The sequence below is a fragment of the Notolabrus celidotus genome, chromosome 8, assembly GCF_009762535.1.
Source record: "Notolabrus celidotus isolate fNotCel1 chromosome 8, fNotCel1.pri, whole genome shotgun sequence".
Lineage (NCBI taxonomy): Eukaryota > Metazoa > Chordata > Actinopteri > Labriformes > Labridae > Notolabrus > Notolabrus celidotus.
The window spans coordinates 12,166,606-12,225,273 of NC_048279.1; the positions used below are offsets into that span (position 1 = coordinate 12,166,606).

Consider the following 58,668-nt stretch of genomic DNA (forward strand, 5'->3'; position numbering starts at 1 on the left):
TAAAATATGGACGTAGTATCTGTGACGTCACCAGTCTGTTTCTGGAGCACTGTTTTGAAGCCAATCGGTGGCAGCAGCCATATTGCTGCTGTTGAGCGATTGTGACGTAAAGAGGCGGGCTTTGAGCCTCCTAGCCAACAGCTACAGTATTCCTGCCTGCCAACCAAGTCGGCTGTGCCTCTCATTGGAAGACTCGTAATCTTAATATCTTCAAAATTGCCGCGTTATAAAAAATTCACCCTGCGTACAGTGTGTGCCGATGAAGTAATGAGCTATCCAGACTACGCTCGTCTTTTGTACCAGGCTGTAAACATGTTTATTTCTGCTGTTAACATCAGCTTCTATGAATTGATGTGTATGTGGTTTCCGGTACTTCCGGAGCCAGCCTCAAGGGGACACTTGAGGAACTGCAGTTTTTAGCACTACCGCATTGGACTCGTATTTTTAGACCGAAGGTTGCCGCTTGGTCAAAACACATGACAATGAGCCGGGGCTCATATATTTATCAATATTGAAGCAACATGGATGAGCAACATGGATACAGCTTTAATTATTGTTGTGTAAACATGTGAATACATCTACATTGCATTCTGGTAATAAGAATAAAGTCATTTTATCTTTCAGACCAGAATTTTAAAGACATGTTTCTTCATTGCAGAAGTCCTGTCACACCAAACTCTAGAGCGTAGTCAAGGGTTTCTTTTCACTTTAGAAGTAGAGTACTCTTCAAAGGTTAGAGACACTCAGATTTGACAACCGAAACTTCTTGGACACTCAAACACAATCAAGTGGATAAGGTAGAATCAGCACAGTGTGGATTAATGTGGGACCTTAAAAATCCAGCTCAACCAACATTCATAAAATTCCAAATAAAAGCACCTGGGAATAGTAAGTGCTGCAGCAACTATCTTAAATATTTTATTAACCATAAAAGTCAGTGAGCTGCTGTTTGGTAATGTGTTTGTTTGGGTGTGTTTCTTTGTTCACAAGCCTCCAAGCACTGATCATAAAAAAACACATGCAAGATGGAAATGAAACTCAAACTTAACTTAAAGGACACAGTTTCCTGGGAGCCTTTTTCTCTTTTCAGTTCATCATACAGTTAAAAAAATAGAATCAGTTGTTTATATGTGAAAACACTACAATACTGCTGGATCCCAAGTGTATTTACTACTTCAGTAAGTAACTCTATGCAAATGATCTGACAGGAAGTGAAGATTCCTCAGAGTGATGCAAAAGAAGTCAGATATATGAAGTAACCAAAGCAGATTCAACTGCAGGCTACAAAACAGAGTAGATGAATCTACAGCTTGGTTTTAAGCTCATTTCAACATATTGCATTAGCTCCACACATCATGGACTGCCTGCACTCAAAAGGATGAATAGCATCTGCATATTTTTCATGATGGTGGTAGTAGCCTGCTTGACCTGTATGCTCTAACACAGTTTGGTGCCTCTTGTAAACATTTTGAAGTTTAGAGTGGTTGAGCATTAATCGTGTTAGAAACTACCCCTCATTAACTGCATGCGTCTCTGCCAAGGGGGTTGTTAGACCTCATTTACTCTGAAAAAAACAACATTTTTGTGCCCCAACAAGTGCAAAACATGCAAATAAAAATAAAGTAGAATCACGCTTTTCCTTGACTATGATAAACTTCCTCCTGATCTGTACCCAGGCTGAAGAAACCTTATAAGCAGACTGGCAGTATTAAGGAGCAGACCACGAGTAGCCATCTGAAACACCACAAGTTTTCCTAATCCAGTCCAGCTGCACCAAAAATGTGTTTGGTAGTCTTGGCACAGACCAGCCTGTCAGCTCCAGAGTGTATGAGTGTGTGTATTTGTGGCTGTGCATGGTCAAAAATTCATCAGCCACCACAAGCTCATCTTTCTTCCTCCACCAGTTTAACTTTTCTGCATTCTCTGGCGCAGCAAAGACTGCACAAACTGACCAAGTGGACCTGACAAATGATGCAGTCTTCAAAGTGTTGTGAATATAAAGTTTCTCCAAAGGGCAGTGTAAATGCTTTGTACACAAAACTGTGAAATGGTAATACCATTTCAGTTGCAAAGGCTAATTTGTTCACCAACACCTATTTACATATCAGACAGAGCAACATTTGCAGTCATTTGAGGCTGTGTGCCTGGCCACCTGATAAACTCTAACGTTCACAGGGGAAATATCCAGCTCTTTAGCTGCTAAATGCACCACTGTGTTCACCAGCTAGTTACTAACTGTGTGTGTCAGCTGCCTGGTGCTGAGCAGGTTGTGTACAGTGGATTTATGAGAGCCTTTTCACTGAAAACAGCGGCCCGCAGCTGCTGCAAATGATGCTGATGAAAGTAGTGTGATAGGATCAAAACAGGCAAGTTATGCCTGTTAGACCAAAACAATAACTTATGAGAGCTTGATTAGTCCTGAGAAGAGGAACTGCACAGTCAGATGTTATTTATCCATGGATGTGTCACTATAATTTTGGTCCTACAACATACCAACATAGTTATGTACTGTATGAACATTTTCAGTAGAGCAGTGTTTTGCTTGGAAACATGGAAGAAAGGTGGAGTTAACTAGATTGGAATTTGCGTTATTACTAGACTGTGTTCAACACTTTTACTACGACTGGTCAAAACCTCATGACACCATGATTAATTCTCCACAGCAAATGTGATGCCAAGGAAAAACCAGATCACACACTTCATATCTAATCAATCTGCAGAAAGAAGTCTGAGACATTCCATCTCTGCCTGAATCTGAATACGCAGCATCTATCCCCAGTGTTAGTACCAGTATAAGTGAACTGGGTGTCATTTACAATTAGGTTTGTTTGCATAGAAAAGGGTGTGTTTTGCTCCAAATTAATGCACGATGGCTCATTTCACTGTACGCAAACTACACTGCCGTACAGTGAAGCTTTAGCTCAAAAGAGTAGTTTGTTGAGCTTTAACCCTTTGTGTCTTTTCTGCCATTGGTTGCCGGTGTTTAGCAGGCAACCAATGGCAATCCTTTAGTCAATCAGGTCCTTAATATTGGAAGTAGATGTGTTCTTTGTATGATTTGCAATGTTAACACTATGTCATTTCAGTGCCGAGTTCCAAATATTTACGCTACTTCACTATGCCAATGACTGCAGTTTGTGCAAAAACAGTGGTTATGAAACATACTACAGTACTATAGTGTATAAGTTGAAATTGAAATTTAGTGTTTAATCGTACGCTCTTCTACATCCAAGCTTTGCATTTACATCAAAAGTCACAAAACAGAAGTCCTGCTTCCCTTTATTGACTCTTCTGAGGATTGAATCAAAGAAGCCACTGAGCACAAGAGGGCCTGGTTGCAGAGGGTAGGACTAGCCTGCTGTGAGCCAGTCAAAGTTAGGTGCCGTGGTTTTGTAAGAGCAAAGCTATAGAACTCCTTGGAGTAAAAAGACTGCAGTACGGAAGAGCAACCAAGAACAGTCTGGAGGTTGTGGCTCCAGAGAGGGGTTCCGTGGTGCAGGGAGCCACTTGAACAGGAGGCAGGGACTGATCATCCCCAGCTGGGCCATACTGGCACGGGTACCTGATGAGTTAAAACCCCCAAATATCAATGACCTCGCGTTTGTCATTGAAGATGTGTCCAAGTACCGCCCAAACCAACTACTAGGAGTCCCTTGCTGCAGCAGAAATATTGTCATTCGTGGATGACCTGCATATGACATGCCAAAAGCATTTTCCTTTCTCCTTGTGTGATGCTGAGAAGCATAGGAAGTAGTTGTTGTTTTCTGTCTGTCTGTTTTGCTAATATTACGAGGCCCCAAGAGGTGCAAACATGACAGCAGAGATGGGAAGCTTGGGATTTAAGAACCCCATCACACCTTGTGTTGTAAAATCCCTATCACTCATATTTCAGTGAGGTGACTCTCCATGCACCTGCATAGATTTATCCTGATGTGTGCTTAAATCACTCACACAGTTCTCATCACTGAGTACATCACACAGAGTGTTGCATCAGATATGTCTCTCTATCAATCCTGAGATTGGAGCAGCGGTGTTATCTGTATTGTATATGTTAGTGTTATGTGTATGCAGACATGCACATGTGGAGATTCATGAGTGCATACATGACTGTATGTGTGCAAGCATCCATACAGCGCATACATTGGGCCATTCGGGGCTATGAGCAGGTAATTACTGCTCTGTGGTGAAACATCATTATTCACTCATCTGCCCACTAGCACCATCTGTCCTGCTGAGCACCATCTCATACACAATCAGCACCACACCAAGGACAACTCCACCCACACGCACACCATCCATCTCCTTGAGCACAGGCTTATAGGACAGTGCTCATCACTTCACCTTTCTCCCCATGTACCCTCCATCATTCTCCTTTTTTTTAACATATGCTGTGTCCTGCTGTCCTCATGTGACACTAGTTGGTGATTTTGTTGCTCATTAAGTAATTGAATTCAGGACTATTCTCACAGAGTTGTATACATCACTCTGTATTTCAAAAGGATAAGCCATATTTCATGTCTCAGTTTCACTTTATAGCGTGCATTAGATGAAAACAAACATCCTGGCTGCTGTTGGATGACTGTAAACAACTTCACAGGAACATAATGCGGTAAAAAGAGATGAGAAGGAATAGAGAAAATGGTGATAAAAGCAGACTGAAGCAGCAAAGCCGGTTACGACAGAGTGAGAGCTTGGACTTCAGGAGCAAAGAGGGCAGAAAGAGGAAAGCCACAACTCAAACTCTGCAGGATCCACTTGCATGTGTGAAAAATGCAATTAAAATCTTGAGATGACTAAATCTATCCTAATGATGTGCCTTATTATGAATGTCCATTACTCTCCACTTGCTCCCATGCTCTGGTGGAAAAAAAAGAACTTTAATAGCAATTTGCAGTAATGCACCACGCCATAATTCTGACTCTGTCTGCTGGCTGCATCGATGGCTCGCTGTAATTGCCGTTTTACTCATAGCTGATGGATTAGAACATAAAGTAACAAGAGAGGAACAATCATGTCAAGGAGATGGATGGATGGACTTACAGGAGTGAGTGTGTGTGTGTGTTCATGTCTGTGTGTCAGGGTATGGTAGGGGGTCGGATAAAGGCAGAAGGCATTGAGCTGCAGATTTGGATTGCTTCTGGGAATTTACTCAATTCCCTGACATCCCTCACCCGGAGTCAGCCTGATGTACAACGCAACAAACACACAGAGATACACCCATGTAGAGATACCAAGAACCCTCTCAGCTTTAAAAAGAAACCCTAACTCCAACAGGTTTCATAATTTTCTGATGAATCAAGTCATTTTTCAGAGCTGCTGTGGTGAGATAGATCAAGCAGATGACATTTTTCTAAAGTGTGCTTTATAGGAATTGGAGTGTCTCCCCCTCATCCTCCCTCAAAGCCTTGAACTAAAGGCTGGTTGGCAGCAGAGCTTTTAAGTTGCTTCCCTGTCAGATAAATTTGATTACCAAGGCCATCCTGCTTTGCTGTTTCTCCGAGGTCAGAAGTGGAAAAAACTGAAGAGGGAGAAAAAAAAAAGTCAATGCAGCCATGAAATGCCATGCATTCAAGCTTCAAGGCCTCATAAGCCACAATAGTCAGTATTTTTGAGCACAGCCGAGCTGCACATAGAGTTGATATTACAGCTATGCAGAGGCTAGTCATTAATAACTGCTATAGGTTATAAAACACTGTAGCAGTTTTTGAGAAATTACCCCGAAGCCTTAAGAAAATAGCAGTGACTCAATTAATATCTTTATTTTCAATGAGCTCTAAATATTCTGCTCTAAGAGAATGCAGCGCTCCAGTTGATTTCATGCAGTGCAGATGAATTCTTCCAGCTGAACGCTCTACAAGTTGTCTCGACTGAGTCTGTCGATCCCCACTTTGTCCAGACGCACCCAGACGATTAATGCTGCTTTAAAATCTACCGCTAGGTAAATAAATAAGGGGCCAGGGTAAATTAAAACTCTGATGCAATTACACCACCACTTCCAGTTAACCCCCTGGCAATTAACAAGCTGTCAGCTGGGATGGATAGGAGTGTGCATGGTAGCACAGGAATGTGTGTCTGCGAGCGTGTGCACGTTTGTGTGGGTGTGTGAGGATCCAGTTGGCCATATAACACCCCGCTGCTGATGCAAACTCAATACGGTTAATTAAAATTCTCAGAAACTCTATCAGCATGCTGAGAGAAAGCTGCAGGGTGCCGCTACAAGTGAAAAGTGCTTTTTTTTTCTAGAAAGGTCAAGGGTTGTGAGTTTAACAATGTTGATACATAAAATAGAAAACCCGACAGCAGTGTGATAGGAATACACTTTGACAAAAGGTGTGCTTTGGAATGACATGAAAAGATTGAATTGAAAAGATAAAGAAACAATCATGAGTGCAGATTCCACCAAAGCCAAGGATGAGTGAGAATCATAAAACAGCGCTGATGCTCCAGCAATAGTCGTTTTCAATACATCAAAGGCTGCTGCTATTTGGCTAGAACTGCGAGCCAGCAGAGAGAATGAGCTAAGAAAGAGTGAAATAAAGAGAGGAGGAGAATAGGAGCAAGGTCTTGGCTTGGTTTCAGACTCCCAGCAGTTTGTGTGTCCGTGCGTGTGTGCGTGTTTGTGTGTGAGTGTGTGTGTATACACCCATCCCTAGGGCCTAGCTTTAAGGACCCATTAAAAGCCAGATACGAGCCAGGCTGACCTCCTTGCTCTCCTAACGATTTTTGATGCCAGTGGAAAAAGCAAAACATATCATCCCCCCTTTCAGCCATATTGCTATCATAGCACTTTAATGAAAAAGAATGCAGGGTTCTGTCCCAAAGGTGCCAAATAGATAGAAAGAAAGGTTAGAGTCTCCAGTTTAGAGGGAATTAGAGGAAGGCAGAGGCTCACGGGGCACAGATGATGACATAGGACAACATCAGCTTCCTTAGGGAAGCGCTAGACAATATTTGACCTCTTCAGGCCAGAGTTAAACACTGTCCAAACCAATGTCAAATGCCATTTGACACAAGGACGCACTGGGCTTGAACACACATTCACACCTAATCAATCTTTAGTACAGCTATGAAAGATCAACTAAGAATCATGTGCAAGAGTGAGCTCTCTCCTGCACAGAAAGTGGGTACACATAAAAAGTATGTCCTGCGTTTTAATGTGCACGCAGAAGTGTAAAACTACACACATACACACACAAGCGCAAATTTTCTGAACTCAGTCTCCCGTCCAATCAAAGCAAAGCTAATTACTGTGTTTCACTTGTGTTATTTCAGCGTGGAAGTAGCTCGCCTGTTGATGGCGTCTAGGCTTAAATTACTGCTTTAATTACTGATGCTAATGTTTTCCCTGCTATTAAACATTTATGCAAAGTGGCATCCGGAGATGTTCAATCCTTATCTTCAGCGATCCCCAGAGGCTGAGGGGCTGGAGGGGAGTGGAGGGGAGGCCAGGGATTGAGGTGGGAAAGTGCCATCGCTGCAGTTCAGCGGAGATTCGTAGTAAAACACCAACATTGGCCTTTGGCTCCAGGCCCAGGGAGAGAAACATGACTTTACTGCTGCTGGAAGAAGTGTGCACCCTCGCAAGCATATATATTTCCTCTGAGGTACCGAGGGAATAAGACACACGGGGTGGGGAGAGCAGAAAGGTTCTGTGGGGTTTGGCTTCAGCTGAGGGCAGCAAGATAAAGGGCATAGAGAAAAACGTGAGGTGGGAGGTGGAGTATCAGACAAGGAAGAGGAAATGGAGTAGTACTTACTGTAGATTATGTTGGTGGGGAGAAGTCATGGGGAGACTGAGGAGAGGAAAGAGGAGCGCAGGAATAAAATCAGAGCGCACCATAACAACAGTAGCTTATTATTTAGGAGAATAGCAAATGCTAATCAGAGTTTTACAGACAAGTTTGTCATGGCCTGAGGTCTCCCCTGGTGATACTGTGGCTAAGTCAATAACTCTGGGATTCAATTACTGTCCCCTAAACTCATCCTCATCCCTCTTTCTCTTTGTCTCTGCATAAGGATTTGAGACAATTAATTTATCCGGGTGACATTTTAGCTCAACCAGCAACAAAGGGAACTACCTTCATGGAGTGCAGTGCTAAGTTTGACAGACTTGATGAATCCATGCAGACACTTCAATTTTCTGGATATTTGGTTCTCGACATATTTATTTCGTATTCATTCCTGTGAAAACAAAACACAAGAGTAGCCAATGTTGTGTCGTTGTGAATAAAATATGAGAACTCCCCTGGACAAACTACTTGCAGGGATATCTGAACAAAACAGACGACATGAAACGCTAAGAAAAACATGAAATGCTGTGAATTCAACAGTGTCCTCACAATAACCTTCCAATTGTTTCATTGTATTTGGCTCAAATGCAGAGCGATTCAAATTGTTATTCAAAGTTCATGTCGATGGTCTCTTTGGTCCATACGTGTTTATGATGCAGATTTCTCTTTGCTGTCAAAAAGTGTACTGCATGATGATCAGCATTTAGAACATTGTTTTTAAACTGAGTATACACAGTTGATACATTAAAAAACAGACAAAACAAACACGTTTCATATACAGTATGTGAACAGCTTAGCAGAGGATATGCACCCGGTGTCACAATAGAGTCACTGCAGTCTCATCCACCATACTGCCTTTTATTTAAGCAGATTTTCATCTGTTTTGCTGAAATGGCCATGCTGCAGGGTAATTTTCACCCAGTCTGGGTGGAAGTTTGTGTCCTGGTGGGATGGTTTTCTCGCCCAGGGGAATCCAATGTAATATCTCAACACCATAAGGTCAACGGTTTTAACAGCAGCTTTCATATGGCTGCGGTGTCAGGGGTGTAATGATAAATGTTAGCATGCTTGCAAGTTTGGCTAACATGCTAAATATAATAATTTAACTTTTTTGGCAATTTTTGTATGTGAGCATGTTACAATGCCAACACTGAAGCATCTACCTTAGGGTTGGTAGTCACGGAAAACTAGCATGAATTTGAATGTAGCATGTCCTCAGGACTCCGGCTAATCCCTCCCCTAATCCGCTAATCCCCTCGGAGCTCCTCTAAAACGACGCCCCCGCTCACAAGCGCCACTGATTCGCGACCATATGATCGTGACTGATTCAAAACCTGTCCCCAGCTCATCGTTTGTGTTTTTCACTATGTCAACTCATGTCTCAGTCAGCGGTAAGAAAACACCAAAACATTATCATAGTGAAAGTTAAAAACACAAACAAACATGAAATGTACGCGCAGGAGGCGGGGAGAACGGCAGGACGGATTTGATTGGTTTCATAATTTGGCTCCTGATGGCAGGGACTGATTGGTGTTTACTCCGTCTGTAGATAGCAGCTTTTTTCACTCTTTTTTAGGAACACATTATTTATTGATTGCCATCGGGACATAAAGATCCTTTTAACCAGTATAACAAAAAGTGTATCTAAATCTGACTCCCAACCCTAGCTTTAAAGTCGGGTTGATTCCTGTCTAGAAAGGGGTCTTTCATAAGTCAGGTTCAAAAGCTAAGCAAGACTTACCCTGTTCTAGCCTGAGTTTTACTGCTGTATGATTTTTAAAGTAAGTTCTGTGTAATGGGTTCATTTTGTATTGTTGCATTCACCACTTTAATTCAAAAAACAATTGTCACCACTCCAGGACTAAATTTAAAGTATTTGGATTTTTCAAAGTGAATTTCATGATGTCATCAGTTGGATAATGTTGTTGTCTTTATATATGAGATTGCAACCAGAAACATTCAGTACAAAGATTGACAGCATTTGATGTTGGCGTTAACACATTTTTATAATTTATACCAGCTTTTGTGTTTCAATCATTTGTACCAGAAGCAACACACTTTGCTTCCACAGAACAAATATATAACGACACTGAAGATAAATACATGCTGTAGCTGTGCTTTGCTCCGTTTTTTATTGATACGCATGGCCAAGAACCGCAAAAGTATCAGTGTGTTGCCTTCCAGAAGTAAGAACACACTACTACATGAAGCCCTGAAGATCAAATATGAGTGAGATTTACAACTGGATTACCCTTTCTTTGTGTCAGAAGTATTCAAATATCTCACTTTGATCAAAGGGCTTTAAGAGTCTGCTCTATAAAACGAAGAGATGAGAGAGGAGAGGAGACAGAAGGGAAATAACAGAGGGAACTAGTGTGTCTGGTGAGTGCTGAGTTTAGCTTGAGGCTGAGCTGAACACAGACAGGATAAGTGCACACATGGTAAGCAAAGCTGTCGCTAGCTAGCTTACAGCTAACATCTGTCCAGTTGATACACCTGCTGTACTGGGCGAATGAACACAGACTGCACAAACGGGCCATCAGTCAAATGTCTGAACACACTTTATCTTGTTTTATTTCGGGCTCCGTTTTTTTAATGGGTGACATTTCATTTTTAGAATTTGAATTAACAGATTTGATGGACGTGTGTACAAAAACTGTCACAGGGAGCATTGCCTCAGGGATCACATACTATCTTTGCAGGTTTGTTAGCTTATGTTGTGCTATACTATGGACTACTTAACTTCATCCAACTCTTTTCAAGTTTCTTAGCATTATTTGCTAGCCACATTCTTATGCATCACAATAAATCAGTTGCATTAAATTCAAAGCTACCACAGTTTTCTGCAACAGTATATCTAGCAGGTTACATTTTTACATGTATTGTTTGCCTCAATGTGGAGTCTTATAATTAACCATAGTATTCAGGATGTTACCACAATTAGCAGGCTAGCCCAGTAATTATCAAATCATTTAAATGTATTCTTTTGAGTAGTGTTTTATTCCAGGCACAGAAGCTGGTTACTCACTAAGATATCCTTTAAATTCTTCAATTATTCTGTCCCTCGCCTCTCTGAACATGAACTTCTGTGTTTTTCCTTCTCTGGCCAGAGAGCTGGATTCCCTGAATCTCAATTATTGATTTTATTGTCAAATAGGAATGCAAGTTTCACTGTTTTGAACGCATCCTTTATCTCTCTGCATGTGTATCTTAGCTTCCAGTAATCACAAATGTCCACTGTGGTATCTAGATATTAGAATTCCACTCTATGTTTGTGTTTGTGTATCCACTGAAAGGCTATTTCAGACCCAGCAAAAAAAACCAGAGGATTGTGCTGACAGAAAGGAAAACTGTTTTATGTTGGACTGGAACAAAGTTTGTTTCCACAAGCTAGCCCCGGGAAGTGCTGAGTACAGGAGAAGAAGAAGAGAAGAAGAAGAAGCCTCTCTATGCAGCCTAAAGCATGAATAGCCACTGTCCTACCTGCCCATGTCTCTCCCTGCTTCCCAAGCTGATGCATGTGGTGTCACAGCAAGTCACGACAAGGGAATCCAGTCTAGTCCGGTACACTCTTGTCCTGTGTGGCTTACAAAGGATCCCCAATGTGCTCAGCCCTGCAGAGCTTAGAAACAGACATATATCTTGCTCTCTCGTGCTGTTTCACTTGTGTTAGGTCAGGACAAAATGTGTTTGCATCAGAGAAGAGAAGTGGAATTTTGATTCTGACCAAGAATTGATGTTTTGTAGAGTCATTTTTCTGCATTGTGCTGCTTTCATGAATAGACGTGTGTGTTTATGTGGACAGACAGTACACTCAAGTGTGGTTGCACAAAGATGGTACTTTATCATTCCTTTCAAATACATTACATTTATCTGACTTGTATCTTGTATCTCTTGTGCTGCTGTTTCTCCATTAATTAACACCCTCAGGTATGACTCAATATAAGTGTCCTGGGATTCTGCATTTTACCCCACCTTTGTATCATGTGGTATCATAAAGTGACCGGTAAGCCTCTGCAGTGCTCAGTTAACCACTTCTCAGTCTGTGTAGTCTGTGCAGACACTCCAGCCCGGTCATTTGAGATGAAAGGTGCAGAGAGTGAAAGAAATAACTTCCTCCAGTGCTACATGATCGGAATATTTCTGTCCCTTGCTGTCAACTGATTCTGAGCCAGCCAATGAGGTTGCTTTATAATGAATCTATTAGCATCTTTGAGCTGTAAAGGTTAGACTTTCTTTTGTCCGTGGCTCTCCTACTTACTATGCACATAGTAAACTTGACTTAGCCCCAAGTTAGAGAATGCTCCACTATGAGTAGATATTCTGTGTGATATCAAGGCTGTGCATAGAATGAAAGGGGAATATTGAGTGTTTCTTAAGGAATATAGAAAGTTAGTTTGCAAAATAATTATTCAGAAAGGCCTCTGTGAATCGCTCTCTTCTAAATCCCACCACTGATACTCATTTCCTCTCAGTTCCAAACTTATAGACACCAACACACAACACATACGCAACTGTGTTTGTATTTACTCTATACTACCGAGCACAGCTCTTTGATTTATTCCCCAGAGTTGTGTTTTCAGAGAGAGTGGAGTCAGCCACTCAGGAGGGCTCAAAAGTTCACCAAAACATCCCCAAATAAAGGAGCTCAAGTCTGGGAAAACAGCTTAAGTACAAACAAGATAACAAAGACACCACACTTGCAAGCAAACAGAGTTGAGCCTGAACAGAGGGAATACAGTGAGAAATTGGTTTCAAATTTCACTATAGGCATTGTTCTGTTGGAGAATGAGCCGTATCTCTGGACAAATCTTACACACAATGTTCGTCAAGATGTGCCAGATCTGTTTTAGACGGCATTTCAGCTCAGTGCTCCCACCCACATGCCTATACCATCTTTGCTACAAAGCCCACAGGAGAGGTTTGGAGAGAGTTAGATCTGTTATCCCCCCCCTGCGCCTCCCCATGTAGAAGTTATAAAACTGACCTTAAGTAATGATCTCTGGCAGTCCCAGGTAAATGTCACCAGGGAAGTGGACTTCCTTTTTAGTGAAAGCTGGATCCATATGTGCGTCAAATGTCAGGGAAGGTACAAAGTGGGTTTATATCAATGTGTGTGCATGTGTGTGCACACGTGTGTTTGCACACTGTCAGACGGTGACCTCTTGCAGCCCCGAGGAGAAAGTGCATCCTCAGCAGAACCGCAAGAAACGCGTTAGAAGCCGAGTCCGCAGAATGCTCACAGTTTACACACAAGATTTAGAGCATTAAATAACACATAACACACACACACACACACAGACAGATGTACACGGGCCCGCCAAAGTGCACGCACAATACACACGGATACCGCTGAGGTGGGCAGGGGGGGGCTGTGTTTTACACTTTCTCAGCAACATTTATCTCTGCTTTATTTCAGGTGATAAAGCCCCCTGATATAACTCAAAAGGGGCAGACAGTAGGACAGCATGTAAATGTAGCCATGAAAATGAAAACTGGGCTTCTGCAGAATTTCAACTGCCCCCAAAAGGATCAACGTACTCTGCTGCAAGGAGATATATAACCACTGCTCTCTCTACTCAGCCTCTGCCAGCATGCCTATGCAAAATGCATGCAAATGGGCACAGTTATTGGAGGCTCTTAAAATAGGGTGCTAATTGAGTATTAACACTTTGAACGACTGTTGTTGACTCATCGTTTTGACTTTGATTATGGTTAAATGTAATGATGCATATTTATGTGGAATCATCAAATATTCTCCTCCAGAATTTGCCCCTTGGTTCAAGATGTTTTAATGCAAATTCCCTCTTAAAAGGCTTACTTGTGCTGTCTCTGCAGGACAATAAAGGTCTCAGATTCTAGGCATGGAACAACATGACTGATTCTGGACCACCGCCATCTGCATGCAGGTGTCTGGAGGACTCAGTGTTTGTTTCCTGCAGCATATGTCGCTTTGCTAACTGCAAAATGTAAAATCATGGAGCGGATGAGCTCATAAAATCCCGCTCCCACAGGTGTTCTATAAAGTTGTTGTCGCAGAGGCTGAGTGTTTTATCCAGGGAGGTAACCTTCCATCAAGACACTAACAGTCCCGCTGAGATTCACAAGGACGAGGGGGTCACAAGAGGAGCCAATAAAGTTTGTCTTATTTTCAGGTGAATGCACAAATAAAACTCTCCCAGGCTGCATAGATTTAGTGATTAGATGTGGTCATGACCTGTGTGTTTACACCTTTAAAAAATGGTTCTTGTCTGTGATTGGTTATAGGCTCTTATTTTAAACTACCCAATTATCTAGTCTGATTATGAGGGCTTTTGTTATATATCTGCCTTTCACTGTAACCTCTAGCTACAGGATTTACTATATCAACTACTCAGTCACATGATGACCCAGCCCTATAAAGCCAATGAAGCCTGGTTAATGCACAGGGCAGCAGGAGATCTCACGAACAGAATCTGTCTCCTTAGTCTAAGCTCATGGCTGACCACATAATGAGAGAAGGATGAGGCTGCAAGGACAGTTTAACAACAGGAGGCAGCTCTGTCATGTTTATGGTGACCATGTGACACCACAAGTTTTATTGAGATTAATTATACAGCATCAGTCACAGTTATACTGAGAAGAAATAAACGTGACACTCACCTTAAATCCTGATTTTAATTAAAGTATGGAGAGCGACTGTAGACAAAAGGGTAAGGAGGTGTCAGTTAGGTTTTTACCTGTGCCTGGTTGTAATACAGTATTCCCACCAGACGGTGGCTATAGAGCATCTTAAAGCTACTTGCTAACCGCATTAAACAGACGCTGTCAGTGCCCGCTACTCGCAGCATCTGGCCCTGCTGCTGGTTAACACGACTGCCACACAAACGGGGAGGGGGGGATTATTCGAATAATCATAGAAAAGATGCCAATGAAAAATTGAATAGTAATTTGGTATGAAATGCCCATCCCTAGTGTTTTCACTTAGGCTCAACCTGACTTACCAGGGGGAGAGGAAAATGGTCGGGTAAAGGTGAGAAAATTCATCCATTAGCGTTCACACATGCAGCTCACCCTGAAATTAGGAAACACAAAAAAATTCGGAAATTTTCCAATCAGAGCGACTCTCCTGAAACACAAGAGGTCTGTTGTCAAGGTTCCTGCACATGGTCTAATTGACCTTTTTTTTCACAAGAACAGACAATGTGCAAGGTCTTTTACAAGGTCACGCGACTCTGATAGAAGGAGCAAAAAAGAAAACTTGACCAAGAGGAGTGTTTCCTGCATGCAAGCTGGGAAACATTATGTCTGCTCAGAATTCAAAGGCAAGCCTTTGGTGTGCTTGAAACAGACTCAACAGCGAATATCTTACAGAGACTAAACGCACTAAAAAGTATGAATTCATAAAAATGTTGGTATAAACATTTTGGATTTCTGGTGTGTCTTTTTATCTGAAATTACTATATGTATTTAATTAGCTTTTGGAGAGCTTATTTATGATGTATCACTAAATACATCTGAAAAAAAGAGAGAAATATGAGTAAAAGACACTCAGCTCTGGTAAATAGTCTGTTCTTTGTATTGAAGAAGTAGCTCAAACTGGCTGTAATTGCTTCTGTGCTAAGCTAATTAACTTCCACATGATGATGTCAATTGGCGTTTAAAGAATACAAAGGAAGGTATGATAATCTTTGATGAAATCTACACGTTAGTTCCTGTCATTAAAATAAAGGTGACTGGAGTTGGCATATTGGCAGAACATTTTGCAGCTATGTAGTAGTGAGGGAGACATCTAGGACACCCATCATTGGTGTAAACAGTTAGTGTTTGCTAGCCCACTTCTTGTGCAGTCCAAAATTAGCCCAAATACAGCTGGTAGATAAGCATTTGTTGTTGGTCAATATGCATTTTGTACTCTTGTTCTTACTGGCACAAAATGAGCCTCAGAGCCCATGGTAATGTTTTAAATAGTTTTTGATAATAACGGGGGCTGCGACGCAGAGGAATAAACCCAAGCTTTTGCTTTATAGGCGGAACTTGGTAATAAAATGAATTCATCATTGGTTTCAGTCTTCTAATAGGATTGGCCAATAACAAAATAAATATTGCTTTATCCTTTAAATGGGCTCTTTGTCCATTGTCATTGCACTTAAAGTTTGCATTCAAAGTTCAAATTAATAAACAAAGATGTCCTTGGTTCACTTTGAGAGGGATGCCGTTAAACCATTCAATTACCAAACACTAAAGTTTTTATGTTTCTGTTTGTATGATATGAAAATAGACCTCAATAAATGGACAAATTCTGAGCGGGAGGGATCCATCTCCTGCAGAAAACGGCCTCGTATCCTTTAATTCATCCGTCACGCTAATTGTCCACCAAGACAGCCAGGAGCGTAATGCATCAAACAATGTTGTCTCGGCGAAACATTAGTTTGGCAAGTCCAACAGAGAAGGCAAAATAAAAGTCACAATTTACACTGATAGCAATATCAATTGTGCCCTTCCCAAATTTTAAAGCTCATTTGCTGGAGATTACAGTCGTTGTGCATGTTGTTTTATCATCGGGCTGTTGGAGGAGTATCAAGAAGAAAAGGGAAAACAACAACTACAGGACAAAGCTAATTTATTATTGTCTCCAAACAAATGTGTTTGCGAGCAAATGAGTTAAGCTACAAAGAAGATAAAAGCTTCCCTTTATTTTGAAGGTGGCCATTATATCAAGAAAAAACTTGCATCAATTTTCACCAACCAGAAAAAAAAGGAAGTACCAAAATGAGATGTTTTGTTTCACACGGATGTCGAGTCCTCCATCCAAGAGCTACTTTAGCATCTGCATTGTCACACACAGCACAGACAAATGCACATGTGCACACAAACACTCACACACACAAATTGCACCTAGAAAATTACATCACTTCCCTGCCGTTGTCTGAAAATTACATCTGTCGCTCACCATTCCACCAATCACTCCCCAGGTCTCCTTTTTTTTCTTCTCCTCTCTCCCTCTCTCTCAGCTTCCCCACTATTTTTAGGTTTTTCCCTCCACTTTAACTCGGCCCTAAATTGCCGGGCCTGAATTGCCCTATGAACAGCGTGGGGTGGACAGGCCGGCAGGAGGTGTGTGTGAATGCGTGAGTCTCGGTGTTATCACCATCTCTTTTCATTTTCCTCTCCAAGTGGTGCTGTCAGGAGCCAAACAAGATATCACTCTCCACTGCCCCCCGACAGGGAGTCACAACACAACATCAAGGAAATGGAATAAAAGAATAAAGACAAAGGTAAACAAAATGGTTGCCTTTCAGACTCTGGCACATCGCCCAAACCAGACTAATCCCAGGATTCTCTTTGTTCCTTAATCCCATCAGCTACTGGAGCCCTGCGTGGCTCTCTGGGTGCAGATAATGGCACCGTGCTGTGTGTCTTGATGAAGTTCAGGACCTTATTAAAGAGAATGTGTAAATGCTGCACACTAGCAAGGGAAAACTGCCCCTAGTATGACAGTGTAGAGGTTTAACCTTTCTCCACATGATTCTGTAATCACATTTTTACAAACAAACTACAAACTCTTCCTCTTAGCTAGGTTTTACTTTGCGTCTCTAAATGTTTTGCTTAGCTGATATGTCCCATTTTATGTTTCAAGGTAACTTTCTAAATATGAAACCTCTGACTTTTTACAGTCAAGGTAAATTTTTATTGCCCAAATAAACCAGCCGGTCAAGGAGAGATGTGACCATCACGCTGCCAACTCCATGAATCAGTGTGCTCAGTCTTCGTTTCACGCTGTAATAGCAGCATCACACGACACAAACAGCCACAGGCATTAAAGGCACCGCTGACTAGTGTTTTAATAACTCCATCAACTGTAAATCTAAAGCCACCTACAGAGCTGCGCTTCTCCAATTATAAAACATCTCATTCACTGTAGTGTATCAGGGTAGAAAGCTGGGTCATAAAAGTGTGTGATTTAAGCTGATTGCTGCAGCTGTCAAGGTTGTGAGAATCTGGGCTCGTAACAGCCTCCATTCAGCTACAGGGAAGGCTAAATGAGGGCACAATGATGCACAAGCTTATTCACAGAACGAGGCTTCTCTCACTTGGGAGCTAAAAAGGGGAAAGTGCAGTTAGAGTGAACAAGAGCTGTCCTCACAAAGAACGTTGTTCATGCATTGATTTGATAAAGAACTGCATACAATGGCAAGATGCTGCATTTAAAGACCTTCCAGCTGCAGATAGACGCTGCTGTAAAGTATTCCATTCTTCTTTCCATGTTGTTTTGAATGCTGTAAGTAGATCATGATATGCTATAAGGGCGGCAGTGTCTGCATGTTTATTTTAGTAACAGTGGTTTTGGATTCATCCAAATATCACCAGGAGATTAAAACATCAGAAGCTTTCTGGTGCCACAAACAGCTTGAGAGGTGACATTTCATGCTCAGAGTAAATAACAACATGTCTGAAATCAGCAACACTATTGACTAATGTTTCTGGCTTGGCAACTCATGCACCATTTGCAGATGAGCAACTGGTCTCTGTGCAACATTCCTAGAACAGTAAAAGCCATTGAACAGGCTCTTCTGCTCCACTCTGTGTTTATAGGTACACAAATAGTCTGGCACTGCTGGATCACATCAAATTCTGGGACATTTGTGGCGACCTCGAAAGGATTCTGATCATGTATCTAGATATAAAGTCCTTTCGCCCAGGACAAGTTACAAAATTGCAGGCAGGCACACACCCAGACACACGCACACACACACTCAAAGGTGTGTAAACTATCCGAAGAAGCATACATCTCTGTAACTCAGCATACAGAGGTTACCTTAGGGGCAACCTGCTCATTACTCCAAGTGTTGTTAGCCAAAGTACTCACGCACCAATTCATCAGCACAGACCAATTTGTCAGAGCCACTCACTTCTGCTTGTTAGCACCGTACTTCAAGTCTGAGAGTTTGCTAACTCCAGCCAGCGTGGTTTACTAGTGTGTGTGTGTGTGTGTGTGTGTGTGTGTGTGTGTGTGTGTGTGTGTGTGTGTGTGTGTGTGTGTGTGTGTGTGTGTGTGTGTGTGTGTGTGTGTGTGTGTAAGAAGGTGAATGTGCTTGCAATCTATGAGTAAATTCATAACCAGTGGGCCTGTGGGTCCACTTTACATCTGCAGCTTGTTCTTTTTTACATGTGTAACTCTGTCTGTCTCCGCCAGAGGATTCCTAGCAGCCTACCATTGGGACTTTGTTGGGAGTGTGGCCTTGAGTGGCTACCTCATAATCCTTAACAATGAGGGACTATGTGCCTGAAGGGAGGCAAGTCTTAAAGGTACAATGTGTAGAAATGGGAATATTTAGCACTATCTTGCAGTCAGATTCTAGATTGAGACAGTTCCCTGCTCACCCCTCTCGTCGGTGAAGCGACGGTGGCCTTCGAGAACATGAAGCTCCTGTGATGCATGATATGTACGGTTCTCCATTTGTTATATTTTAACCATAAAATAGAGTCTATCGATACCAATTATTTTGCGCACAACCATCACTCTCTTTTTCGTCTTCTTTCAACTGATGCATTTCACATGGCTAATCACTAAATATGACAACACAAGATTGTGACCTCTGTGGAAGAAGCCCCACTGCTATGTAGACATAAAAGGCTCACGTAAGTTAAACAAAGCAAAATGATTTAGAAATTCAGATGATTTAACACTTATTTGAATTTTATATTCCATCCCTTATATGTCTGTTCTGCTAAATGCTGCTAAATACTGGACACTGTACTTTAAAGTTGAAACCAACTTATTGGGCCTTTGCAACCATTGACTGTATAAAAAGATGAACCATATTATATCTCCCCATAAGTGAAGCAGTGTCTTTAAATGCTCATTTGTTACCTACAGTAAGTGTTTATTTGATGCTATGCTGTGCAGACTCTGACTCTGAAAATGTCACCAGTGCATTATGTCAACGCCTGTTGCAGGAGGGTATTGGCTTTACTTTGGTGCAATGGAAGAAAGCAGAGACAAGTCCTCCATATATATATATTCAATAGGTTGTTACATGTAGTTATTACCCGGCTTTCTTACTGATCCTCTGGTTGTGTAAGATGCTTGATTCGGATTGGTCAAAACCCCTTGACAACTCATTGACAAAGGTTGATAACTTTCACCAATATGAGCAATGCCAGAGGCAAACTGATCACACCTCATGTCAAATCAATCCGCGGACAATAGTTCCGGCACATTTTGCTTCTGCTTGTTGATACCATTAACAGTACGGTGAGGTAAAACCCTTAGTTTCCGTTCGCATCAGGGGTCTTGTCTCACCCTGTCGGGATTATATTTCCCATAACTACCTGCTAACCATCCATTATCCCTTACTTATCAGGTTTTGTGATATGTTCTTTTTTGGTGCTTTTCACTGTGACTTTTGATGATACATTCAGAGAATGAATGGCTAAAATGTATTACTTGCCCCTCATTATACTTTTTTCAAAATAAAAGATAAACTTAAACCAAGGAATATAATGATGGTATTGTACCTTACTGGTTGTACTTGAAGTAGATACGATTCAAATACTATTCGGACATGGGCATCTACACCGCACGCCCCCAGATTAATACATCAACCCAGTCGGGCCACCCTTGTCAACAAGTCTGGACACGCCTCTTCATCATGTCCTCACAGCAGACCATGTGTGAGCATATGTGCAGACTGTCTAATTTGTTGCTGCAGAGCTATGGTGGTGGGACTGCCAAGGATCTCCTCTGTCAGACTGATTAGAAAAGAGGAGAGCAGCAATGGCATGGGAGGGAGAAAAATAAGGATAGAAGGGGGGAGGGGGCTTCTCAGGTAAACACCACCCGGGCACTGTTCGATCTCAACATTTAAACACATGCGTTCTCAAAGCTGCAATCCAATTATTCACTGCGAAATGCTGCTTTCAACAAGCTCTAACCCCATTTAAGAGGTCTCCTCACCCAAAGGATCCTTTTTAATAAACAGAAGCAAACAAGTGTTGACCAAAAGGCAGCAAACCATTGCTCTGCGCTTTCTCTTCTAACGACTTAATTAATCAAGTACTTGGGCTATAATGACCTGAAGTTCATTCTTCAAAGTAACTATTTAGAAGTGAAAGTCTGAGACAGAGGAGTAGCTTGGGAAGCTTAAAGAGAGTCAAAGGGATATTGGAGCTTAATGCTGCAGCTTGGTAGTCTTTTATTTAATGATGATGTAGAATATGAGGAAATTAGCTCAAGCTACTTAGGTGCTCATTAAGCTAACATGCTAACAGGTTAAATTCAAAAATCACAATCCAAGCAAGCATTGGTTTGATGTAATAACAATTCCCTCTTAAAGTGCCTCTTTTTCCATGTGAATAAATAACATCCTTTGAGACCAGACCAGAGGGAGTGTTGCTAGCCAGCTCTCATTTACATAAACACTTACTGTTCAATACACAGAGAGCAAGAGCGAGGCTAAATTAGGTTGACTCTCATGTACCCATCCTATTAAAGATTTATTAAACATAGTTAAAGCAGAGATGGAGTCTCATTTTAAAATAACTGTTAAAAGCCTATACATAGGAACTGGAGAAGGCACGTTAAAATAAAGACTGCAAGCCTATTTTAGTAAAGTGGAGAGAAATGAATTCCGCCGTCCTCTGCTTGCATCACATACGTTGATACTGATGTTGACAAGTAGTAAATAGTAGTAGTGCTTAGACTGCTCCATTTTCCTCTCTATTTTTTTCCTTTAATGCCCTTTGCTTGCCAACAGCTCTCCTGTAAACCATGAAGCCGAGGCCAGAGGCCAGCCATCATCTTGTCATTATCTGATGGGAGTAGCGTTAACTTCCCTGCAGCTTCCTTGTTGGGGTGGGAGGGGTCAAAAAGTCGACCCGTGTCAGAAATGGAGAGGAAACTGTAAAGCATGAGCTCTGCTATATTGATGGCATTGACATATGTAGCCGACTGTGATTTGAATTTGTGAATCCTCATTATAGCCTGAGCCTTTCCGAAGACAGCATTATTAACATAGTGAGAGGCACGCATGCCCCCATGAATACTAAAGTCCTGTTTGCCTTCAGTGGAGGATTTGCTCCCAAATCGATTAGGAAAATATGTACTCTGCATCAGTATGAGTTTGAGAACTTGGCATGATCGAAGTTAAGTCAGTGTTTTTCCCGACTCAGCACATTAGCAAAAATGTTAAAGTCAAGGTTAACATATTCACATTGGCCATTCTTTTTGGTAGTCAGTGATTCATCACCTTCATTTTTTTTGATCAGTCTATTTGGATCTGAGGCCTGTCGAAAATCACGATTTTACAGCAAATGATGGCCTGAACATGACTTCCAGAATCTGAGTCAGCAAAATTTGGCTCATCACTGTCAGATTTACAAAAAATATCATTATGCATGCACACTCACTCATCACACACACACACACACACACACACACACCACACCACACCACACACTCTGTGATTTCCTGCTTTGGCTTGCCTTTGTTCTTCTCAGTGTTTGCACACAGAGCTGCCCCGGAAGCTTCTGGCTAGCCTGTCTACTGTTAATCAGAGCTCCCACACACTGGCCTTTCTCGTGCTGCTGCCACAAACACAGTGCAGTATTCAACATTAGAACAGGCAGTTGTCCCCCTGAAAGATTCATGTGGTCCTGTACCATCACACTGAGTAAATCTGACCTAGAAAATGTGTGTTATGTGTTTAATATTGTATTATGACAAAGATAGGATAAAGCCCCACTGTTAAAGCAATAACATGACATTTAATAAAATAAGCTAATTCACTGTCTTACAGATGTATAGTTAGATCTTGGTCCTATACATGTGTTAACAAAGGGCTTTACAGCCCTCTCAAGACAGTTAGCTTCACCTAGCATTTGGGAAAACTATGGTTCTGTTAAGAAGAAGAAAACATGGAGACACTGAATCCCGGAGGGGAATTCAATTCTTACTTTTATTGAACATGCAACACATATTTAGGCCTGGAACACAAATACATGCACAAACTAAAGTGGACTAAAGAAGAGATGCCAGACTGATGGGGCTCCACGTGGATAGACACCCCAAGCAGTTTGGGTTCAGTGCCTTGCTCAAGGGCACCTTGGCAGTGTCTAGGAAGTTAAATGGCACCTATCCAGCTACCAGCCCAATTTGCATACTTTGATCAGCGCCAAGACTTGGACAGATGACCCTCTGGTTCAAGCCAATTCCCTACAGACTGAGCTACTGCCACCCCCAAGCCTATGTATTAGCTGCCAAACAGCACCTAATCATATTTTTTACTCATATTTTTTATCTTTTGTTCCATCCGTAAAAATCCTTCCGGCAGTTGGAACAATATGTTACAAGAGACTTAAAACCATGGAGGACAAAGAACACCACTTTATTATTTGAATCAGTGTAAAGATACTCCTAGTCAAACATTACTCCAATATGAGTCCAAGTTAAAAAAAAAAAACTCAATACATTGTTGTATTTTCTTAATACATGAGTGCAGTCAAGAACACAACAATAAAACAACCAACCATAGAATGAAAAGTGCAACTAAGACAACTTTACTTAAAATGTTAATTTGGAATAAAACAAATGATGAGCTACACACCCCAATGTGCTTTCTCGGGTTGGAAGCTGAATTTCTGAACAGCGGGATAAAGTTCCTGCGCAGTAAACAGAGTAAACATTTAAAACAATACTGCTCATTCTTCATTTCAAAAACCTCAAACATGGGCTCAAGATCTGGTCATGGATGCTCAGCTCTCAGCCATAGTCATCATTAACACCTCGAGAAGAACAGCCTGATCTACATAACATTGATCTACATTAGCTGTATGTTCAACAATGGAGACGCACCATGCACAGATGTAGCAACGTCAGTTGGACAACCAAACGCTAGAAACAAAACATTCATAGAAGTGCAGTGGAGTCAAAAGTAATAAGTTCCCCTTAAAATGATGTTCAAGCAAAGCACAGATACCTTGTAGTTAACACGAGGTGCTGCACAGACTTGAACCTGTCCCTGCTAAAGATGAAGCCCAGTAAAATAAACACAACCTTTGCAACAATGTGACATTTATGGAAGTAGGCTTATTATCTGTCTCACAAACGTTTAGTGCTTTCTTATTCAATAACTATGCTAGAAGTAGGAAGAGCATGCAGCTAGCTCAAGACGGTTAGCTTAGTGTAAACATTTAGCCTCGTGGAATTAAAAGCTGCCAAGTAGAAACTTCTTTGTTTTATCCATGAAAATCATCCCTTTTGACACATTGGGATGCTAGAGTCTTGACACGTAGGCACAGTTCTTAGCAAAGAGAAAATCCACTACAAAGGTTGACCCACTACTTGTTGTCTTTGTATCTACAGTTTGTAAAAAAAAAAAATCACCAGACAACATGTTAGAGAGCTTTAAAGTGCAAGGAAACAGATGTTGCAGTATTTTTGTATGGACTCTAGCAAGTTGTTTCACCGGGGCTAAGCTAACCAGCTTCCTCCTGCTCTCAGCAACAAAGCGTGATAATCTGATTTACCAAAACATCAATCTTTTCTTCAAAGAGCGGCTGTTACACTCCATCTTGTATTATTGTGTACTATTTTATTTATAAGTAGAAGTGAAATGTTAAGATTTTCCCTCGGCTTATCAAACGAAAAGAAACATTAAGATGTTAAGCATTTGTGTCAGTTTTCTAAAACAGCTTTTCTTGATTTGACAAATTGTGATAGGGGGGAAATTATTATTACTATATTGATTATTGTCTATAAAAGAAATTGTGACTCTGATGGTGCTCTCACATTCTAACTATCTGCTTGCTGTCTAACACATAAAACAGCAGGATGCAACAAGTCCAGGCAAGTGCTCTGCAGATTGTCAAGTGATTATCTGAAAACAGGACACTTCTAACTAGGGCAACAGGCTGAGGGAACGAGGAAGAATACCAGATTAAGTTACAAATCATCGGCTGACTCCACTCTTGGAGAGCATTCAACACAAGAGATTGATGTGTGCACCAGTGTAAGACAATCCAAGGATACATTTTTCTGTGTGTGTGTGTGTGTGTGTGTGTGTGTGTGTCAGTGTTTGCATGAGTGCGAGCTTGTAGGTCTCTGTATGATCTCTTGCCCTCTGGGTTGTAATTAATTAGAGTTGCAACAAGGCCTGATTAGGATTCCTCTGTGATTCACAACCTCTGCGACCTTTCATCCAGCCTGCAGAACTGATCCCAACCTAATGCAATTGCTCCTATTGCAACGTACCGAATGTGTGCACTGCTTATTTAGCTACTTGTCAAACACGTACTGTACAACCTAATGGGGTGTGCAAGGAGCAGCAGAGGAATGCAGAGTTTTTGGGACTATGTTACTAAAAGCAAGCCACTCTAATAATAAATAAAAATGAAAAAATAAGCATGACTCATTCCTTGGATAAATGTTGCCATGGTTTAATGGGTACATGCTGTATTAATGTGATTCAGCAGAAAAAACAAATATTAAATCCGTCTTTGCATTCTGCTGTGATGCAGCCACCAGGGACATCTTGAACACCACAGCCTCTTGTCCCTGGCTTTCTTCCACTAGCCAGCTATTGAAATGATTTCTTTTGATCTTGCGTTTCCAAATTAGGATTCTAATTCACAGTATGAAAAATTAATTACCATTTTCCATAGTTTCAAAGAGAATGCGTGTGATGAGACCCGTACACTGCTGGTATTAAATATGTTAAACAAAGGCTTTCTTTCTTGGGGACATTTTTTTTTTTGTTGCTTGGTCAGGGTGCAGGAGTGTTGAATAATCGATGACCTTCATGGCGTGACTGTCTTAAGAGGCTGTCTAAAAGTCATGGCCGAGGTTTAAGAGGCCACTCTGCCTTACTAATACAAACGGAGCTTCAGCAATTATTCAACGATCCAGCTGAGGAACACGATTTAAACAGATTTGTTGAATCTCCGGTCTTAGTGTTACACTTGAGGAGGGTTTTATACTTAAAAATGCACAACATGTTGTAGGAGGAGAAGGAAAACAGTGTCTGTCATAATATTTTTTCCTTTCCTTGGAGAGAAAGGATAAGCTCAGTAGTCCATATTACCCCCAGAATCTTAACATCTTCATATCGTCTTTTTTCTTACAGAAAATAAACACATTTATAAAACAGAGGTTTGGCAAACAGCATGGATGCTGACATCAGACAAAATAAGGAAGAAACTTAAAACAGCCTTTACAAGTCAGCATGAATAAAAGCACAGGCTGATTAACATCTATCATTTTATTAACATGAATGTCTGCATTTCTTCCTGACTGCTGCATGTAGAGCTGGGGGATATTGAAAATGATGTTATCAGGATAAAATATTTCATATCAGTCGATATCGATAATTATCACGTTAAATATCAAATCATTTAATTTAAATTTAAATGCAGATTTTTGATCCCGAGTGAATGTTGAAGAAATCAGATGGTTTGTTAGCTTGTATCTGGATTTAGTTTTCTGATCAGCTTTTTGAATCCCTCATTTCTGACGGTGCTAACAGGAAGCAGGTCATTTGTGTAAGGTGTGATTATTGTGATGTTTTAGTTTGTGGATTATTTTTCTCAGGTTGAGGTTATTTGCATAATTTGATTTAAGTTTACAACAGAGATATTTCAAATTGTGTAATGTGTATCAGTTTATAGAGTATTGTTTTGAGTAGTGCACTCCCCTTTAAGACTACTAAAGGCTTATATATACTTCTATGTCTCCCTTACGCAGCAGGGGCTGACGCAGACATGAGCACCACATACTTGTGTGTCGATGTGTCCGTGTCGCGCAGCAATTCTCCGTCGAAACGCTTAAGGGCAGTGCGGTCTCTCTGATAGCCGGTCGCCTGCTTCCAGTCCCGCTACGATCTCTGTTTACTTTTCCACAGAGATTCAGAGCGTGTTATTTTAATCTACAGCTGATACATGTTGCTGTTTATCATACAGACATGATTACATGAAGAATAGAGAGGAGGAGATGAAATACACGGCTGATGTGCGGCCGATGTCCGGGATCCCCGAAGTCCTGTAAATGCGGGAAACACAATGCCGCTGAGCGGACCAATCACAGAGCTTGCGGCCCGCGTTGATTCTATGCCTAGTTACATTTTGGAGGAGGTGCACGTCAGGTACGGGAGCTACGTGGACCCCCGGCATAGGATACGCTGTCGATTCAATACAGAAGTATAAATCAGCTTTTAGGGGATAAAGGTAGAGTGATGTTGTTTCCCACAGTGCAGTGAATGCATCAGGGTTATTCAAGATGGTCGCGGTGGTCATTAACGACTCTGCTTTGAGCTCGTAGGTTTTGAGTTTTCTTCTTTGTCGCTGTCGCTTGTTTCAGCTGTGTTTACATTCTGCTCCGAACATCTTTAAGCCCCACCTACCTCTCACCCTGCGAGAAGATTGGCTGTTCAATGCCGTCTTCTTCTTCTGTCTGCTTTCCAGTGGTTGGGGGGTGTAATTACAGGTTTAAATATCGAATTATTATCGAACATTTGTTATATTTATATTGAGAAAAATTATAACACGATCATCATGGTTATCCAATTATCGCCCAGCCCTACCTGAATGCATGTCCTTGGATGAGGGTGACTGCACTTTTTATCCATTATTGATGAAGCTGTTCAGTTTGAAGTGTTTGATTAGAAAGTTTCATTGAGCTCAGCAGCTTTGATCAGAAACATATGCCTTTACCCTTCACTCTACCCTTTTAACAACCACTCCTATTGTTCTTTCTAATTAATGATGTTTCATTTAATATTTCATTTACTACAAATTAAGTGCCATTCTATCTCAACTGATTGCCAAGCCTTAAACTCCTTTGTCTTTTTCAATAAGCGATATTTAGGTATGGAATTAATTTCTGTTGCTGGAAACACAATTGATTCATTAAAAAAGAAGGGATTCTCCTTATCATTCTCCCTGAAGGATTACACCCACTATTCACCGTTCTATTTCAAGCACACAAACTGCTCAGTCGAGGCCAGTCCCAATCAGGACATATTTAATGATAATAGTAAACTCTCTCTAAGCTATTCAAAGTTAGTTGACCTTACAAAATTGAAATGAAAGGAAATTAATTTTCATTGAAAGTAACAATATACTTAACAAGCAGTGGAAATCCAGCAAAGCTTGAGAGGTTTTCCATCAGCTCACGTATGAATATTTTGAAGACACAATATTATTTTTCACAATTAAGTGAACATTCATTGAAGAAGCTTTGATTTGTCTTTAGAGCTGCTGTTATGCATAATAACCCCATTTGTTTTTGGTTATTCAAGTGAAGAAAAACACTTACTTTTCAAAATGATCCATTCCACGCTTAAAGTTTGAGGCTTTTTTTGGATGTGAGTTTAAAATAAGGAGAAATAGAGAGCTTGCTTGTTTTCTGAAGCGACTGGTCAGTATGTATTGATTCCGCCAAAAATGGGAATACTCTGTGGTGATCCATTTATCTGTTAATCTGTCTGCGAGCAGAGGTGGAGAGCCAAAGCGGACCAAAGCCAATACACCAAAGTCTACACAACATTTTATAAACTAATTAATCAATGCTGAGCCTTGCAGAGGCCAAGAAACGTGCGAGAACTGCAGAAGAGCAACACTGCCCCCTACTGCTGATCTGCTCCAATTCATCAAAAAGTAATAAGCTTTTGGCACCAACAGCGGCAATAAGATGAGGAAACAGGCCCTGCCAAACACTGTCATATTGTGTTTTCTGGTTAAAAGAGACGACAACTGATTCAGCTGTTGTGAAGCTGAGAGAGAGCAGCATATGGCCACAGCAAGTAACACCGGACTTGCCAGCAATGTTCATTATAATTCATAGATTTAATAGAGATGGAAAGTTTGGCTTGAGTAGCGTTCAAGGTTAGTGGATGATTTATGCAGGATCCATGGATTAATTCCTGTTGCTGGTGCTGCTGGAATCGATTGAAGGCAACCTTTAAAGCAATCTGGTGGGATTAAGAAGCAGACGATTTTTGTTTCCCATGAAAAAACATAAAACCAGTCTCTTACTGAACATACAGACATGTTTCAGACTCAGCGATGAGCAGTCCTCATTAGTTAGTTTATTGATGCACTTCTAAGTAAAATTGTTGCTGTACTGTGCTGTGGTACTAAACTGGCTTATTATTCCTTTCTAATACTATGAACCCACCATGGCTACTTATTGAATAGCATTTGCTTTATGAAAAACATAATACACACAAATACACAATATAAAATATTTTCCAGAAGTAGTAAGGACAAAAAATATATAGTTAAACACAAAACATACTTTTTGAAAAAAAAAAAAAAAATCTATTCAATGCAAGTGATTAAATGTAAAATATATGATCCTATAGTTTCACATGTTTACTGTCAGTTATACCCCATAGTGGTATATTTAATTCCTTAATAGATTCTTTATGAACAAAATAGAGTGATGCCTACAAGGCAGTTCAGGCAGGCTACTTTAGCTGCATTGATTTCACACTTGACATGCGTCATTCTCACAATCACATGACAAACACATCCTCCCCCTCTGGTGGCCTATTTAGACAGCACGATCTCTGGCCTCTGCACTGCCAGTGCACCAATACCCTGCGTCAATGCTGCACTCAAACCTTCAGTCCTCACATCACCTCAGCACCCACCTGCAGGCTCCGACTATGGGGTTTAAGATCGAATCATCACTCCTCAATTTCTGAATGTAAAAATAAAAGTGTGAGGGAGGATGAAGTTGGAGCCTAGATGTCTAACACGAACAATGTCTGCTGCTGCAATAAATATTCCAAACTGTTCCACTGAGTTATCTGACTGAACTGATAAATGAAATAGCAGTAAGTACAATCTTGATAAACTTTTATTGAATTCAGGAGGGATAGTGCTTTTGACTGCTGGAATAATCAGAGCATTATAAAAACGAATTGTTCTTATTCATATTACAAAGCTAGACTCTCTTAGACCCAAAACAGAAATAAATATGAAACATCGTTAGTCCAAAAGCATATTAAGCAGCAAATTTCATTTGTTCAATATTTTTATTGTAAAGCTATGAAATGTCATACTGATTATTGAAGGCTAAGTTATTATTTCTAACTTTTACAGAGGGCTAAAATGTACCAGGACAACAAATGGTCAGTGCTGATGAAGCCTGAAGTCTTTCTTGATTTATCAATGCACTGAAGGGAACTGAGTGACATCCAGCTGATGAGTGGTAAAGCAGTTATTGTAATTGCTTTGTGTCACTTGCACATGACTGGTTTCCTTTTAACCAATGTTTAAGTATTTTTTTTTAAAAGGTGCAGTAGTTCTTAAGCTACCTGATATGAACTGGTAATTTGTTCCAGGAGTGTGTGCTTCTAATAGGGATGGGTATTTCAAGCCAAAATACTATTCGATAATCATTAGCATCTATTTGACAATTATTCAAATAACCCCCCGAGTTTTTTTGATACATTTGTTCAATGATGGAGGGGCAAGCCCATTTCAAACTTTAAAAACATGTTTACAGAATCTGTGCTGGATTGTTGGTTTTGTTTTTGATGTCCTGTAAATGTTGGTGTGTGAGACACACTTTAATACATTTTTTTCCATTTAAAACGTGGGCTGTGTCCTATTAACTGGTGTGACCAACATAGTTCTATAAAATGCAGGGAGAGGTACTTTATTGTGTCTTGTTATTTTACCAAGAAGCATGCTGGCATGCATAGCATTATGGACCAGACTGATGCCATGACTTCTCCCTTATTAAGTCATCATGCATTTCAAGAAAACTGTCATTTACTATTGAGTGAATAAGCCTTCAGAGTAGAGGTTAGCACTCCAGCAAGATGCAAATAAAATTGATTTTTCAACTGAAATCAAATTTCCTTTTAATGTTAAGATATTGATTCATTAAATCCCAAGATTGATCTTTTAATATATCCACTTTACGGCGGATAGCCCCCCGAGGAGCTGCTGTACTGAAGAAACCTCAAAGACAGAAGATCTGGACAAAAGCAAGGTGGTATGCAAGATGTGCAACAGTGATAAACCCCACTGGAGAAGGTAGTTACGTTGCAGTTACCATCCAGTTCTCAACAGGACCAAGAAATAACTTAGGCTGTTGCAACTTTCATATGCAAGGATATACTGTACATCAATACATCGTTGTTTGAATGGCTGGCTTACAAAGCTTCATTAATACACTCAAACCATGCTACATGTCACCAACATGTCAATATTTGAGTGAAGTGGCCTAACAAAACTGTATGCAGAGGTGAAACACGGCATCGCAACAACAAAGCCCAAGGCTTGTTCTCACGGAGCGTCACTCATCAGTGTAAAATGATTGGTTAATCTTTTGCACCAGGACTCAAAGAAACTGAGATGAATGGCTCTAACAATCGTAGATACACTGTATGTCAATGTTTTACTATTCTACAATGTAGTATAGCCACTTAAGTAAATAAATGGACTGTGACATCATCAATATCTAGCCAGTAAACAACACCGGGAAGTTAGGAATGTGTGTGCATAGCCAAGAATCCACTGCAATATTTGTGTTTTAGGGAAGACATTACATTAAGTCTAAAGTAACCTCATCAGACTTGTGTTCAGAATTTTACAGAAATGTTTTCATGAGATTTTTTGAAACGCCTGAAGAGTATTGGTTGTCATGTTAGATAAAAAGTTCATTCATGTAACTGCTTTGGGGTCAATTCTTACTGTAAGCCTTAACATTTTCAATAATGTACTCAGTTCAAAGGTTCATTTTACAGTTAAGAGCGTTAGTTCTCTGAGAATCTTTTTCATATTCGAACAAAACTGGTGTTGTTACAGATATAGTCCTAAATTAATCAAATCAGATTGGAACTTGAATCAGAATTTTATCAATCCAGACATTCAGAGGCAATGCCAAGCCCTAGTTGGATTCAAAAGATTCCTCCATTTCAGACAGGTGACAAATGGAGTTGGGTGGCATGACTCAAGGTGAATTGGTGGCAGGCAGTGGTCAGTCTGTCTCTCACAGCTATCGACATTACCCCAGACTGAACTAAACCAAATGCAACCACCTGGTGAAAACTGAAAGAACCACACAGCTGCACAGAAACAGCGGGATGTGTACTTTGCTGGACACAATGGAAATCATCACACAGGAAAAACAGGTTAAACCTTTTCCCTTTGAAAAATACACCAAAAAAATGACTGCATCTTATAGATCAGTGAGACTTATATCCCTGATTTTACTGTATATCATGGGGTCCAGATTGAAAAGGCATGCAGATGAAGAGTTAACCTTTGTTTTACTTAAATAAGACTTAGTAAAACAAAGGCTAACTTCAGGCAAAGTAAGTACTCAGTATTCACTATACAGCAGGAACTTCCAAGACAGGGATAATTCAGACAGGTCCATTTTCAGGGGATATATGTCAGACATTAAAAGCCCCTTTTGAAGTGAAATGAAACAGAATTTTAATGCAACACCCTCCTCCACCTGTTCCTGCAGCTTATTGCAGGAGAAATTGATTAAAGATCAGTGGGAACTTTATGTGTACTTTGTGTTCCTCTTGTGGCTGGAGGGAACATCAGAAGATGTCATGCATCTTTATCGAGAATACTGATATGATTACCTCCAAATCCTCAAAGCATTTGTTGATGTTTTCAGCGGTGTGTCATCATGAGACTAACAAACCACACACATATTTTTAGTTTATCCTCCATCCTGGCATTGGTTCATGTATCACTATCATAACACACAGGCCCTCTAAAGGAGTTTATGTCCTACAGCATTTGTGGCAGTGAATGGAAAGTCACTTTCACTTTATTCATCAAGGACACTTCTCTCATCAGCTCATATACTTTTAAGTGGCTTAAAATCTAACCTATGTTTATTTGTTCTGCTGTCACAACACTGTCCTTTCCCTGAAACACTAAAGCCCAAGATCCACAGGATGCGTCGCGTTACGTTACGGCTGCGCCGCGCACGTCGCAGCAAATAGGTTCCCATTCAAGTCAATGCTCTAGAGTCCACAGGGCGCGCTGCGGCGCGTCTCAGCTCCGTCTCTGGAGCGTTCCGCCGCGCCGCTCTGCCAGAGATACGCGGGGAGTCTATTTTCGCCGCTCCCCGCGCCCAGCACGCGTCAATCGACACAGAAATGATCGAACTATCCCGGAAGTCAGGCACGAGGATCGTATGCAACATCCGCTCACTTTCAAAATAAACACCATGTGCAAACACAAGATCGTAAATTTCACCACTTCTTCAACATTACGTCATAACCTGTGGCATCGGGCCAGACGTCAGTCTCAAAAGATATCCGACACCATGGACGAGGAAAAGTTTATACTGCGTTTTGGAGTTCTCGAGGGATCTTGAGTTTCCTGCTCCGGAGTGCGCGCCGCTCCAAACACGCATCCTATGGACCAGGGCGAAAGCCCCGGGACGGAGCAGAGCCGTGTCGCAGCCGTAACGCGGCGCACACGCATCCTGTGGATTCCCAGAGTAAGCATTGAGATATTTCTTCTAGCTCCTCCTTCTATTTCTAGAATATTTAATCATTTAAAATCCTTCTTCTGACCTACAAAGCTCTTAATGGTCAGGCACCATCGTATCTTAACGAGCTCATTGTGCAACATTACCCCTCTAGAACGCAACGCTCCCGGCTACCTCCCATACTACAGTAGTATGGGATGTTGAACCTTCAGTTATCAGGCCCCTCTCTTTAGGAATCATCTACCAGTCAGGATCTGGGAGGCAGACACCCTCTCTACTTTTAAGATGAGGCTTAAAACTTTCCTTTTTGATAAAGCTTAGAGTTAGAGCTGGCTCAGGCTTTGACCAGCTCAATTATGCTACTATAGGCTTAGACTGCCAGGGGAACTGGCGCACTGACACACTGGGATCCTATCTCACACCCCCACCCCCCTTCAATTACTTTATCTCTGTCTGTCCCATTGAAAGTGACTAACCGTAGACCTTTCTGGAGTCCCCGAGCTCCCTTGTCTCGTAGTCACTGCCATAGAACTCTTGATGGATGTTCCAGACTCCAGCTGATACCGACGTGCTAGACTCCAGCAGCAACAGCTACTACTACTTCTACTCCTGCTATACTTCTCATCACTATTATCGCTCTCTCTCTCTTAATTTCCATTATCCCTTTTTCTAACTCCAACTTGGTTGAAGCAGATAGCTGCCTGTTAAAAGGAAGTTTTTCCTTGCCGCTGTAACTAGCTAAATACTGCAAGGTGCAAAGCTCATGGTGGATTAAGATGAGATGAGATAAGAAGAGTCCTGTCAGTCAAAGGGGACTGGATCATATCCTGTCCTGGTGCTGGGTCTTTGTTAATAATTTAACAAAGAGTACGGTCTAGACCTGCTATGTTTAGAAAAGCATCTTGAAATAACGTTTGTTGTGATTTGGCGATATACAAATAAAGATTGATTGGTTGAATTTCATCTAACCCAGAATGTTTTTGATTCAACCTATGGGCTATTAATGGTGTTTTTAAGCTCATTTTCTGGGTAAAAGTACAGTTCAGTGTTTTAACACTCAGTATCCAAAACCCAAAAACATCCTTGCTGTCAGCTGTTTTTTGTCGCTGTGCTCACAGCGCTCTCAGTTAAAAGAAGATCAATGGTTCTTAGATTTTGGCTCACCACTGCACTACCGAGTTTATCTTTTTTATTACTGACTAATCAAAGTCAAGAAAAGGCAGAACTTCTGACAACAACTTTGTCAACAACACTGATGGAGGTCCATATAGAAGAGAAACCAAACACTCTTGTTTTTCTTAGGGTGCAATTTCCAGCTATAGAGCTGCAGCTTGTTAAAACAAACTTAACAGTCACTACAGCAGGAGAACAAGAAGTACATTCTTATAAACTTTATGTTTTCAGTTTTTCAACACTCTGTGAGTATTGTTTTAATATCTGAAAGCAAGTCTTATCCGATGCACAGACTAACACTCCATAGCAGTTAAACAATAGATCCAAAATGTTTGGAGCAAAGACTGTATACCCCATGATTCATACACTTTTTATCACTTAGCTGTTAACCTGACTGAAGCCATTTTCCCATTATCAGCCTGCTAATGAAAAACAGCTGATTGAATAAGCACAGCAAGGCTAAATGTGAAACAGGCTTATTTAAACTGGAAATTCATGATGGATTTACAAAGAGATTCAGGCCTCACTGACTGCTGAGCACTGCCTGCCGTTAGTACAACTTAACAACATCTCCTGGTACATTCTTCTTCTTGGAAAGCAATAGCAGTGCTTACGGTAATCATTGTCCTCCTGCCCTGTGGGTAAGATGGAAACCCTCAAGACTGATCCTAGCTCCATCTCCCGTGGCCAGTCTGACCCTTCATTTCCTTTGGCTTGGGGCACTGGTGGGTAAGTGCAGTATAAATTTTCATCTCATATCTTTGCCCAGCAGTGAGCTGAAGCTCCTTTGACCAAAACACTTTATGCTTTCTTTTGGTACCCCGCTGGCTGCAGACACTCAATTTTGAAAATGCATCTTGCTTTAAAGTACTAAGCCTGAAAACACACAGCAAGCTAACCTCTTATACACACAAAGAGAACATCTATGTCTTTATCTATGTGTGAATAAGGGTTGATAGGGGGCAACATGGCTTGTTTTGCTAGCTCTGTTAGCACAAATGAGCTATTCTCATTTCCCTGTGGTTATTTGTCAAAAACAACAGAATGACATTGTGAGTAAGGAAGCAAGAAATTAACCACAGCTTGAGAGAGAATCGAGAGAACTGTTGTTCCTCTTTACACGTAAAAAAAGGTCACAGCAGCCAAATATTTAGCTTCCATTATGAGGCTGATGCCACTGGCTGACACTTCCTTATGAGGATGAATGGAGGCCTTGAGTGAACTTCATTTCCCACACACATTCACCTAAACTCGAGTAACTGAGCACATGGAAGAAGAAGAAGAAGAAGAAGAAGAAGAAGAAGAAGAAGAAGAAGAAGAAGAAGAAGAAGAAGAAGAAGAAGAAGCTTTAATTAAGTGATGTTGGACTATGTGGTCAGGATTGATTTTGGATCAAATTAAGAAACATTGCAACTAGGAATGTCCCAATCCCGATCTCAACTATCTGATCGGAGCCAATCTGGATGATGATCTCATCCAATCATTTACGTCAGCTGTCACTGAGTGCGAGTGTATTTGAGCATTCTGAGTTTGTTTAACTATGTATACATAATGAGAAAATAATAAATTGGTCATTGATGTAAAACTCAAGCCAAGATCTAAATTTTATTTTAGAACTCACGTGCACCACCAGACACATTACAGTAAAAAGCATGCTCTACGCACCCTACGGTAACTCTCCAGGGACATATGGTTCAAAAAGGCGAAAACATTTACCAAACACAGGACAGTCTGTTTCATTGGCATTAGAAACCTTGTGGCTAGCGCTAGCTATCATTCTCTATACCGGCATTCCAATCTGTAGCTAGTGGCAGCTCCCGTTCTTTATACTGGCATGCCCTCCATAGCTAGTCGCAGCTGCCGCTCTCTAGACCCGCATGCTGCTCCTAAACTTGTGGCAGCTGCCGTTCTCTATACCGGCATGCCACTCAGGAGCTAGTGGCATGCAACCAGGTGTGTTGCGATCATGCTGTCAGTCCCACTATTTATGATCTCCATCTTGCAGCTGGTGATATAAAAATAAGATATATAATATAATATTTTAGTTATTTTTTTAATCACTTATTTTTGTTAAAGGAAAAAAAACCTTGAGCAGCTCAACTCTCTTATCTCTTGTGCAACTTATTATATAGGCAAACACAAGTATCGGATCGGGACTCGGTACGTGGAAATATTTAAAATAAAAAAATCAGATCAGGATCGAGGGCCAAAAAAGCTGATCGGGACATGCCTACTACAAGTGCTGGCCCACACACTGAAGGAGGACATGTAGATGTTTTTAGGGGCTACGGTGGAACTGACCTTTGCATTTTTTAACATCACACATTGCATCTTAACTCACCGTTATATAATATGATAATTTACATCCATTTCATCCCTCCTGCACTGGGGAAATGTGCAGATGCTCCTCAACAGAAGATAGACGCCAGATACAGGCGTTTCATCCTGTGACATTTCCATATGGCAAGGCTGCTTTGTGACTAATCCTTCACGGCTATGGATTGACTTAGCCTTGACCTTCTTGGCGTGGAACCTTTTTCTTGTGACTCAGTTCAAAGAATGGGCCACATCTAAGGATAGAGGGTCTCATATGTCGTAGAGATTTAAAGCTCTCAAAGGCAAATGTGCTTGATACGCAATTTTGGACGATACATAAACCTGACCTTGCTTTTTGTCTGGTTTGATCTGGGATGGACTCCGGCCACCTTGGATACTGTGTATGAGGGATAAACCTGTGAGGATGATGGCTGGAATGAAGAATAGATAAGACTGCACTTGACTTGACTGGGTGGTCCACATGACCCACTAGGAGTTAACCTTTAACAACAATAGGCCATGGGAGCTGCATGTATATGCTGATATGAAAGCAGAAGGGTAGGACCAACAGCAGTGTACAATAAGTACTTAGATGTAGCGTGACTATCTCTGCTACCAGACAGCTTTCTGTAAACAAGCTCTCATGAAGACACTGTATGCTATCATACCCAGCTCCACATATCAGGTTAGCAAAATTAGCAGCTAACCTGTGAAGAATGCAAGCATGAGGTATTTGTTTTTTAGATATGTTGCAAAAAAATATCAGATTTAGGTCTCCAGTGGTAGAAGACATGATCCCAGTGAGATAATGTGTTTCCTGGATAGGCAATAATGAATGACTAATGCCAACTCTTAAGCCAGATAAGCCAAAAACAATCCATTGCTGTGTTTACATCTGCATTAATTTTAAGTTGATCTGCCCCATGTGCCAAAACAAAATCATACAGCTTATGTAATACTTATTTATATGTAGCACCCACCAGTCTTACTGCCAAAGATGTGGGAACTTACTCCAGCAAAAATGATGGGGCGATAGGGTTCTTTTTTGGGTTTAATGGTTGCTACCTTAAGGTGTACTGTACCTGTGAAGGATGGACTTTATTTACTCTATAAACACATGAACTAAAGGCTGATTTATACTTCTGCATCTCCTCTACGCAGCAGGGGCTGACGCAGACATGAGCACCACATACTGGTGCGTCGGTGTGTCCGTGTCGCGCAGCAATTCTCCGCCGAAACGCTTGAGGGCAGTGTTGTCTCTCTGACAGCCGGTCGCCTGCTTCCGGTCCCGCTACGATCTCTGTTTACTTTTCCACAGAGATTCAGAGCGTGTTATGTTAATCTACAGCTGATACATGTTGCTGTTTATCATACAGACATGGTTACATGAAGAATAGAGAGGAGGAGATGAAATACACGGCCGATGTGCGGCCGATGTTCGGGATCCCGGAAGTGCTGTAAATGCGGGAAAAACAAAGCCGCCGAGCAGACCAATCACAGAGCTTGCGGTCCGAGTCGGCTCTACGGGGAGTTACATTTTGGAGGAGTTGCACGTCAGCTACGTGCATAGGCCTCGGCGTAGGTACGGGAGCTACGCGGACCCCCGGCGTAGGGTACGCCGTTGATTCAATGCAGAAGTATAAATCAGCCTTAAGCTGTGTGCAATTACTTACTCTATAATAATTAACTGACCCCAAACAAGGTTTAAAAGGCAATTATAAAACTTTACTTGAAGTTTTGTGAAATTAGAAATATTAGACATTAATTTTACATGAATATTAATTGAAAAACACATCACTAAGTTTTGTCATATAGGTACCCTTTAAAGTGATACACACCTCTTAAAATAAGGCTTAAGATTAAATTTACACCACTTAGCAACAAATTACCTGGCAAAATATAAAAGGTATCCTCGTAGGCAAAATACAATAAAGTAACTCTAAATCTGAAATGTCTGCAACACTTTTTGTAATGTAGATCTTAAACAATTACACTCTTTTACCTATGGGCCAACGCGCACACTCATTCCCAAACACATACAACGAAAATATAAATGTTACAGACCTCTTAGATGCTCGGTGTGGTTCGGCCTTTAAGAGTCCTCCGTCCTGGTTACACAAACGAAACAGTCACATACATAATGGTCCGGGAATCCTCTTCTTGAGAAGCTGAGTCACAGCCGACACAGTCGTATCCCCGCGAAGCAGAAATTCGCCAGGTAACACTCACAGTCTATCTGGAAAAGTCCACTCCTGATGAAACAAAAATCCAGTGGCTAACACCAGCTGTTCAACTGAAAACATCAAATCCTCGTCGGACGTCACAGAAGAAAAACACACAGAAACAGCGGCGAAACGTAACAGAATGGTTGACCCTGGAGTTCTCAAAAAACTTCACTTTAACTTGTTTAATGGACTTCTGACTTCTCACGCGCCTCACTTCACATTGACGAGGAAACGTGGAGTAGCTTCGTTGACTACAGGTTTCTTCTGACACTGAACCTTAAACAGTACAACACAACATAAGGTAATGCTGCTAATGTGTGCGTTCTCTCGTCGTCCTTGTCATCTTCTCCATGCGTAATCATCAGTGGACGGATCTGACTGCCTCTGCCGACCAATGAAAATAAACCAAAAACAATAGCGGTATAAAAAAAAATCTTGTAATTTTTATTTATAAAATGTGCCTCAACTGAGTACTTCTTATCTCTTAACAAAGGTTATTTAACAACTTAACTTTCACTTTCATATACTTTATTTATTCATTTAACCCCTTATTCAGCACGGCTATATATACTATTACTGAGCTGGGATATGATCAAGCAGCAACCTCCGGTCTAAAAATATGAGTCCAATGCAGAAGTGCTTAAAACTTCAGTTCATCGACGATCCGCTTGAGGCTGGTTTCGGAAGTACCGGACACCACATACACACCAATTCAAAAAAGCCGATCTTTACAGCAGAAATAAACATGTTTACAGCCTGGTTCAAAAGATGAGTGTAGTCTGGATAGCTCATTTCTCGACCCGCACATACTGTATGGGGGTGAATTTTTTTCTAACACTGCAATTTCGAAGATATTAAGATTACGAGTCTTCCAATGAGAGGCACAGCTGCCTTGATTGACAGGCGGGAACCATAGACTGTAAAAAATATGGACGTAGGATCCGTGACGTCACCCATCTGTTTCTGAAGAGCTGTTTTGAGACCAATCGTCGGTGGCAGCCATATTGCTTCTATCGAGCCAGTGTGACGTAAAGAGGCAGAGTTTGAGCCTCCTAGCCAACAGCTGCAGTGTTCCTGCAGGCAGCTGTGCCTCTCATTGGAAGACTGGTAATCTCAATATCTTCTAAATTACCGAATTAGAAAAAAATTCACCCCCCTCACAGTGAGAGGACATCGAGAAATTAGTTATTCAGACTACACTCATCTTTTGTACCAGGCTGTAAACATGTTTATTAATGCTGCAAAGATCGTCTTTTCCCCATTCATGTGTATGTGACTTCCGGTACTTCCGGAGCCAGCCTCAAGCGGATCCTCGATGAACTGCAGCTTCTAACACTTCCGCATTGGACTCATATTTTTAGACCGGAGGTTACCGCTTGGCGGGAACACTGTAGCTGTTGGCTAGGAGGCTCAAAGCCCGCCTGTTTACGTCACAATCGCTCAACAGCAGCAATATGGCCGCCGCTGACAATTGGCCTCAAAACAGCGCTTCAGAAACAGATGGGTGACATCACGGATACTACGTCCATATTTTATACTATGGATATGATACAACATAGGAAAGAGACGTAATGGTTTTAATGGCTACTGCTTAAAAAACAACACTGGCCATTTATTATTTATTTACAGTCTTAAGTATCATGAAAATGTATCCAACTTATTCCAACCCCTGTGATGCCTTGATAATTAGAGTAATGACTTCTGGTGTCACTGAACACAAAACCGGCATTTTCCATAGCAACCGTACAGCTATCCTGATTATTTAGGTGATTAAATATGAATGAACATCATCTGTTACAACTCAAACAGGATAATGTGAAAATTCCTCTACCGTCTAATATAAAGATGTTGGATGACGATATGCAGAAATGGCCTCAAACAATCTTCTTTAGCATATTTGGCGGCTTTAAAAGCTCCATTATGATGGATGGTAAAGCAATAAACAACCTGATCTTAATCGTATCAGTATGTACATAGTCATAAGGTCCAACTTATTCTCATCTGCTTATTTGTGTTATAATACAGTTCATAATTATAAAAGCATGAGACCTCATCTCAACTACTTCTGAATTTATTGTATTGTGTTGCTGACGCTGTTTGGTTTCATGTGCATGTATTCTGACTTCAGTCATTCAATCATTCAAGGCTTTTTGAATACAACCGCTAATTGCATAACAGGTGTCAGAACTCCAGAAGGGCAATTTGGAAAGGACCTGGCCTCAAACGATCATCGAAGAACTGCAGTTTTTAGCACTCCTGCATTGGCCTCATTTTTGAACATCTGAGGTTGATTTTGGGATAACCACCTAGCACTTCTTAACTTCTTTTTAAGCTGTGTTCTTGAGCTTTACTAAAAAAAGGGATCCTAAACACATACTGAATGAAACTGAATGATGCTTTATATAATACACAGCACAATTGTGTTTTTTGGATGTTAAGTTCTGTCATTTTATGGTAACCCCTCTTTTTAAGCAGAACTCTTGGAGCTCTTTCTTTTAAATGTGCAACCTTTCAGTGTCAAAATGAATGGTGCTACTATAACAAATGCTGTAGATCCAATATTGGTATCTGTTTTGATCAGGAGCATGGCATTGTAGACCCTGAACACATGCATTGCACATAACATCTTTCCCCCCAGACCTACAGCCTTGCTTAAGATTGCAGAAAAGGATTTGTAAACATGGTTTCTCATATCATCTGTTTTAATATGTGGTGTTCAGTGTGTATCAAGTACTGTCACAAGTATCAAGTTAACATTTAATATAAGCTGTTCACCTTAAATCAGTAAGATCACAAGTAATATCAATACACTGATAACAATATTTCTTGAAAGTGTCTGCCACATAGCTTTTACTGAAGGCTTGGCAAAGCAGCAAACAAAATATTAGATAGACAGGAAATTAAGCTTCTCTTTTGGCACGTCACCAGACGCTGCTTTGATTCGGGTGAGGGCAGAGGTGGCTGGATTCTCCCCTCTTTGCGTGTAGCAGTGTGTAATGAGTCGGATGCCATTTTGAGAGATGCTGTTTATGAGCGTCTGGATTTGACGTTGCAGGCGACAAGGGAATGTGGGGAATTAAGGAAGCAGTGTGAGCTACACTTAACAGAATGTGACAGGCGCAAAATGACAGGGTTTGGCCCCAGAATTAGGCTGCCATGTTGTGTAAGCACACACGCAAAATCCTTACACACAGGCATAGGCACACTCATAACACACATGCACAATCTGCAATGGAAAAGTTGGGACAAGCATGAGGGGGCAATTTTGATCTGTTCCACCAAACACAAGTCAATGTCTATGTGGCTCTATTTTTAAGACAGGCAGACACACACACAGTGTGTCCCAATCAGTGGGACTTTCTCAGACAGGGACAAAACAAAGTCATTTGAGCCTGCAAGTGTCTGTCTCAGCCTGGTTGTGACAGCCAGGATAGTTGCTTTTAAACAGATTAACCTGAGGGATATCTGCCCAGCCCGAACTGACTAACAAGGACACAACATTCAGTGTCCCTTTACATATTTTAACATTAGAATCAAGGTTACTGCTCCAGTTAGAGAGCATTGTTTGACAAAAAAGAACTCATTTGAAAGCTTAAAATAAGGAAAGCACAATTTAGATTTTTTGATAATAACCTGCTCCTGATTGTCGATATGGATAAGATTACCTATATTATATTTTTTTACATTTTGAAATGTATAATGTGTAGTTACGCACACTCAAGTGTTAGAAAGGCTAAGATTTAGTGAGCACAGATGCATGCATATTAATTATATTATCAAATGTAAATGTGATCACTTTTGTCAACACATAAAAAAGGCCTGTACTGACTCTTTCATTGCCTCCTTTTTTTGTTATTGCTAACAGGAGCACTCCCTTGCATGCAATCATGTCTTTTTATTTGAAGTCATCATCCAGCCACTGGGCTGTCAAACATTGAGCATGCTCAATGGACTTATGTCAGAAGTCCATCTGTCTGTGGTGAAACCAATGTCACTGATTTTGATGTAGATCAGAATGTGATTGTGTGTAGAGATCACATCATACAGGGCAGGTGGGGGTTTGTCTGCAGAGCTGGGGGACTCAGGATACTGTTCCAAATCCATGATAAACTCACAAAATCTGGTCCTCTACATTTGAAAAAGATGGGTCAACAAGTGTTGTAAATGTTGTGATTTTGTCCTTGATTACTTTTAGTTAACTCTCTGCAGTTCTCAAATTAGCACTATAGCACTTGCTGGTTTCTTGGTGCAAATCATAGACTGTATAAAATATGGACGTAGTATCCGTGACGTCACCCATCTGTTTCTGAAGAGCTGTTTTGAGACCAATCGTCGGTGGCAGCCATATTGCTTCTGTCGAGCCAGTGTGATGTAAAGAGGCGGAGTTTGAGCCTCCTAGCCAACAGCTGCAGCGTTCCCGCAGGCAGCTGTGCCTCTCATTGGAAGACTCGTAATCTCAATATCTTTGAAATTAGCGCGTTAGAAAAAAATTCCCCCCCCTCACAGTGAGAGCACATCAAGAAATTAGCTATCCAGACTACACTTGTCTTTTGTACCAGGCTGTAAACATGTTTATTTCTGCTGGAAAGATCGTCTTTTATGTGACTTCCGGTACTTCCAGAGCCAGCCTCAAGCGGATCCTCGATGAGCTGCAGCTTTTAACACTTCCGCATTGGACTCATATTTTTAGACCGGAGGTTGCCGCTTGGTGCAAATGCAAGCTGCAGCTATAATGCTTTATATTTCTTAATCCTTCCTCTTTGCAACAACGACTTTTTCAGGTGTCTTTTACCTCCTTTCTGAATACTTGTGACCCATGTTCTGCAAGTTGCAATCATGTTATCTTCCTCTGAAATGGTGATAAGTATCCACTTGCCTCTTTTACTCACTCATCAGCTTGTTTGATGTAGGTAACTTCCAAAACCATTGTCTGTGAACACAGATTATCACTGCATGCACAAATGCAGGTTAAAAATGTATAATGAAAAGAGCAACCATTTAAAAATATGATCCAGAAAACATTTGGAACATCATGGAAGTGAAAATTGCAACAAAGTAGACCCCAAACTGTTGAACAGCTGAAATTCTACATGAGGCAAGAGAGGGACAAAATGTCACTTTGAAACTCCAGAAATTGGTGTCCTCAGTTCATGTAAAGAATCTGTGATACAACATGAAGGAAACACGATCCCACCTTTTTTTGAAATGTAATGCTTGCATCAAATTTAAAATGGCAATTTTTTTTTTTTCAGAAAACTATTTAGTTCTTCTTTTACAACTTTTGATGTGTTTTCTTTGTGCTATCATCAGTTAAATAAAGGGTTTAAATGATTTGCAAACCATCCAAAATGCAATGTTTATCAACATTTTCCATGTTTTTGTCCCGACTTGAAATATATAAAAATTGTACTTTGGTGTCTTTGCAAAGGAGGTACAACTCTAAAGAAAAGAGAGGTCATATCACACGTTATGTCAGACCTTTGATTTCTAATATCTTGAAACTACACTACACCTACTCCAACCGTAATACACTCAAGATGAAGAAGAAATACTCTGAATCATCTGTTCACTTTCATCTCTGTCACATCATATAAGGCCGTTGTTTCAAAGAAAGATACGTGCATATGGATAAGGCTGCTTTGTGTCCAAGCACTCAAGTCACACATTCATTGAACACACACACACACACACACACACACACACAGGGACACTTATCCTGTGCCTTTAATTCAAAACACAATAGTTGAAAGGCGAAGAATTAACAGTGAATTAATTTAATTCCCACATGCAAACTTTATTTGATCGTGACATCTCTGCAGGAACCAGCAAATGTAAAGCAGTGTAGATTCAGGCTTTGTATTGAAAGTTTATGTTCTTTCTCGCAAAACATGTAGCCGCACTTAAAATAATTCAATAGAAAATGAAACATTAAAAAAACACTTAGCTCCTCTGTGACTTCTTTCTTAGACAAACACAAAGCAGCTTTCATTTGGCACCTAGCAACTGAGGTGGTCTTCTGACGTGACAGGAAAAAATCAAAATATTCAGTGAAAAGCTCCCGTCCCTGTATGAGCCTGTCAAAACAATGACTGCAGCTGTGAGTCATTTCCCAAGAGTTCTTAGTGTGAGACATTTTATGCAAAGCAATGAGTTTAAAGAGGAGAGGTAAAAGTAAAAGGAATCATTATTGGAGTTTGAAAGAGGCGTGAAAATATTTCATAAAGATGTAAGTATGTAACATGAAAAGAAAAAGAATGCACACATGGGTGGAGGTTAAGATGATGCAGAGGTGGATGATGATAAATAAGGAGAGGAGGAGAAAAGGTTGAAATGCATCAGAGTGACAGTGACAGTGACGGACGAGAGTCAGAGTCGGGAGAGTGCTCAGTGATGGCACTTTATCAGCATCTGGTCTGCAGGGTCACTTCAGTTTCTGGACTCTCCCTCTCTCATCTATCTTCATCCCAGATCTCCTGACCTAACTTTATCTCCCTCTCTCCATTTCTCCTTTCTGTCTCACTTTCACTCACTTGACAGGTGTGACAGAGCACCAAAATATGCAGTAAATGCTCCTTTTCTTTCATGCTCAAAATTAAACGCGCAGTGAGAAGAAAGTGTCTGCAGAGACACAACCACAAACCAATTAAGACAGAGAAACAGCGCTCACAGTGCAACAGTAGTTGTCAATAACGTCAGTGATAGATGAAGCAAAGACTTTATTGCTTTGGCATTAACATATTTTAAATGCCAGCCTTCTTGTACAAGACCGGAGGATTTATGCCAACATCCCCCAGCTGACTGAGTGTGATGTTTCAGAGTAAAATACCACCTCAGTGAAAGGAAGAGGAGAAAGCCAGGAGAGGCCGGGCTCACGCTGCATGTGTACGACACCTTAATTGCATCAATGATTATCCCTCTACATTACGCTTTCCCTGCTCATATTTATAGTTGTGTCCAATTTTCATTATGCTCTTCATTATAGAGCATAAATAACCTGCGTAAATGTGCCGCCACACCTCAGCACAACCCATAACATTGCCAAGTGATATCCATCTTGTCCCCCAGTGATCCGACATTACCTGGCTGAATTATGTCTATTAGCTGCGCATGGCCCCTCCCACTCCATCAGGACAGCAGTGTGCAGATGACAGCATTAACTTTTAAGGCTTTATAGCATCTTCTTTACCCAACACATACCATTAATCCTCTTAATGGCCACCATGACCCCTTTCATCGTGTTTCATAAAATAAAAATATGAATAAAGCCCATTACAGTCTCTATTGTGGAGAGTCTAGGTGATAAATCAGAGCGGCTCTATTAGAAGGATTGCCTCTGTGAAGTGTCAGGTTGGCCACATTAAATCATCAGTGCTGTTTGCTTTATTAAAGCTCTTCTTTGCCCCTTTTAATGCTTAAAGCTGGAATCTTTAACTTTCCACATGGTCTGGGTCATATTTTAGTCCCTTTTTGTCCTTTAGCCAGTAGTTACTGTGGAGAAATTTGAGCTAATATTTACCCTCTTTCTGTCTCACTTTTGGGATTCTCTGCTAGCCTTGGATAGTTTCTCGTTGTTTACACCAGGTGCAGCAGGGTCCATTGAGTCCTGCAGCTGCCATGATAAATTGCACATATATTGTTTTCTTATCACTTAAGGATAATGCTGTGTATATGTGAAACTACAAATCTTACTTCCTATGTGCCTATCTTTGTCTTGGAACACTTAAAAATAATATGAGCTAAAGAGGATTAGACGATACATGTTTGAGCACAGTAGAAGTACTGCCCTTTGGCAAACAGCAGTGTGATGAAACTACAATATTCACTTAAAAAAAAAAAAAAAAAAGCTTTTGTCATCAATATTTTCAACGGAGCTTCCCCTCCTCTCAGCCCCGACAACCCCCCAAGGATAAGCGGTTTAGCTAATGGATTTAAGGGTCAGCTTTAAAGTTACAATCTTTAAGATCTTTGTTTTGTTCTCTTTGGAAGCACCTTTGGCGATTAGCGATAATTGCTGGTGTGTTCTCAGACATCACTTGACATCACCTCCTACAGATCTATCTCTTGGACAAAAACAGATGACCTTTGACCCTTGTTTATGGGTGTTTGTGTGACTAAATGTAGGTTGCTTGTTAATGTCAGGAGAAAAGTTGATATAACAACTGCTGCAGCTTCATTACTTAATAGAGGCTCAATAACCACTGAGATAAATCATTGACTGTATATATGGACACTGTGCCTTCATATCCTCCCATTGTGAGAAGTGAAACCAAAATACTGCCTCAATGGGTGCAGACGTCACACCCCTGTCTACTGACCAAAACTCACATTTACCTCACTGATAAAATGTCAAATAAACCCTTCAGTGGGACTCAGTCACAGCAGAACAGATTCCTGTGTTGATTAAGTAGACACTCATGGATATGGAGAGTTCAGTCTTGTGTAAGTGTTTGTGGCTTTCTCTTTTCCAATTCCTCCAATACTCTGCTAATACGGTAATTAATGCTGCAGGAGCCCACATTTATCAACAGAGCTGGCATTCTGTCATCTGTCAATCATCAAATAACCAAGCAGCAACCTCTGGTCTCAAAATATGAAGCCAATGCATAAGTGTTAAAAACTGCAGTTCATCGAGCGTCCACTTGAGGCTGGCTCCAGAAACACTGGAAACCACATATACACACATTCAAAAAAGCAGATCTTCACAGCTAAAATAAACATGTTTACAGCGCGGTTCAAAAAGTAGTTTAGGTCCTAAATAGCTAAATCACCTATCGGCACTGTATAGGAGTTAATTTTATTATAATGCATTATTTTTAGACATTTTAAAGACTATTACACCAGATCGACGGAAGTTAAGTTGAGTCAGCATTTCAATATGGCAACCACGGACAATAGGCTTCAAAACACCACTTCAGAAACAAATGAGTGACGTCACAAAGACTACCATTTATTATACAGTCTATGCAAATAACTCATTTAAACTAAACGTCTCTGGGAAGTAAACTCTTGGACGTAAATCAGCATGATAAGAACTAACTGTAGTGCAGCAGAAACCATGTTTAAGAAAAATATTTTAGGTGTACTTCGAAACTCTAGTTTGACCATGTTCCATCTGTTATAATGGAGGAGGTGGAGGTTAATAGGGGGAGCTCTAAAATATCTGGCTTTACTTGGCGTAGCTGTCGTTCTATGTTTTATGCAGTCTATAAGGGAAATCAATATGGCTGTGGCCTTACAGACATATAGTTTTAAAAAAAAACTACATTAAAGGTGACATATCATGCAAAATTGACTTTTTAATGGTTCTTTACCTGAAATATGTGTCCCTGGCATGTCTACAAACCCCCCAAGAATGAAAAAAATCCATTCTGCCCCTGTTTTGATTTCTACACCTTTCTGTAAATGTGTGTGAAACGAGCCGTTTCAGACTTCCGTGTTTTTGTTACGTAACAACAATATCCGGTCTGTCACGGAGTCAGAGCTCGGAGCTTGTTCAGCCCATAAACTGTATAAAATAATACTGAATCCCTCCCCCGTTTTTCATTACCTGCACAAATATGTGCCAACAAGGAGCTTAGGAGGGAGGCATGCTAGTTGTAGGCTTTCTTAATAAACGCAAAGGTCGGTTTTACTCCCCACGTCTGCAGATTTGAAGATATAGTGGATGATTTTTATTTGTCATGGATAAGTGCTAGCGCTAATTAGCATAGCCACATAGCTATATGTTCATAGCTGTAGCTGTAGCTGTGTACCAAGACACACGTCGACATACTGACAAATAAAACAACAAGAAACACTAAATCTGTGACCAATCCTTCATAAAAGGTCCCGCTGCCTTTCTGGCAGAGGTCGGGTTTACTCCCCACGTCTGCAGATTTGAAGATCTAGTGGATGATTTATCATGGATAAGTGCTAGCGCTAGTTAGCATAGCCACATAGCTACATGCTCGTAGCTGTGTACCAAGACACACGTCTACATACTGATAAATAAAACAACAAGAAACACTAAATCTATGACCAATCCTTCAGAAAGGTCCTGCTACAGGCGCCTCTCCGTCAGGATCAGATTCAGAGGGTTGAAGTAACGCGATCTCTGAGCAGCCGTGTATATTCAGCCAACATGTAAACATTAGATCAACGTGCTGGAGAGCCGAGGCACATCCACTTCCGGAGGGGGCGTGGTCAGAGGGAAAACAGAGTGTTCTGATGAGGAATGAAGAAAAGGACTTTTCAGGCATGCCAAAATCTGATTTCAAAGTGTTTTTTTGAGCATAAACTTTAAATACATGTTTTTGGGACCTCTTAGACCAATATATATTGATGAAAAAAGCATGATATGTCCCCTTTAAGATGTTGGGTTTATAACACAAGAGTCTTGTGTTTTTTTTTGTTCGAAAAAAAGAATACGAACCCAAAGAAAAGTTGTACCACTTTCATTTTGGTTCAGTTGAAACTTCTTCTCTAAACCCAGCAGTGCACCATTAGTTCAAACACCAGAGACCTGTCAAGTATAATATAGGCTTGAAAAGAAAGCCCCTTTTTAACCTCATCAAAGGCAGAGCTGCCACATTCTATTAGCCATGTCTATATCTTGTAATATTTGCAGGTGAAATTAAAACTGGGATGCTGAATCTGCATTCAGAAGGACCCACATCCCAAGACAGCCATCTTCAAGGCCAGGTCAAAGGTCAATGTTTTAGTTTTAAGGGTGACACACACACTGTATGTGTGTGTGGTACAGGAAACACTGTGTGAATAAGAAGCTCAGGTCCAGATCCTACTGAATTATGAAGCAAGTTCTACCTGGAAAGTATTCTTCTTTTGCAGTATCAGAAAAAGCTCTGCTGTTTTCACATCTCTGCATTCTCATCCTGTCTTCTGTTCCTTGAAATTCTTCTTTGTGGAAACTCAAAGGAGAGTTCTTTGCTTTCACTTCAAAGACTTTTCCTCGTCTCTCTTTTGCTCTCTACCATTGAGCAGAAATGTACTTCCATTAATGGGTAACAGCCCTTGTGATTGGGCGTCACATATAGTTTGTTGTTTGGGCAATACAAGCCAGTTTGTGCTAGGACACAGTAATGATAAATGGAATTATGCCTAACAAAAACACTATCACTGGCCATGGTGCAAAAGGCCTTTCAGTAAATTCTCAATTTGAGGATCTAACACTGCCCTTGAATTGTTTAGGCACAACTGGGAAGGGTGGAGGAATTAATGTCAGATATTACCAAACAGCAGGGTACACATCTCCTCCGGCGCCTCAGACAAAATCTTTCATCCCTGTTAAGAAAAAATTGAATGGGGATTTAAGGAGAACACAAGATAATTCAATCTTTATCTGCAGCAAGCCACAATGAAATGTTAAGTTTCCCTGGGATCCTCGTTCCTCAAAGGAGGACGCTGGAATGAAAGGAGGACACATCTGAGGTATCTCCCTGCTGTGTCTGAGCAAAAAGAGTAAAACACATGCAGAAACACACATTTTCTCCCCAAGACACACACACACAACATAAAAGGTTCTCATCAACATATCAAAGCTTCAGCATCTCCTGTTCAACATGCTATGTGCGAACTCAGTGGACGCCAACAAGGCAACGTACATCCCCTCTGTGCGACTACACTCCACTTATATATATCGCACTGACAGCCCCTGCAGATAGCAGACAGTTACAGATCCAGATACCTCTTAGGTGTCAGCTCTGCACGCGCACGTACTCACAAACATGTTTGGCATTCTGCTCCACAACCACCGACACCTCTCTGGCTCACATTTACACCTACACAATGCATGAGAGAAAGTTTTCGAGGGGGGTGAGATAGCACAGTTAGAAGTGAGACGAACAGCTCGGGCTTAGTAACATCCACTCAAACTCCCCGAGATACACCAATGACGATATATAGATACTCCACTAGAAAAGCTCTGCTGTAGCAGTCAAGTTGTCAACATGCATCTAATCCACCGGTTTGGAGAGTATTACACTGAGTCAATATGCAATTTGAGGCAGGTTGGCAGGGAACATTGGATTGATTGATTGTGACATTTTCCCTGACAGTACCTGCTGTACACATTCTCCACAAAATAATGAAAAAGTGTTGAAATCTTTCAATCTTCAGCTTTCGCCTCTTTTCTACCTGCAAATAAGCACCTGCTGTTAATCCCACTCATACTTCTGGCTGTAGGTCTGCTTTCTCTACTTAATCTCTAAAAGCAGAGGGAGATGGACTCATGGGGGTGATACCAGCCCTATCGATTTGTGCAAACACACACACACACACACACACACACACACACACACACACACACACAAGCATCAGTACAGCAGGTGGCAGCGCACAGCTTTGCCATAATCCTTAAGATTTAACTCCATCAATTCTACACCGTAACTAGGAGGTTGTTCCTGAAAAAATTTCAAACATTTTTTTATCCTGCCAACATATACACACTGAAACCAAGTAACCAGCAACATTCTCCACTAGAATGACCTTTTCGTGGAATGATAAAGCTTTTTTAGCCTTGCTAACTGCGTTCTGAATGATAAGATGGTTTTGCTGTTATGCCTGAACATGAAATATGGTAAATGTACTCTATTTTATGACACTCTGGTAGTTTTACTCTTAGTGCTTTTGTATCACATGTCACATTCACCCATTCATAGAACATTCATACACTGATGGCCGAGTATGCTGCGTAAAGAGCCCATCAGTATTTATTCCTCACATTCACATGCATTCACACACTGCTGGCTATGCCACAGGGAGCCAATTGGGGTTCAGAGTCTTGGCCAGGGTCACTAATATGTATGACTGTAGGAGCTAGGATCGCACTGCTAGCCTTCCACCGGAGAGATGATCAACTCTACCACTGAGCCACAGCTGCCCACAAATGCAGATTTAGTCCTGACATTCATGTGATAACTTAAAGCTAGGGTTGGTAGTCACGGAAAACTAGCATGAATTTGAATGTAGCATTTCCTCAATAGTCCGTCTAACCCCTCCCCCCCTCCCCTCGCAGCCGCTCAGAACTCCTCCAAAACGACACCCCCGCTCACATGCACGAGCACAGCTGATTCACCACCATATGATCGCGATTGATTCAAAACCGGTCCTCAGAACATCGTTTGTGTTTTGCAGGACGGGATTTGAATGGTTTCATAAATTGGACCCCAATGGAAGGGATTGGTTGGTGTTTTCCCTGGTTTACTCCGGCTGTAGATAGCGGCTTTTTTCGCCCTTTTTTAAGAACATATTATGTATTGATTGCCATCGGGACATAAAGATCATTTTAACCAGTATAACAAAAAGTGTATCTAAATCTAACTACCAACTCCAGCTTTAAGGGATTCTTTGACTCCTGTCTTGCACCACTATAAGATAGTTTGGTTAACTTGTTGTTACATTAGTTTGGATTAAATACAAAACAGTAAGTACTTTGTTTTGGACTAGATAAATGTAGCCTCACACAGTCTACATTTTATTGATTTTTCATGTAAGCATATGGGTCCCGTGTGATTGAAATACCTTTCTGCAGGTAGATCTGGCCAATACATTACATGTATCCAGATGTTATATTCCTTTGTTGTTTTTCATCTTTAAAAAAGTTTCACAAGTGGGTGGCGATGTATAGATATTATTAGCTTAAATCTTTTAGGACTCAAAAAAATCATGTTTGTCTAAAGGAACAGTTTAGTTACTGTTGAAACACTGCCAAAAAACAAAATAGTTAACTTTATGTTAATTTCCACCTATGACAAGGGAAACAGCAAATCATAGTTTAGGATTTTTGAGTCTCAATTCAGATTTTGGGGCTTTGGGCCACCCACAACTATTCCCTAAATCCGTCCCTGACAGCTGCGCCTCGCTTCTTTTATAGAGGCGGTGTTTCCTGCCTAACCTCTTATTGTTTCTGTATGCCTTTGTGTCTGATCTTTTCATACAACTTATCAGCTGTGTGTTTTAAAGGACACCCAAATACAACAACTCACATTTTGAAATGATCCATGAGACCCCATGTCTAGGTTACAGTATAAAATGAAGAACAAACAGAAAGTTCAGACCACAAGCAAACAAGAAAAAGACCAGTTGAAACAAGGCAATTGCTTTGTGAGTAACCTGGCCTTACATTTTTCCACAGGGCCATAATGATTTGTGTGGAACTCTCAGCACAGTTTAAAAGTTGAGGGTGCAAGATGTGAAAGAGAGGATCTTTTTCTCCATCTCTCTGCAAACCTCTTGTGAGAAAACAACCTGGTGAGCTGAAAACTGCTTGAGGTCTGGGGAAGAAATTTGCATATGTATGAAAGGAGCTTTCCTAGCTTGGCCTTGTTAACAAAAAATGTACAAATGAAGCTGTGTACATGGTGCACAAGTGATAGCCAGCCTACAAATGAGTACAGCCATGAGTACGGGAGCTGGAGTTCGATAAAAGTCAAATACACCATGGTACAAGGAATCTAAGGCTTACAAGAGGCAGCATTCATGTAGGCGTCACCTCGGTCGTAAACACTTAAAATGTGTCCTGCTGAAGTTTTTCCTTCCCAACATGTTAAAACAAAACTTAATCTGAACATGGACACAACCATAGAGCTGTCAGCACCAACAAACGACTGTACCACACCAATCCCTAGCAGGAGTGAATCAACACCTGATTCCATTGAGGAATGGACGAGATCAAGCACATTTCAAGCTGATACTACTTCTCATTGGGGGAATTGAAGGGTTATTAAACCCAGGTGAAAGGGACACAACAATCTTCTCCCATCAGATATGGTGTGAAAGAGAAGGGGTAAGAGAGGGGTTCTCTTATCAATCCATCAAACTGGAGGATGTTTCACGCAAACCTGAAAAATGTCAATTCCAAATTGAATTCTCTGGTGATGCACTGAGCTCGACTTGAAGAAAGCCGGTCACATGAGGGTTTAAATAGAAATCTATTTTCTGGTCTGAAAATCAAACTGGCCATCATTCTGTCCTGGCTCACCTCTCTCTTGGGGACTTGTCACATTTATAACATGTAGTCATTTTCTCAGCTGTCAAACCGTACTCTTACCAGGCTCTGTTCCTCGACAGAACTGTCAGCTTCATATTCTAATCTGCTTAAATGTACCTCTGTCTCTCTCAGTGTGTGCACGTTTGTGTGCTTTCCTGTGTGTGCAAGCTATGACCTAAAGTAGTTTTTAACAATATATCCTGGAACAAAGAGATTTCCATTATTCATTATGAATGTGTTCTGTAAGGGTCCAGGCAGAGGCGGCATATCAGAGTAGGTCATGACAGAGGTTAGTGCAGAATTAGTGACTGTCACTGGTTGGACAGGAGGATGCAGACACTAGGGAAGCTTTTGAACTCTCACTCATAGTCACACACACTCTCACAGCAAAGAATCCTGAAAGTCCATGGCGTTCTGTCAGGGAGCTGAGCCAGCAGGCCGTGACACACATGGAGGTCAGTGTCTGGAACAGGCGGATGTGTCCGGTCTGTCTTCCGCACACATGCAGGAGACAGTGTTTGTATATGACAGGGTTGCTTGACCTGCCAGAATCCAAACTGTGTGCCCTTGCAGAAGAATTCAACTTATAGGGACGTCTCAACTTTTTGGACTCTATTTGATGTTTTTTGTTTATGCTGTGATTTTTACTGGCAACTGTCCAGTGTGTCCTCTGTGCAGGCAAATCTTCACAACACCTTTGTTTCTGCATCCACTTCTGAAAGTTGACTTGTGGAAATCTTTCTCATTATTTCTCTCTTCACATTGATCACACTCCCTTATAAAAACATAATGATCCAAGCTGTTTCTGTTGTTTCTGCTGCGCAAGTGAACGATTTTTTTCTCCTTTTTTCTGATGTTCTAAGTCTCTTCGGTTTCCATCCTCAGAAAGTCTGGGATAATTATGGGAGTAAAAAGGCTCACTATCAGAGCAGATTAACAACATCTCGCTGGGCTGAACTCCTCACTCCCTTTTATCTCCTCAAACGCTGAAGAAGAGAAGACGAGTTATGCAACCCCCACTTCAGGGACCCAGCTGACTTTCCACCCAACTTCTGTCTGTCTCTGCATGTCTAGGGCGTCTGCTAGTCCTCTGTGCTATTTGATGTGCTTGTTTGAAGCAGCCGAGCGACAGGGGAGAGGAGGATGTGCCTGTTGTTCACAGCTCTTTGCTGCTTTGCTCTGTTCCCTCGAGGAACCACTTTCAAAGCATGACAAAGTTGGACCTTTCCTGGTACTACATTTAACACCTTTTCTAAATCGCAGTGCCAAGGTGCTCTATAGCTTTTCGGTCTCCTCTTTTTTATCATCCCTCCTCCTGTTAGCAAAGGCCTGCCCTGCCTCTGCTGTCATTTAGCAAAAGTGTTTCATTTAAAACAAATGAACATCTGCTTCAGTGCCCAAAAGCCACTTTAACACACATACAGTATACCCTAATGTAATGTTCATTTTCTTACTCTGTGAAAGAGTGTTTGATCATGACAGTTTGATCTAATTCATTATACAACAAAAACACTTTTAAGAGTTAACTGATCAGAAACAGCTCTTATTCTCTTTGTGAAAAATACATGAAAAACAAAGTTGAACTTACGGTTTATTTGCTCTGTTTCTTCTCTGGAAACTTTCTTCATTAAATAATCACATGTGGTGTTTATAGAGAGACCAATAAGGAAACCAGCAGTAGGAGATAACCTCATCTGAACCAGCTCCTAGTCTTTGTAGGAGATAATGGAAAGTGAGAGTGGTTGATTACATGAAATAGAATGATGACAGGTTGAGACCAGACCAAGACATGGAGAGGAGAGGACCACCATGAAGGGATTCTATTTTGCATAACCAGTTGCTAACTATACATTACCCCACTTATTACCCAGCTACCAAATAAAGATACAAACAAGTTGATACTAAATATTGATTCAATTATGATTTTATTTATTTGAAAGTGATGTATTTATGCAGCAAAAAAATAGTCCTCCATGATTTGACAGTACGGTTTTGTTGCACTTCCATGGCAAAGGTATTCTTATCAGCCCACTTGCGGTTAAAATGACATTAAACTTAACATATTCATCGAAGTTAAAGTCTTGAATGAATTAATGAAATGTATTCAGTTAATTTGCAATAGACAAAACTGAATAACAAGGAGAAAAGAAAAGTATTATACATCTCAAAACCTGTTCAGGGCAAGAACAACCCAAAGTCTAAACATCATCTGTGACTGTTACCATAAATCGCATTTCACCTAACATTCTGGGGCACCGATTTAGCCCAGTTGGTGGAGCCAACACCAAATGTACAGAGGTTACAGTCCTTGTTGCGGTGCTCATAGGATTTATTTCCACCATGCTTCATGTCTCTCTCAAGTTGTCCTGTCATAATAAAGTCATAGTAAAGGCAAAAAGCTCTAAATAAACTAACGTTTTCCTTCATGGCAAAGTCTTATCAATGGTGTTTTTTTCGTTTCAGCAGCACCTGCATCAGGTCCTCTTCCCTATAACTTTTCTGTTGACATTTTCGTCTCACTCAACCGGTCCTGCAACACTGACAAAGCACAGTGTTGCTGCTTGTGGTTTATTTCTGTCTGTTTTCTTCAATTTGATAGAAGTCTCTTTCACTCGGCTCCTTGTATGTTTATCACCCTCTTGCTAGTGCACCGTAGTCCTCCTGTCATCTTCTTTACTCTGCTGCTGACTGGTCAGCCATTAACCATGAATTCAAAGTTTTGTGCTCTCCAAATATATTGAGAGTAATGTTAAAAACATCCTCCATATTGTGTGCAGATGATACCGAAAACTAATGTTTTTTGCCACATTGTCAACTGACAGAGATGAAATCATGAACTTTGTCAATGTGCCACACTTCTTTCTGTGGATTGATTTGATATGTGCGCTTATTAGCGTTGCTCTTGCTGTTTGGGATTAATTCCCATTATTATGGAGTTTTGACAAATCAGAAACAAGTATTTAATACAGCTTAGCGATTTGCAACAAAGTTGCGAAATAAATCAGGAAGAATCTTCATGTCATACATATTATATAGTATTACATCTCTTTGTAGTATAGGCTCTGCAACTTGGTGTCAATAATTAACAATTCGCTTTTGACAACAAATTAGCATTCATGAAAAAATGGTAGTTTCCATAAAATAATGAGGCTCATCCCACCCTCCATCAGGGAAACAGTGTGTAGCTGCTTCGGACTGAAATCAGCAAAACCAAACACTGGATGTTTGATCAGAGGGTACAGCTCCTACTGCAGCAAAAACTTTATAACAACAAGACATCTGTGTAAACAAGTGACATTATCCAGAAGAATTAATACTGATCAGAGCTGTTTTCACCAAAATGTAACATTTCAACTGCTCTGACAGGGTGCTCTTTGGTATTTCATATTTGTAATGGTTAGTTCAGATAACATCTGAGAGATCAGAATCCAATTTGCTTGCTCCATTTTCAAAGGGTTTGTCTGCACTCTGCAGGAAAGCACACATCAGAAATTTAAATTAAAAACATTTCTCTTAGAAAGCCACGTAAACCCCTGCTGGTGTTTCTACAAGAAAAGTTGCCCTGCCGTTATGATCCCTACAGTACAGAGGAGGCTAAAAAACATGGCAGTATGCAAACAGATCCACATCTTCATATATAGGATACTTCAAATAACTGTGATAAGATTGTGGAGCTTTGGGAGTTGTTATCATGCCTGTAGAGATATTTGATCAACCCCAGTGCTTTTTGTGGCAAAAAGTTTTTACAGAAAATGCCTCATTTGCACACATATTTGTAGTTACTGCCTGTGGATCTTTGTCAAAGCAAAAATGCAGCAGTGGAATATGTTTAAATTTAGTGTAGCAAACCACATCACTCCTGCCTTCAGGATGGTTTAGCTGAAACTTGAGACCCTGCACCTCTATTTCCTGGAAGCTCAAATCTGCAGAACTGACTCTTGAGAGTCACTGAAAGATGGAATGTCTGACACGCTTCACACTCTCACTCAGTAGAGTTTGTTCTCTGTACAGATTTGTGTCTAGTAACACAAATTATGTTTAAAATATATGTTCTTGCTTCTATGAAATACGTAGCAGAATGTCAGCTAAACTGGGGTACTAAAAGTGGATTGCTCCTATAAAATTGGGGGTGCGTATCTATGGTAAAGATGCAAGCATTTAATTATGCTATATTTCATTTGTCAATCAAGTTAGAAACTGTTAGAAGCACATCAAGCAAATCTGCAATCACTCAGCTATTTACAAAAATACATCAATTCTGTGTATCTCAATCAGTAACTGTCTCCCGCCGCAATATCTACAGTCGTTGCAATTATAAATATTGAAGTGAAATTATACCACAGAGACAAAGAGGTGATAGTGCCGAGCTGTGCTGCTTCCTCAGGGTCTGACAGTTGAGTCATCACTTGATATAAAATTATACAGCGTGTCACCTCTCATCTAAATTTGGCCCACCCCCAGATAATGTAGGCACACTAAAGTGAAAAGAACAGCTGCTGCACATGACATGCTCAGCAATAAAATACAGCAATAACGGAAAGCAAAAAGGACTGAAAAACTTTGTCTTTCATGAAATAAATGCATAAACTATATATTTTGCACATAGCATAGTGCTGACAGAGTGTCTCAGTAAACTTTAACCCTTCAAAGGGTGATTTAGTGATGTTTTGAGTGTTGACAGATTTTTATGGATTAGACTTTTCACCTATCTGAACTTTTTTCATA

General features: G+C 40.8%; 1 long non-coding RNA gene across 1 annotated transcript; it reads right to left on the reverse strand.

Annotated features, from left to right (window-relative positions):
- Positions 1–6,837: 6,837 nt before the first annotated feature.
- LOC117817358 lies at positions 6,838–39,422 on the reverse strand. The gene is made up of 4 exons (XR_004632131.1): positions 38,797–39,422; positions 8,079–8,181; positions 7,758–7,793; positions 6,838–7,668 (listed from the first exon to the last, which is right to left on the reverse strand). It is a non-coding gene; the product is annotated as an uncharacterized LOC117817358 (long non-coding RNA).
- Between the last annotated feature and the right edge of the window lie 19,246 nt (positions 39,423–58,668).